The sequence below is a fragment of the Nerophis ophidion genome, linkage group LG17, assembly GCF_033978795.1.
Source record: "Nerophis ophidion isolate RoL-2023_Sa linkage group LG17, RoL_Noph_v1.0, whole genome shotgun sequence".
NCBI classification, from domain to species: Eukaryota; Metazoa; Chordata; class Actinopteri; order Syngnathiformes; family Syngnathidae; genus Nerophis; species Nerophis ophidion.
In genome coordinates, this window is record NC_084627.1 from 34,367,360 (window position 1) to 34,433,741 (window position 66,382).

The window sequence follows — 66,382 nt, forward strand, 5'->3', positions numbered from 1 at the left end:
CGGCCGGCTGTAGTAACACAAACACAGCCGGTGTTTCTTTGTTTACATTCCCTAAAGATGACGGTGAAGCTTTAATATGGAACAGAGCGGTTAAGCAAACATGGTTCTCTACCACTTGTCAACCGGCAGGTTTCGGTGAGAATTTTGTGGTATTAAGTCGGCTCTTACCGTAGACATGAGCGGAGCTTGCATCGTTCCTCCTGCAGCTGTCAAAGAGGCAGCTGCAACTCTCTTGCCTCTGTGGCTTCCCTCAGAGACACTGGCGGTCACCACGCCCGTGGCAACAACCCTCCGACTTTCAGGTACGACTATATAATCTCACTAAAACTCCAGTAACACAATAAGCAGATAAGGGATTTTCCAGAATTATTCTAGTAAATGTGTCTAATAACTTCTGAATCGCTCCAACTGCCCTCTCTTTTTTTTTTCCGAGTCCTTCACTCTCACTATCCTCATCCACAAATTTGTCATCCTTGCTCAAATTAATGGGGAAATCGTCGCTTTCTCGCTGCTGGTGGCCATGATTGTAAACAATGTGAGGATGCTACTTCCGGTACAGGCGAAGCTTTTTTATTAGCGGCCAAAAGTTGCAAACTTTATCATGGATGTTTTCTAATAAATCCTTTCAGCAAAAATATGGCAATATCGCGAAATGATCAACTATGACACATAGAATGGACCCGTTATCCCCGTTTAAGTAAGAACATTTCATTTCAGTAGGCCTTTTATTTACTGTATAGCAGTGCCGTGATCACGAGCTTGTGTGCCCATGTTGATGTCATTGGCTGGTGAGTAGCTTTCTCCCCACAGAGCTTGTATAAGTTTATTCTAGATCATAAATTTAGATGTCGTAGAGTTAGAGTGTCCGCCCTGAGATCGGTAGGTTGTGAGTTCAAACCCCGGCCAAGTCATACCATTGATCATGCCTGGGCAATTATTTTGCTTCGGGGTGGGGCACATTTAGAGAAAAAAAAGTGTCTGGGGACCAGTATATCTACTTTTATAAACACTAATACAAAACCTCACAATAATGTCTGATTGAATGCTAAAAACGTTATGAAAGACCGCCTTAAAAAACAATGGAATTTTACATTTTTCTATGAAGGATAAAACGTTGAATATTGACAAAATATGAACATCACACCCGCTTTCGATCGACACATTTTACAATCAAGTGAAACGCAACAAACAGTGAAATATAATCGCAAAGGGTACAACATAAACCCACCTACAATCTGATATATCACTAAGCTTTAGAACTTTGTTGTGAAAATCTCCTTCCCCGTCTCTGGAAACGGTCCCCACCCACACTGCTTGGTGCTTCGTCTGAGCTGCTGTGACTTAGATTACCATAGCAACTAATTAGATGACTATAGTAACTAGTTAGATGACCATAGTAACCAGTATATCAACCATAAGCGCAGATTCCAACCAGTGAAATACTTTGTATAGTTCAAGACGTACGGTCGGTATAGAAAACATGACTGCTCATCATAATGGCAGCTACACTTTCCATCTTAAAGATCTAAAAAAATTATTTGGGAATGTCCGGCGGGCCAGATTAAAAACCTCAACGGGCTGCATGTGGCTCCTGGGCCTTAATTTGCCCAGGTCTGCTATAGATTATAAACATGGGACCCATTACATCAAGGGTTGGAATTGGGGGTTAAATCACCAAAAATGATTCCCGGGCGCGGCACCTCTGCTGCCCACTGCTCCCCTCACCTCCCAGGGGGTCAACAAGGTGATGGGTCAAATGCAGAGGACAAATTTCACCACACCTAGTGTGTGTGTGACAATCATTGGTCCTTTAACTTTAAATAATGCTTCTTACCTGGATAGTAGAAGGATGAAGACATAATCCGACAAGTTCATCAACTTTGGCATCCAATTTAGACCGGGTAATGGCGAGAAAGACCCAAAAAGTTATTTGCTACGTTCCATCCCCCTTTTTTCTTTGGGAGCATTCTGAGTCATTATTCATCTAAACAGGGATATATGAACATCCTAGCAGTCGGCATCCTAATGACAGCAGAATTTGTACAGTACGTGATGTTTTATTACGTTTGTTGGCTCTCATTAGGTCTGCAGTGAGTAATAATCAGTGATGTTGTCGAAGGAAAAAGCAAACCTTGTGATGCGTTTTTGAAATTAATGTGCCATTAGAGACAACGGCAAAATAGAGTAACTTTCATAGGCTCCATTGTAAGCTGACTTTTGATCACATTTATTCACTACATAGAAAACATAAAAAAAGAAAACGTGCTTGTCCTACGTAAGGATTGTGAATGATAGACAAAATTACCCCCAAAAAAGTTTAGTTTCCTTTAAGTGTTCAGATGTTTGGGTGTCTGGAATGGATTCATTGGTTTATATGATTTGCTTCAGTTTTACGACATTTTGAAACAAATTACTAATGAAAACTTAGCTAGGTACCACAGTTATAGCAATCACCTTACAAAGCACGACATCACCTGTCAACATGCTGAGCGTCTTTCATGCCCATTTGTGTTCTCATTAATTTCATGGCCTTAAAGATGTCATAAAATACTAAAACCAAAACCAGCGAAGTTGGCACGTTGTGTAAATTGTAAATAAAAACAGAATACAAAGATTTGCAAATCCTTTTTAACCTATATTCAATTGAATAGATTGCAAAGACAAGATATTTAATGTTCGAACTGGTAAACTATATTTTTTGCAAATATTAGCTCATTTGGAATTTGATGCCTGCAACATGTTTCAAAAAAGCTGGCACAAGTGGCAAAAAACACTAAGAAAGTTGAGGAATGCTCATCAAACACTTATTGTGAACATGCCACAGGTGAAGAGGCTAATTAGGGATGAGTATAAAAATTATTGAACAGTTTAAGCACAACATTTCTCAACAAGCTATAGCAAGGAATTAAGGGATTTCACCATCTACAATCCACAATATCATCAAAAGATTCAGAGAATCTAGAGAAATCCCTGCAGGTAAATGGCAAGGCGGAGAACCAACTTTGAATACCCATGACCTTTGAACCCTCAGGCGGTAGCGCATCAGTGTGTAAAGGATATCACCACATGGGCACAGGAACACTTCATAAAACCACTGTCAGTAACTACTGCTTGTTGCCACATTTGTAATAGCAAGTTAAAACTCTACTATGCAAAGCGAAAGCCATTTATCAACAACACCCAGAAACGCCGCCAGCGTTCCTGGGCCCTCTCATCGAAGATGGACTGATGCAAAGTGGAAAAGTGTTCAGAGGTCTGACTTGTCCGCATTTCAAATTTTTTTGGGAAACTGGACGTAGTGTCCTCCAGACCAAAGAGGAAAAGAGCCTTCCGGACTGTTATGGGCGCAACGTTCAAAAGCCAGCATCTGTGATGGTATGGGGGTGTTTTAGTGGCCAAGGCATGGTTAACTTACACATCTGTGAAGGCACCATTAATGCTGAAAGGTGCATACAGGTTTTGGAACAACATATGCTGCCATCTAAGCGCCGTCTTTTTCATGGACGCCCCTGCTTATTTCAGCAAGACAATGCCAAGCCACATTCAGCACGTGTTACAACAGCGGGGCTTCGTAAAAAAAAAAGGGAGGGATACTTCCCTGGCCTGCCTATAGTCCAAACCTGTCTACCATCGAAAATGTGTGGCGCATTATGAAGCGTAAAATACGACAGCGGAGACCCCGGACTGTTGAGCGACTGAAGCTTTACATTAGAGATGCGCGGATAGGCAATTATATCATCCGCAACCACATCACTAAAGTCGTCATCCACCCGCCATCCACCTGAACCAACATTTTATCAAAACCGCAACCACCCACCACCCGCTCGTTGTTATATATCAGGGGTCGACAACCTTTACCACTAAAAGAGCTATTTTGACCCTATTCACAGAGTAAAGAAGACAATGGGAGCCGCAAACATTCTCGCGAATATCTGCTGGTGCTCATCCTGATAACGAGAATATAGGCGTGCAATGAAGTCATTACCTTGAACGCCTTCAACAACACATACAAACTGCTTGCCAGTCCAGTAACAAATTGTGTGCAGATTCCGCAGTCACATGTACAAGATTGAAAGGCATACTGGGTGATACAGAGTACACTGATGGTTGTGATATAAACAATTTTAACACTCTTACTAATATGCGCCACGCTTTGAAGCCACACCAAACAAGAATGACAAACACATTTCGGGAAAACATCCTCACAGTAACACAACACATACCCAGAATCCTTTGCATCCATGATTCTTCCTGAATATATTTTACACCCCCACGCCCCTAACCCCGCCCACCTTACCGACGCACCGGGTGTGGGGGGATCGGGGTTTAGTGCTAGCGGGGTGTATAATATAGTCAGGAAGAGTCATGGATGCAAAGGAGTCTGGGTATTTGTTGTGTTGCGTTTATGTTGTGTTACTGTGAGGATGTTCTCCCGAAATGTGTTTGTCATTCTTGTTTGGTGTGGCTTCACAGTGTGGCACATATTAGTAAGAGTGTTAAAATTGTATATATTACAACCATCAGTGTACTCTGTATCACCCAGTATGCCTTGCAGTCGTGTGCGTGTGTCTGCGGAAGCCACATACAACATGTTGCTGGACTGGCAAGCTTTTTGTACATGTTGTAGAAGGCGTCAAAGGCAATAGCTTCATAGCACGCCCTAATTATTGTTTGTTGGGTGACCGCCAGCAGATATTCGCGAGAATGTTAGCGGTACCTTTTGTCTTCTTCGCTCTGTGACACGGGTCAAACGGGTTCTTTGAATGGTAAAGGTTGCTGATCCCTGAACCATGTATATTTAATATTTCCGAATGGTTCAACCGCCACCCGCCCGAATCTATTTAAAATCTATTTTTTTCTCATGTCACCCGCCCGACCTGCGGTTTATCCGCGCACTCCACGGATGAGACCGCAAACCGCGCATCTATACTTTACATAAAACAAGAATGGGAAATAATTCCACTTTCAAAGCTTCAACAATTAGTTTCCTCAGTTCCCAAACGTTTATTGAGTGTTGTTAAAAGAAAAGGTGATGTAACACAGTGGTGAACATGCCCTTTCCCAACTAATTTGGCACATGTTGCAGCCATAAAATTCTAAGTTAATTATTATTAGCAAAAAAAAAATAAAGTTTATGAGTTTGAACATCAAATATCTTGTCTTTGTAGTGCATTCAATTGAATATGGGTTGAAAAGAATTTGCAAACCATTGTATTCCGTTTATATTTACATCTAACACAATTTTCCAACTCATATGGAAACGGGGTTTTTGTGTGTGTGTGTATATATATATATATATATATATATATATATATATATATATATATATATATATATATATATATATATATATATGCTTCACGGTGGAAGATGGGTTAGTGTGTCTGCCTCACAATACGAAGGTCCTGCAGTCCTGGGTTCAAATCCAGGCTCGGGATCTTTCTGTGTGGAGTTTGCATGTTCTCCCCGTGAATGCGTGGGTTCCCTCCGGGTACTCCGGCTTCCTCCCACTTCCAAAGACATGCACCTGGGGATAGGTTGATTGGCAACACTAAATTGGCCCTAGTGTGTGAATGTTGTCTGTCTATCTGTGTTGGCCCTGCGATGAGGTGGCGACTTGTCCAGGGTGTACCCCGCCTTCCGCCCGATTGTAGCTGAGATAGGCGCCAGCGCCCCCGCGACCCCAAAAGGGAATAAGCGGTAGAAAATGGATGGATGGATGGATGGATATATATATATATATATATATATATATATATATATATATATATATATATATATATATATATATATATATACTGGTATAGAGAGTCATGGAAATTCATAGGTATCAGCATCGACTACTGAAATTCTGATATTCTGACAACCCTAATAAATAAATAAATAAACACAGTTGAAATTTAAACTGGGAGACGGACGTGCTAACCACTAAGAATTTGTGTTTTCACTCTTGTTTCTGCTTACACTTGAATGTAGTTTCTCCTGCTTGCAAAAAAAAAAAAAAACATGTTTTATTTTGCCTGTCATGTGCTTTCTGATGGAAGGTGACAGCTGGTGCAGACAAAAATACCGTTCGGGGCGGCGACCCAACAAGGGAACGACAACTACCTTGGCATAACAAACCCTCCGCATGTCTCCTTCTCACCCTGGGGAGGTAGTACAACCCTTAGGGGAGGTGAATGTATTTTTGGCAGTAGCAGCGGCCAAAAAGGCCTGCGTACGAACTTCATGAGAACTCACCACTCTGTTTAGCTTAGTCCAGCCCTTTGCTACGGTTTTTCTTTCTCTCTGCTGTCATACTTTTTGCTTTGTTCCACCTTCATTCACCATGACATTGGGGAACATGGAGAACGCTGAGCTGTTCGATGCGGGGAAGAAAGGTCGTGGTCTGAGGGCAGGCAGAGACCTCAATGCTGGGGAGGTGGTGTTTGCAGAGGCCAGCTTCGCTGCCGTGGTCTTCGACAGGTAGGAGGACCGCGTGACTGTTTTCACAGACAGAATCAGGTATGAAAGTTGACTAAGTGAGCATGTTTACCAACTTGGTTGCAAAACTCTTCCTCAGTCCCAGTCCCATAGGAAACCTGACCTCGTTTCTAAATTCGCAACTTTCCTGACATCAGCAAATACAGACACGGTAGCTGACAAGTTGTCATGTGAACTTGAGCAGAACTTAACTTGAGAATTTCAATACCTGTCATCTGACTTTTAATGTAAAAGGAGTGTTACATTTAAAATATAACTACAATTTTGGCCTGCTACTGTACCTGTTACTAACACCAGACATGACACTTGAAGGAGAAGTTTAAAACATTACACAGATGCCTCGAGGGCACTAAATTTCCAATTAATTTTACGCAGTATATCGATAGATAGACAGATAGATACAGTGGGGCAAAAAAGTATTTAGTCAGCCACAGATTGTGCAAGTTCTCACACTTAAAATGATGACAGAGGTCTGTAATTTTCATCATAGGTACACTTCATTCAACTGTGATAGACAGAATTTGAAAAAAAAATCCAGGAATTCACATTGTAGGAATTTTAAATAGTTTGTTTGTAAATTATGGTGGAAAATAAGTATTTGGTCAACCATTCAAAGCTCTCACTGAAGGAAGGAGGTTTTGGATCTCACACGCCTCCAGCTGACTACAATCCGGCGTGTTGGTCAGCTTTAGGGGCATGTAGAGTTGGGTGTCATCAGCATAACAGTGAAAGCTAACACCGTATTTGCGTATGATGTAACCTAGCGGCAGCATGTAGATGCTGAAGAGTGCAGGGCCAAGGACCAAACCCTGGGGAACTCCACACGTTACCTTAACATAGTCCAAGGTCACATTGTTATGGGAGACGCACTGCATCCTGTCAGTAAGATAAGAGTTAAACCAAGACAGGGCTGAGTCTGACATACCAATTCGTGTTTTGATACGCTCAAATAAAATATGATCGACGGTATCGAAAGCAGCGCTAAGATCGAGGAGCAGCAACATAGATGACGCATCAGAATCCATCGTTAGCAATAGATCATTAGTCATTTTTGCGAGGGCTGTCTCTGTAGAGTGATTTGCCCTAAATCCGGATTGAAAGGTTTCACATAGATTGTTAGACGCTAAGTGTTCATTTAGCTGCTCTCCAACAGTTTTTTTCGAGGGTTTTCGAAATAAAGGGAAGGTGAGACATCGGTTGAGGTTAGGTCTTTTAAGGAGAGGATGAATAGCCACTCTTTTGAATGCTAGGGGAACAGGGCCAGAAGAAAGTGATAAGTTTATAATATTTAGCACTGATGGACCTAATAATACAAAGAGCTCCTTGATAAGTTTCCCAGGAAGTGTGTCAAGTAAACATGTTGTTTGTTTTATTCCATTTACATGTTGTAACAATTCCTCTAATGTTATTTCATCAAAACAAGAGAAACTATTTTGGAGGACAGTATCCGCCCTATATACCGCCGTATATACCGCCGTATATACCGCCGTATATACCGCCGTATATACCATCGTATCTGTGTTAATAGAACCCAGTTGTAGCTGGGACGCATTGTCTTTAATCTCCTTTCTAATGACTTCAATGTTCTTATTAAAGAAATTCATAAAGTCATCTGCCGAGTGGGTTAGCGATGCTACTGTACCAAACAAAAATTTAGGATCGTTTTTATTAAGGCGGATGAGATTTGAGTAATATTTAGCTTTAGCTAAGGTAAGCATGCATTTATAAGTTATTAAACTATCACTCCATGCTTGATGGAAAACCTCAAGTTTAGTCGCGCGCCATTTGCGTTCCAGCTTTCTACATGATAATTTATGGGGTCTAGTTTCTTCTGTAAACCATGGGGTACGCCTTTTTGGAGTCCTTGGGCAGGACACTTCACCCTTGCCCCTGGTGCCCCTCACACTGGTGAATGAATGAAGGATAGTTGGTGGTCGGAGGGGTTCACAGAGATCTACTGTGCTTCAACATGCGAATATTATTATGGTGTGTGTGTGTAAGGTAAGAAATATTAACTGCCGTTTTGTTTCGCAAAAGCAACTTTTCCTGGTACTTGCCAATCTGTATTAAGGATCTGTATAAATCCTGCAAAATTGCACGCGTCTGCCTTTGTAGTCCGTGCCGACAACCTAATCAATAAGCTATCTTCTTGTTATGGGACATTCATCCTCCGCTGTTGCCAACTCTAATATAAAGTACTGTAAAACTCTTACTTCTATCTGTCAGTAAACTTGCCATGGAAGCGCTAAAACATACCGGTGTAGTGAGTTTATATTATTCACCCAAGGAACTTAAGTTATTGGAGAGTTCAGGTCGCACAGTTTTGCACGGGACACATTTCCGGTTGTTGTTTACGAATGAGACGCTGCTCTGTTATTTATTTAAATAAAGTCTGGATGTCATTAAAACAGTTAGCTCCATCTTTTGACACTTCTTCCACTCCCGTCCTTGCGCGCTACACCGCTACAACAGAGATGACAGGGAGAAGATGCCGTCGAAGGTGAGCCACGTAAATAAGACCGCCCACAAAACGGCGCATCCTGAAGCGACTGTCAGAAAGCGACTTAGAAGATGGTCAGTAAAATATAATTTACCGGTATGCAACATTTTGACCAAAGAACCACCATTACATGTTATGTAGACCACAAGGAAGTGTTTTACATCTAGAAAAAAATTATAAATATGACTCCTTTGATGCGCCTTATAATTCGGTGCGCCTTATATATGAAAAAATATCGAAAATAGACCATTCATCGGCAGTGCGCCTTACAATCCGGTGCACCCTATCGTCCGGAAAATACGGTAATTATTGAGTGTTAATGTGGATATTAGCAAACATGCAAATCATTTTATTGTGTACAGAATAAATTGTTATTCGCTTAAACACTGACATTTTTTTACTTGAGTTTATTTCGTATAGAAATATAATGCATGTGCTTGCAAAACATTTTTTCTGTCCTCAAAATCTGCCTTTGTGGCCTCGAAATTGAGACACAAAGCGTTTATCACACCAGACTAGTAATCGGTTGACGTTTTTTGTCTTTAAAATCACACAGGAGACAGGGTTGTCTATGAAAAGACTGACGTTTTTATTACGTGTACTTGCGTCACTGGAGATGAGAATAAACACAGATACATGGACCGGGTGTTGTGGGACAGACAGTCTATCTTACAGCTCAGTGGCCAAGTGGTTAGAGTGTCCGACCTGAGATCGGTAGGTTGTGAGTTCAAACTCCGGCCGAGTCATACCAAAGACTATAAAAATGGGACCCATTGCCTCCCTGTTTGGTACTCAGCATCAACGGTTGGAATTGGGGGTTAAAGTCCTATTGAAACCCACTACTACCGACCAGGCAGTCTGATAGTTTATATATCAATGATGAAATATTAACGTTGCAACACATGCAAATACGGCCGGTTTAATTTACTAAATTGCAATTTTAAATTTTTTGGAAGTGTCCTGTTGAAAACGTTGCGGTATGATGACGCCTGCATTTGAGCTCTCGGGTTGTAGCGGACATTTTTTTCCAGCCCGATCCAAGCTATAAGTAGTCTGCTTTAATCGCATTATTACACAGTATTCTGGACATCTGTGTTGCTGAATCTTTTGCAATTTGTTCAATTAATAATGGAGAATTCAAAGTAGAAAGATTGAGGTGGTAAGCGGTGTATTGCGGTTGCCTTCAGCCACACAAACATAGCCGGTGTTTCCTTGTTTGAAATTCCCGAAGGTGAAGCTTTCCTATGGAACAGAGCGGTCAAGCGAACATGGTTCCCGACAACATGTCAACCGGCAGGTTTCGGTGAGAAAATTGTGGTAATATGTCAGCTCTTACCGTTGTTATGAGCGGAGCTTGCGTCCTCCTGCAGCTGCTGCGGACTATTACTTCCTCCCACCGGAGACACTGGCGTTCACCACACCCGTGGCCACACCCTTTCGACTTTCAGGTACCATATAATCTTACTAAAACACTAGTAACACAATAAGCTGATAAGCGATTTTCCAGAATTATCCTAGTAAATGTGTCTAAAAACATCTGAATCGCTCCCACTGTCCTCGCCTTTTTTTGTTTTCTAGTCCTTCACTCTCACTATCCTCATCCAAAAATCTTTCATCCTCACCCAAATTAATGGGGAAATTGTCGCTTTCTTGGTCTGAATCGCTCTAGCTAATGGTGGCTATGATTGTAAACAATGTGAGGATGTGAGGAGCTCTACAACCAGTGACGTCACGCGCACATCGTCTGCTACTTCCGGTAAAGACAAGGCTTTTTTATTAGCGACCAAAAGTTACAAACTTTATCGTCGATGTTCTCTACTAAATCCTTTCAGCAAAAATATGGCAATATCGCGAAATGATCAAGTATGACACATAGAATGGACCTGCTATCCCCGTTTAAAAAAGAAAATCTAATTTCAGTAGGCCTTTAAATCCCCAAAAATTATTCCCGGGCGCGGCCACCGCTGCTGTCCACTGCTCCCCTCACCTCCCAGGGGGTAAACAAGGGGATGGGTCAACTGTAGAGGACACTTAGTGTGTGTGTGACAATCATTGGTACTTTAACTTTTCTTTAAAAAACTGCAATGGTCAAATAATTAGCCACAAGGTACCAGCAAGGACCGTCTTCGTGCTGTGCCGTCCGTCCATATTGTAAGATCCCAAAGAATTGTGCTCGAACAGATTTCCAGTTTGTCTTTCTTTATTTAACATTGTATCTGTCTCTCACTGTCCGGGTTCCACTGACCACCAAAGAGTGAGATGACTTTGAGCAGCTTTGTGACTTTTGTGATTTTTTTCAAATAACCTTTGTCTTGTCGCGTTGCTTTTCAGCTCCTCCTCCACTGCTCGCTCTTCGGTTGTTTTTCAGCGTCCCGTGTCGTTGTCTTCGTCTCGCTCTCGGTCGCTTCCGTGCTGCATGTATTGCTGACTCTCCAACTCCTTCTGCCCCTCTCCTCTCGGCCGCTGCACTTATACACACCGACAGGTGATTACAGAATTGCGCCCAGGTGGCCGAGCCGTGCACCTACCGTCCATCTCGGAGCTGGTTGCGGCGCCCCGCCTCGCTGCACGTCCGCCGGCCACACCTCCTCACAAACTTCATGCAACATTTCACGTAGAATGGCAATCACTCTCTATTCTAGCAACATTCAATTGACCTTTCACCTCCACAACACAGGTCATTTACCATCCTTGTCCTGGGAGTCACGCCCCACTAGGATTGTACGGTATACCGGTGTCAATATAGTATCGCGATGCCAATGAATCATTTTCGGTAATATACCGCCTCTAAAAAGTACCCTCCCTTTTTTAACGGGCATGGCGGCGTGTCGTCGTCGTTTCTTGGCATTGCTGGTTTTACCAGCTGAGGAGCATGTTCGGCAGCGCACAATCACAGAGTATTTACAAGCAGACACGGTGTGTAGACAGAAAAGGGGGAATGGACGCATTTTGGCTTAAAAACTAACGATAAAGGTCAAGTTATAACACTGAAACACCCACAGAAGGAGGTGCTTTAAGACATGACTAGCGGCTCAAGTCCATCAGCAGTCTGTAGTGTTGAAGCTACTTCTAAATCCCTAATCTTGGTCTCCATGGTGACAAATAAAGTTAGTTTCTATCATGTATCAAGCAGGACGAGGAATAGCTAAACATGCTTCACTACACACCGTAGCTCACCGGCGTCACAATGTAAACAAACGCCTTGGGTGGCTCTACACCTAACATCCACTGTAATGATACCAAGTACAAGAGCGTATCCCGTCGATAATACTATGATTAAATCCAAACTTTTTATCATCACAAAATCTTTTTTCGATTTTATGTTTAAAAAACTCAGGGAGTACGTCTTAAATTATGACCATTGTATGATCCTATATTACTGAGGCTTGGATCGATACCCAAATTTTTGGTATCATCCAAAACTAATGTAAAGCATCCAAACAACAGAAAAATAAGTGATTATTACATTTTAACAGAAGTGTAGATAGAACATGTTAAAAGAGAAAGAAAGCAGATTTTAATAGTAAATGAACAAGGGGATTAATAATACATTTTCTGCCACTTGTCCTTATTAATTTTGACAAAATGATAGAACGAAAAATGACACAATATTTTACTGCATACGTCAAAAGCTAAATTAGGAGCTTTTGTTTGCTTACTTACTACTAAAATAGAAGTTTTCTCATATGTTGACTATTTTATTTAATTACAAACTTGCAATAAGAAACATATGTTTAATGTTCCCCAAGATTTTTTTTGTTGAAATAAAGACAATAATGCCATGTTGGTACTTTATTTAACATATTTGGGGATATATAATGTGTTTTACAAATTAGAAAATCCTGAAAGCATGTTACTATTATGGAATGTGTTTTTTTTAATATACATTTGAAGATGAATGTGTTTATGGATGTTCTCATTCATCACGTTATTGTTATTCTCATGGCATTCAACTGATTAGTTGTCTTAGAAGACGGTTGGCCTCTCATCCGAGTAGTTGTCATCATTTCATGCTCATAGACTTAGCTTGGACAGATCAAGTTGGAGCGCTTGGTGCCAAGGTCCTAAGTATTTATCGTCTAAAATGAGGAGGAGCATATGCACAAGAAGGAATGCTTATGTTATTTTGTGCCAGGTGTAAAAAATAACAAACGTTAACCATACAATCAAATTTTTTTATTGAACACTGCAAAAAGTCACTGTTCAAAAACAAGAAAAACATTTGCAAAAATTAGGGGTATTTTATTTGAACTAAGCAAAATGATCTGCCAATAGAACAAGAAAATGTGGCTTGTCAAGACTTTCCAAAACAAGTAAAAATTAGCTAACCTCAATGAACCCAAAAATACCTTAAAATAAGTATATTCTCACTGATAACAAATGCGCTTTTTTTGGTAGAAAAAAAGAGACCTTTTTGCTCAATATGTTGAAAAATATTCTTAAATGCTAGTGCCATTATCTTGACATAATGATTTGCGCTCGGCATTACATTTCTTGAAACCTGCAAACTTATTCTAAAAACGAATTTATTGTTCTTAATGGAAAGGCAACAAGGCAACCGCTTGTTACTCTTGCAGTCTCCTAGCCGCTCAGGCATTTCATATGGTCTAAAAATGCATTTTTCCATCGACAACATGGCATCATCGCGCAAAGTGTGTGCTCTTTCAGTCAATTAGTGTGCATATATACAGCTAGGCCCCCGGCAACAATGTTTTTAGTTGTAATTTTGAAGAATTTATCCAAATGTGCGTGAACTATTTCTGTTCAAAATTGTTTGAAATGTCACATGTTAAATGCTTGAATATTAACTGTCAGTATACTGCACTGTGCTATTTTCTAGGGCTGCGACTCTTTGGGTGTCCCACGATTCGATTCAATATCGATTCTTGGGGCCACGAGCCGATAATATATTGATTTTTTTTATTCAATTCGATTCTCGATTCAAAAACGATATTTTTCCGATTCAAAACGATTCTGTATTCATTCAATGCATAGGATTTCAGCAGGATCTACCCCAGTCTGCTGACATGCAAGCAGAGTAGTAAATAAATAAATAAAAAAAGCTTTTATAATTGTAAAGGACAATGTTTTATCAAGTGATTGCAATAATGTAAATTTGTTTTAACTATTAAACGATAAATAAAATATTGGACAAAGTGTGTTGTCAAGCTTATGAGATGCGATGCAAGTGTAAGCCACTGTGACACTATTGTTCTTTTTTTTTTTTTTATAAATGTCTAATGATAATGTCAGTGCTATGCTGAAACTTATAACTAATATTGATACTGTTGTTGATAATATTCATTTTTGTTTCACTACTTTTGGTTTGTTCTGTGTCGTGTTTGTGTCTCTTCTCAATTGCTCTGTTTATTGCAGTTCTGAGTGTTGCTGGGTCAGGTTTGGTTTTGGAATTGGATTGCGTTGGTATGGTATTGCTGTGTAGTGGTTTGTTGGATTGATTAAAAAAAAATAATAATAATAATAAAAGAAAATAATTTTTTTTTAAAGAATCGATTCTGAATGGCACAACGTATTCGAATTGATTTTTTCCCACACTCCTACTATTTTCTATTGTTTCATTTAAAATGAAACAGCAAAGTCCATTTGGCTGGCATCTGTTTTAATTGTGAGACACAATTGTGTCAAAATCATGATTTTTTTTCATGCTTGAAATAAGAAATGATTACTTTAAAAAAAAGTAGTTTTATACTTATGAGTGTTGATGACACAGCTTTGCAACAGTTGACATTCTAGTTTCAAGCATCCATCCATCCATTTTTTACCGCTTATTCCCTTTTGGGGTCGCGGGGGGCGCTGGCGCCTATCTCAGCTACAATCGGGCGGAAGGCGGCGTGCACCCTGGACAAGTCGCCACCTCATCACAGGGCCAACACAGATAGACAGACAACATTCACACTCACATTCACACACTAGGGGCAATTTAGTGTTGCCAATCAACCTATCCCCAGGTGCATGTCTTTGGAAGTGGGAGGAAGCCGGAGTACCCGGAGTACCCGGAGGGAACCCACGCATTCACGGGGAGAACATGCAAACTCCACACAGAAAGATCCCGAGCCTGGATTTGAACCCAGGACTACAGGACCTTCGTATTGTGAGGCAGACGCACTAACCCCTCTGCCACCGTGAAGCCCTAGTTTCAAGCATGTTTTACTCAATATAGATCATCAAATCTCAGCAACAAGCTGTAATATCTTACTGAGATCATTTAGGACCAAAACCCTTAAAACAAGTAAAACACTCTAACATAAATTCTGCTTAGTGAGAAGAATGATCTTATCAGACAATTAGCAAATATCACCCTTATTTGAGATATTTCATCTTACTTCGATTTCAGATTGCAGTGAATCGTTAATACATTAAATCGAATCGTATCAAATTGTTTATACACTAAATTAAATCGCATCGAATCGTTCCGTTTTATGAATAAATAGTTTTTGAATCACATGTACCCATGTATCGAGATGCCAATGAAATCGTCCACTTATAAGAGATTTACATCCTTAATCGGTAGAAATTACTGGCAAATCCAATATAAAGTCAGATTTTTTGAAAAGTACATTTGAGCGTCTACTTTTAGGTTTGTTGCAGTGTTATTTTGTTGATGAAAAATGCCTGTCTTAGTTATCGTCAACAACCTCTTCTCCCCTTCCTAAAATAGAACGATAATAATAATAATAATGGATTAGATTTATATCGCGCTTTTCTATTATTAGATACTCAAAGCGCTCACAGACAAGTTGGAACCCATCATTCATTCACACCTGGTGGTGGTAAGCTACATCTGTAGCCACAGCTGCCCTGGGGTAGACTGACGGAAGCGTGATAACTAATCAAAACAAATGCACCTTGACTAAAAAAATATACAAAATGAATTGACAATTTGGTCAACAAATAAACTGAGACGAAATCAATCAATCAATCAATCAATGTTTATATATATAGCCCCAAATCACAAATGTCTCAAAGGACTGCACAAATCATTACAACTACAACATCCTCGGAAGAACCCACAAAAGGGCAAGGAAAACTTAATTTCGTCTTAAGGCGGGTGGGACAAGTTGGGAAGATATCCAAACACAGTTGCATGTGGGAGAACTACTGTCGTTGTGATTGAGAAGAAAATTGGACGCACTTCACCTTTGCCGCAGTAGACAACAAGACCCTGTGGCTAATTTTTCTCCTGTAAGAAACACAACTAACTTGACGCGCCATCTACAGGTGAATTGTTCGGTCACCTATGCTAGAGTATGAAGGCCAAAACTAGTACTTCGAAATTACTCGTGGTGAAAGATACATCTTGCGGATGCGCTGGTACACATCATCAGTGATGTTGTTCCCTGGGATCATTGGGGGATTCGGGTCTTTCAACATCAGACCCCCTCAGCCCAGTCGCGACCCGGCCGGGGTGATCAATCCCCAGCCTCTGTCCCATCAGCGTTTGCCCTCTTAATCCAAAGCCATATTGTGGCTTCAGTTGTGGATCTGATAGCCTTCTGTTTTTCCTCCCCGACAAGTCTTAGCACTCTGCAGAGTGACCGCCCTGCGAATCCCAGACAGCCCACCTCCAAAGGCTTACATATTGTTTTCCAGCCTTGCCTCCTACGCTCTTCCTCCAGCTCCTGTTACTTGGCAGGCTTCCTCTCATTGGTCTCGTCCAATGCGTTCTTCCCATGGAACAGTTAACTCCAGAATAATCAGCTGCTTGGTGGAATCTGAGACAATGACCGTGTCTGGGCGGAGCCTGGTTGATGTAGTCCCAGAAGGGAACTTCAGTTGCCTGCCCAGGTCCACTTCCAGTTGCATTGGCGGAGGTGAGGAGGCCGGACTTTACCCGTGGTGGTATGTTGGGCTTCGCTTCAGCTCTGTGGAATGACATGGTCTTTGGCTTGTGGTGGCCTTTGCTGGTGTGGCGGTGGTGATGCTGTCAGCGACTGCCCTAAGCACCTGGTTGTGACGCCAGCGATAGCGCCTGTCTTTAAGAGCTTTTGGGCAGGAAGCCCCGTCCTGAGCAGCGGGGGCAGGATGGCATCTATGTTTTACCCCAGACATGGAGGTTTGCTGGGCTTGGGAGGACATCATACGCAGCCTGGACCAAGAACCTGATTCAATGGAAGTCTGCACACTGTACTGAACAACTGTACTGAATTAAAGTTACTAAGATGGTTACCAAGACGGTAGATCAGAAGCAAGACCACTTACGTCACAACTATATTGTAGTCTATGGGCGACATTGCCCACATTTAATAAGCAATTGTCATTTTCAGGGTAGTACTCAAAGAAAGAAAGGTTATATACACAAGATACAAACATTTTTCCTCATTGTCCATAATACATGCACACATCTATTCATGCACTTTACACTGGCATTGAGAGTATTTTTTTAATTTATTTTTTAACAAACTCCTATAAATCAGTAACATTTTTGTTTAGTTCTGATTGGCTAAATAAATAGTAGACTTACATGGTAAAATGTACACGTTACATTTTAACATATAGAAAACATTATTTCTTTAAGTTATGCACTCCAAATTGCTGATAGTTTAAGTATACAGCTATGCAAATAATGTCACATTTAATTTTTTAGTCGAGAAAATTTACTGCAAGTTTAGTTGACTATAATGTTGAGGAATTTAGTCGAATAAAACCAAATTAATTTAGATGATGTGTATTTCTGATCTTGTCACCCCCTCCCGGACAGAAGGGCATAACCCAGTGCGGCTGGATCAAAAAAGACGTCGGAGAGGCTTTATTGAACAAAAAGTTGCTTTATTACAAGTGAGCATCATTATACAGGTCTGCAGTACCTGGAGGGGCTTAAATAAAAAATGACAGACTCCTAACCATCAGTTTATATTCCTCCTTCCTGTGTGTGTGTGTGCGTGTGTGTGTGTGTGTGTGTGTGTGTGTGTGTGTGTGTGTGTGTGTGTGTGTGTGTGTGTGTGATAAGTCAGGAGAGTACATCCTGACCATAAAAGGAGATTTTCGTGTTTAAGTGTCTAGAAAGACAACAACAGATATATACCATAACGTGTAGGTTGACATTAAGATAAGCATGGAAACTCTCCTCCAGCTATAACTTTTGTATTCCGAAGGCTGGTTGTATTTCTTCATCTTGTGAGAGAGCTAATTCCAGTCCAAATGTCCAACTAAGGCTCCTTAATTTATTATGGGCTCAACCAATATTTACATAAACCTGATGGTTCGCTTTCTCCAACTTGAATATAAACATTCACCATATGTAGAACATAATATGAGTTATTTAATTCACTTCAATGACTAAAATATAACTAAAACTAAAATACATTTGTTCAACAACTATTACTAAAACTACATTAAAAACTGCTGTCAAAATTAACACTGCTTTCTTGGCATGGAAAATTGTAACATTACTTGGAGGCAGTCTGGCTGAGTCCGCTACCGATGGACTTTTTCGGTACCTATAAATGTATCAAATTTGTAATCATGCCTAGTTAATAGTATAAATATTACAGCACTTTTTCATTAATTTTAAAGTTTCCTGCTTTTTTAAGATTTTTTTTTTTGTTCGATAATGTCATGGTCCGTGGCTGGCTCATGTTTTGTTTGGTTATGTTCCTGTTTTGTGCACCTCTGGGTCTGTTTTAGTTTCCATGGGGATTAATTGGGTTCACCTGCCTCTGGTTAGTGGTCGGCACGCTTACCTTCTGTCGACCACTAATCAGACAGCTATTTGTTCACCTTTTTCTCCACACTCAGTCTGGTTTCATTGTTTGCTGAATGCAACAGTTAGGTTAGTATTTCTTGTCTCCAAGTTTATGCTTCCCGTGCGATCGGCATGTTTATTTCTGCTCGTTTTCTGTGTTTGGTACGTGTTTGATTTATATAGATTAAAGGGGAACATCATCACAATTTCAGAAGGGTTAAAACAAATAAAAATCAGTTCCCAGTGGCTTATTTTAATTTTCGAAGTTTTTTTCAAAATTTTACTCATCATGGAATATCACGAAAAAAGGCTTTAAAGTGCCTGATTTTCGCTATCTGTAAATCCACCGTCCATTTTCCTGTGACGTCACATAGTGACGCCAATACAAACAAACATGGCGGCTAGCACTGCAAGATATAGCGACATTAGCTTGGATTCAGACTCGGATTTCAGCGGCTTAAACGATCCAACAGATTACACATGTATTGAAACGGATGGTTGGAGTGTGAAGGCAGATAGCGAAAACGAAATTGAAGAAGAAACTGAAGCTATTGAGCGAATAGCTATTGAAGCTATTCGGCGATCGCCTTCTAACCAACAATTGCATCTTTTGACCAGACCATGCACTGGAGCAACTTAAATCTGACGATTGGTAAGTGTTTGTTTGGCATTAAATGTGGGTGGAGGGAAAGGCTGGATGCAAATATAGCTACAAATGTACATTCAGCTAGCCTAAATAGCATGTTAGCATCGATTAGCTGGCAGTCATGCCGCGACCATATATGTCTGATTAGCACATAAGTCAATAACATCAACAAAACTCACCTTTATGATTTCGTTGACTTTATCGTTGGAAATACATCTGCTTTGAGTGTCACAGGATATCCACACATCTCTGTGCCATGTCTGTCATAGCATCGCCGGTAAAATGTGCAGACCAAACAAGGGACTTTTGCATCTTTTGACACTGGTGCAACTTAAATCCGTCGATTGGTATGTTTTTGTTTGGCATTAAATGTGGATGGAGGGAAAGGCTGGATACAAATATAGCTACAAATGAGGCATAATGATGCAATATGTACATACAGCTAGCCTAAATAGCATGTTAGCATTGATTAGCATGCCGTGCTAATCGATGCACACTCCACGTAAATCAATTTGAATCTGTCCCTGATGGTTTTGTTACACCCGCCGACAACACACCGACGAGGCATGATGTCTCCAAGGTACGGAAAATAGTCGAAAAAACAGAAAATAACAGAGCTAATATGACTTGTGTGTGTAATGTCTTTTAGAAAATGGTGAATTGCTTCCCATTGTGACGTCACGGGTGAAAGGTCATCGCTCCAACAGCGAACAATTGAAAGGCGTTTAGATCACCAAATTCACCCTTTTAGAGTTCGGAAATCGGTTGAAAAAACATATGGTCTTTTTTTCTGCAACATTAAGGTATATATTGACGCTTACATAGGTCTGGTGATAATGTTCCCCTTTAAATCATGTTCCTACCTGCACACCTTGTCCGGAGTGGTCCGTCTGCATCCCGGGAGAACAAACCCCGCAGAAAGCTGTGACCCCCACCCCACACATGACAGATAATATACTGTGAATCAACAAAGCTCAAGCTGCAGGCCTTAGATCGCCGGGGAACACTTTGGACTCTTTGTGTAGGACATTCCCCATTTATTTTGTGGGCACCTAATCAAATGGTCACATCTTTCTTTTTTTGATGTAAATTATGTCACCATGTTTGATAAAATGTAAATATCACATTAGGCGCCTTTGTGAAACATATTTTTTTGAAAATGGCTGAATTGTAAAGAGTAGAACTAATTATGTCTTAAAAAATATGTATGTGATTTGAAAAGATGGCTTACATTGTAATGCAATTATTGCAGCTTTTTAGCATTCGAGGAAGCGATTGCTCAACAAGCAGTAAAAGTCCAATATAAAATAGTTTACTTTTTTTACAATATTTGTTTGCATAAATGAGCAGTGATAGTGGTGTACCATATCAGATGAATCCACACAGTAAATTGCATGTTTTTTTTTAAAGGAATCAAGTCTGTGTGAAGTTATGAACATACCAAAAGTCTCTGCTTTCTGTCAGTTTGTTCATGCAGGTGTGCCACAGCTGCTTCCGCCAGCAGGCCAAGTTACATCGCTGTGCCCAGTGCCAGTTTGCATTTTACTGCAACCGCACCTGCCAGACCGCATGCTGGGATGAACACAAGAAGGAGTGTGCGGCCATTAAGAAGGTCGGCAAGGCGCCGAATCAGAATGTCCGGTAAGAAAGATGTTTGAACCGCTTTAAGCAGAAGGTGGACCACTTTAACTAAATTCATTATAATATTAAGAATTTAGGATGGGTCAGACAAAAAAGAAAAAGAGGAAAAGGTGATAGAAGATAACATCTGCTGGGATCCAGTTTGAGAACCTGCGGATGGACAGTGAGACAGCAAATATTGAGAAAATCAATTTATATGTCAACTACAAACACCATTTCCATATGAGTTGGGAAATTGTGTTGGATGTAAATATAAATGGAATACAATGATTTGCAAATCATTTTTAACCCATATTCAGTTGAATATGCTACAAAGACAACATATTTGATGTTCAAACTGCTAAACTTTTTTTTTTATTTTATTTTTTTTTTTTTGCAAATATTCGTTTACTTTAGAATTTGATGCCAGCAACACGTGACAAAGAAGTTGGGGAAGGTGGCAATAAATACTGATAAAGTTGAGGAATGCTCATCAAACACTTATTTGGAACATCCCACAGGTGTGCAGGCTAATTGGGAACAGGTGGGTGCCATGATTGGGTATAAAAACAGCTTCCCAAAAAATGCTCAGTCTTTCACAAGAAAGGATGGGGCGAGGTACACCCCTTTGTCCACAACCGCGTGAGCAAATAGTCAAACAGTTTAAGAACATCGTTTCTCAAAGTGCAATTGCAAGAAATGTAGGGATTTCAACATCTACAGTCCATAATATCATCAAAAGGTTCAGAGAATCTGGAGAAATCACTCCACGTAAGTGGCCTGGCCGGAATCCAACATTGAATGACCGAGACCTTCAATCCCTCAGACGGCACTGTATCAAAAACCGACATCAATCTCTAAAGGATATCACCACTGTCACTAAATATGTGGGTTCTTCCGAGGAAGTCGTAGTCGTAATGGTTTGTACAGTCCTTTGAGACATTTGTGATTTAGGGCTATATAAATAAAAATTGATTGATTGATACAGTTTGTCGCTACATCTGTAAGTGCAAGTTAGAGCGCTATTATGCAAAGCGAAAGCCATTTATCAACAACATCCAGAAATGCCGCCGGCTTCACTGGGCCCGAGATCATCTAAGATGGACTGATGCAAAGTGGAAAAGTGTTCTGTGGTCTGACGAGTCCACATTTCAAATTGTTTTTGGAAATATTCAACATCGTGTCATCCGGACCAAAGGGGAAGCGAACCATTCAGACTGGTATCGACGCAACGTTCAAAAGCCAGCATCTCTGATGTTATGGGGGTGCATTAGTGCCTAAGACATGGGTAACTTACACATCTGTGAAGGCAACATTAATGCTGAAAGGTATATACAGGTTTTGGAACAACATATGCTGCCATGTAAGCACCCTCTTTTTCATGAACGCCCCTGCTTATTTCTGCAAGACAATGCCTAGCCACATTCAGCACGTGTTACAACAGCGTGGCTTCGTAAAAAAAGAGTGCGGGTACTTTCCTGGCCAGGCTTGCAGTCCAGACCTGTCTCCCAACGAAAATGTGTGGCGCATTATGAAACATAACATACGACAGCGGACTGTTGAACGACTGAAGCTCTACATAAAAAAAGAATGGGAAAGAATTCCACTTTCAAAGCTTCAATAATTACTTTCCTCAGTTCCCAAACGTTTATTGAGTGTTGTTAAAAGAAAAGGGAATGTAACACAGTGGTGAACACGCCCTTTCCCAACTACATTGGCACGTATTGCAGCCATGAAATTGTAAGTTAATTATTCATTTGCAAAAAAAATAATAATAAAGTTTATGAGTTTGAACATCAAATATCTTGTCTTTGTAGTGCATTCAATTGAATATGGGTTGAAAAGGATTTGCAAATCATTCTATTCCGTTTATATTTACATCTAACACAATTTCCCAACTCATATCGAAACGGGTTTTGTAGCATAGGGGTTCAGCCGGCTGAACATCGAGTGCAAGAGAAGCTGGGGATGGACAGGGAGAGAAGAGGGCAAAGTGGCAATAATAACAAAAACAATAATTGCAATAATGATGATAACAATATGTGAGAGGGTTTATCACTGGAATCCAGTGCAAGTTAACTGCAGCATGGGTGTGCAACATCAACTCAGTGCTTGCTGCTGCAAAGTACCACTCAAAACATCCTCCGGCAGAAGCAAATGATCAAGAAATGGGATTACAGCACAAATTCTAAGTGTGACTGCAGGCCAATTGTGGCCAGGGAAGGGAGGAGGAATCACACCCAAGTATAGCACGGTATGAATAGCCTAGTGTGAGTACACCCAAGATTCAGTCACATGTCCTCTCAGGCCTGCACTGCCCTTTGAGACATGTTGTCTATATCCCCATTAGCTTTCTCAAGGGTCCTTTAGAATTTTCCAAACAATGATCAGTACAGTTTGCCTGCTTTGTTTTTGCTACCTCATATTATATTTTAGTAGCTGGTAGCAACTTGCATCGGAGCCTAGTTCACTTACCCAACACATGTCTGACAATGAACATAGATATTTTTCACACAATGGAAAATGTTATTTTTCACACTTTGTGGATGCACAAAACTGTTCATTTTTAAATAATGATTTCTGTACATATAGTACACTAACAAAAATGGGATTGGTTTACTTCAAACACATTCACAACTTGTTTGTCAACTTGTCCAAAGAGAGGTAGGGAGAAAGCGCACTAGGGTTACCAAACATCTTTGGTATAAATGGCGTTGGCAGCGATCAGTGGCCTTCTCCGGTCATAGGTCAATTTTTTAAGGTCTTGGTTGATGTTGGAACATTGTGTGCAGGGTTGTCCATGGGGACATTTACAACTAAAGAATGGTTGAACTCCATGATAGCTTGGTGGCAGTGCTGGGGAAAGACACAGAGGATCTTTTGTGGAGCTCCACTTTGAGTAGGTTATTTGAGTTTTTTAAGGCTTACTCAAAGAATAAAGAATAAATATATGGATCAATAAAGTTGACAGAATCACGTCACAAACCTTGTGCAGTAGTAATACAAAAGTAAGGGATACATCATAAACAATTCTTTAATTAATTACAGTGGTACCTCAACTCAACTCTTGGGCAACACGGCGCTAGAGGGGTCACAATACTAGGGTCCTGAGTAGTCCTGGGTTCAATCCTGTGTGAAGTTTGCATGTTCTCCCCGTGGGTTCCCTCCGGCTACTCCGGCTTCCTCCCACCTCCAAAGACATGCACCTGGGGATAGGTTGATTGGCAACACTAAATTGGCCCTAGTATGTGAATGGGAGTGTGAATATTGTCTGTCTATCTGTGTTGGCCCTGTGATGAGGTGGCGATTTGTCCAGGGTGTACCCCGCCTTCCGGCCGATTGTAGCTTAGATAGGCACCAGCGCCCCCCACGACTCCATAAGGGAATAAGCAGTAGAACATGGATGGTACCTCAACTCAGGAGTACCTGCATTTCCGAGTAATTTGAGATACAAGCTCCCTGTCGGCTGTCTCTGTGCTTGATGTTATGCTATGGGATATGAGCATAATTTGACTTACACCTATGCTGCGTGTCCCCTGCGGACGCAAGAACATACCTCGCAAGATCCGCCCCAAAATTTCCAATCTTAATAGCAGAACACACTCACTATGAAGTCAGTGAAGCAGTAGCCAGTTCCCACGACAGGGGACAATGTCCATAATGGACATCTAGTCACAGGTCAACAGGTCTGCATTAGAGAGTGTGCATGGACACTGGGACTTCACATGTAGGTGGGAAAATACAAAAAAAAAAATTAGTGCATGGAAACATACTCATTGTTTCCTTAAGATGCTTCCTTGGACATAGCATGAAAATCCCTGAAAGACCTAATATGATGGGTTGTGGATCGCTAACAAGAAGTACTTACTTTAGCCATGGACTGAGGCCGAATCTCATGTAGCTTTTGATTTGCTCTGACTACAAGCATACTTGCCAACCATCCCGAATTTTCCAGTAGACTCCCGAATTTCAGTGCCTCTCCCGAAAATCTCCCTGGACAACCATTCTCCCGAATTTCTCCCAATTTCCAGCCGGACCTGAGTAAACACCGTGACAGCCCAGTCACGTTATAACATCTGTGGCTTTTGGAGCTCAGTGCACAACTGCACACACAACAAGAAGGAGACTGTTGTATATGTCTCCGTTATCCATAGGTTTATCTATAACCCATAAAGTAGGCAGGCACGGAACTATTTCTCAGCTTTTGTTTATTCCAGCTAATGTTAATATATTGACACACAACATCCGGGATCCCATCATGCATTGCTTCAAAACTACGGCAAGTAGTAATGTCCGAAAAAAGATAGTGACAGAGAATAGAACGAGGATGGACAATTCAACCCTAAACTCACTCCTTTCCTGCAAATTAAATGTCACAGATGCTGCCCATACCTATGCTCCTTCAAAGGCTGTGCTACTTGCTGCAAAGCATTGCATTTTCAAATACAACAATGAGTAGAGAGGAGTGTTACGTGTGTGTGTGTGTATGTGTAAATAAATGAACACTGAAATTCAAGTATTTCTAACTACAAATATACTCCCGAATTCGGAGGTCTCAAGGTTGGAAAGTATGACTACAAGTGGGGTGGCCAAACTTCTTGGCTTGCGGACCAAAATGCAAGTCTGATCGAGGAGCCTGAAGTCAGCATGAACAAATAAGTTATAATAAACAAACTAAAAAAAATGAATATAAATTGGCAGATTTAAATTGAACAAGTCATCAATAGTATACATAAGTAAAATATTTGGGATTGAGTTTAAACTATGTCTTACAGTGAAGTGTACGTTGGTAAACCTCACTCCCTGACACCCCAAGACATGGGTGTCAAACTCTGGCCCGCGGGCCAAATTTGGCCCGCCGTGTAAATTAATTTGCCCCTTGAGGCAATATCAAATTAACATTACATTTGGCCTGCCGTGTAATTTAATTTGGCCCTTGAGGCAATATCAAATTAACATTAGTACTTGCCCGCCGGAATTATATAGCCGCATTCACCACTAATACTCATACTTGCCAACCCTCCCGATTTTCCCGGGAGACTCCCGAAGTTCAGTGCCACTCTCGAGTATCTCACGAGGAAACCATTCTCCCGAATTTCAACCGATTTCCACCCGGAAAACAATATTGGGGGTGTGCCTTAAAGGCCCTGCCTTAAAGCGTTCTCTACAACTTGTCGTCACGTCCGCTTTTACTCCACACAAACAGCGTGCCGCCGGCCTAATCACATAATATATGCGACTTTTAAACACACGAGTGAATGAAAGGCATACTTGGTCAACAACCATACAGGTCACACTAAGGGTGGCCGTACAAACAACTTTAACACTGTTACAAATATGCGCCACACAAGAATGTCAAACACATTTCGGGAGAACATCCGCACCGTAACACAACATAAACAAAATACACAGAACCCCTTGCAGCACTAACTCTTCCGGGACGCTACAATATACACCCTTCGCTACCACCACTAATAAGATTTTGCATATATAAGTGTTGCTTTTTCCATATTTAGTGTTAAAGCAAATCAGCTAAGCAAACTGAGCAATAATTAACGTTTTATTTGTGCACTTTCTCTTGCTACTTCAAGACTTGAATGCTTGATTCATTCATTATTGTTATTTTCTTTTCAAATTTATTTTTAGCCTGGGAAAAAAGTTTATTTTGATATTTACCTGAGAAGGCTGCAAATAGAAAAGAGGCATTACATTTTCATTAAAATTTTATTTGATACGCCATTGAAATTTGTATTATTATTATTATTATTTGAAACTCGAGTTTGTATGTCACTATAAAGTTATATAAGGCTTGCTTGTTCAATATTCAATGCAAAACTTTTTGGGGTCCCTATTAAAAGGTTAATTTGTTCAACCTTGGCCCGCCGCTTTGTTCAGTTTTAAATGTTGGCCCACTCTGTATTTGAGTTTGACACCCCTGCCTCAAGAGTTTGCACTAGAATTCAGTATACAACTCTGGCGTTTAACTCTCAAAGCCTGAATTACCCTAATGACATGTAAATCGGGCTTTATTTTTTTTAGAAACTGTTGGAATTATTTGATTGGACAAATGGCTAAAGACTTGTAGTTACCAGTAATATTTTTTTCATGCCAGTACTAAAATAACAGTGTTTGTTCATTGTTTGCTCATATTTATAATGCCTTTGATGTATCATGAGTTAAGGTTTTCCTTTAAAATGTCCCTTTGGTCCTCTGACGGTCTCAGAAATGCACCAAGGGCAGCGATCAGACAACCACTTTTGTGTTTTTCACATTGAAATTCTTATTTCCCCCTGCAGTCTGGCTGCACGTGTGCTGTGGCGCCTTCACAAGGACACGGGCATCGTGGCAGACAATCAGATGATCTCCGTGGAACAGCTGGAGAACCACGTGTCTGACCTGTCGGAGGACAGCCTGAAAAAGCTAAAGACCGATGTCCAGAGCTTCCTGGAATACTGGTCTTATGGAAGGAAGCAACACTCAGTTGACTACATCTTGCACGTCTTTGGCATTGTAAGAATGAACACTGAAAGCTGTATTGACCATTGCCGTCTTCTCGACTTACGTCCTGTTCTTATTTGTGTTCTTGTAGTTAAAATGTAACGGATTCACGCTAAGGGACCAGAATGGGCTGCGAGATGTTGGTGTGGGGCTTTTTCCTAACCTAAGTCTGGTCAACCATGATTGTTGGCCCAACTGCTCCGTTGTCCTTAATCACGGCAAGTATGTATCATCTACAAACCATTGATCACTTCAATCATTGTATTTTTTGAAACCGCAAATACATTTTGAAATTTTTCCTTGGTTTTTGTAAAATTAAGGGAGTTTGGTGTAGCACACATCCTTCAGAATAGTAATATAGGGCAACCAATTAGCCTTTTGAACATGCCAACAATGATTGTGTGAGTTGTGTGAGGGTTTAAATGGGAACATTATCACCAGACCTATGTAAGCGTCAATATATACCTTGATGTTGCAGAAAAAAGACCATATATTTTTTTAACCGATTTCCGAACTCTAAAAGGGTGAATTTGACGATTTAAACGCCTTTCAATTGTTCGCTGTCGGAGCAATGACCTTTCACCCGTGACGTCACAACAGGAAGCAATCCGCCATTTTCTCAAACACATTACACACACCAAGTCAAATCAGCTCTGTTTTTTTCCGTTTTTTCAACTGTTTTCCGTACCTTGGAGACATCATGCCTCGTTGGTGTGTTGTCGGAGGGTGTAACAACACGATCAAGGACGGATTCAAGTTGCAACAGCGGTCAAAAGATGCGAAAGTCCCTTGTTTGTTCTGCACACTGTACCGACGAAAGCTATGCTACAACAGAGATGGGAAGAATGTGTGGATATCCTGCAACACTCAAAGCAGATGCATTTCCAACGATAAAGTCAACAAAATCACAAAGGTGAGTTTTGTTGATCTTATTGACTTATGTGCTAATCAAACATATTTGGTCACGGCATGACTGCAAGCTAATCGATGCTAACATGCTATTTAGGCTAGCTGTATGTATGTATATATTGGATCATTATGCCTCATTTATAGCTATACTTGCATCCAGCCTTTCCCTCCACCCACATTTAATACCAAACAAACACATACCAATCGTTGGTTAGAAGGCGATCGCCAAATTCGTCCGCGTTTCCTCCCGTGCCGCTCTCTGTCGTGATATGGCTCAAAAGCTTCTGTTTCTTCTTTAATTTCATTTTCGGTACCTGCCTCCACACTCCAACCATCCGTTTCAATACATGCGTAATCTGTTGAATCGCTTACGGCGCTGAAATCCGAGTCTTAATCCGAGCTACTATGCTATACCTTTCTGTGCTATCCGCCATATTTGTTTTTGGTGGCTTCACACAGTGACGTCACAGGACAATAGACGGGTGGATATAGCCACGGTGAAAATCCGGCACTTTGAAGCCGTTTTTCGGGATATTGCGTGATAGGTAAAATTTTTTAGAAAAACTTCGAAAAATAAAATAAGCCACTGGGAACTGATTTTTATTGGTTTTAACCATTCAGAAATGGTGATAATGTTCCCCTTTAACAATCGTAGGTTAAATGCATGGATTATATTGCATCATCAAAGCTTACTTGATATTTTACACGCCAAAATTGACCTATTCTCTTTCTTTTCACAGCCAAACTGCTCTGAACTCTGCTCTCCACTCTCAGAGTAGGTACGTGGAGGTGCTCAATTCATCTATATTGAATAAAGCCAGACATAATTACTAATGCACAGCCGTTACTAGAATTGGCTGGATGAAACTGTTTCAACCATGTTGGGATCGTTCAAACAGCATGTAGAGATTATTACAACTTCCTCTGAACATATGTGACATAATTGATGTGCTGTTAACAAATTACGCAGTCTGATCGAAATTAGCTTTGATATTTGTCAATTTAAGATGGCACTCAAGCCTTAGTTTATTTTGATTACAGTAACAACAAGAGCAGAAAAAAAGCTACCGAAGTTAAGTTATCATGTTAAATTAGCACGTACTCTGTCGATACGATAGCCACTTGTGCGTAGCTACAAAAACACATTTGATCTAACCCCAATGCTTCTTTTTTATTTCAAACAAAATGTCCCTGGGGTAAAAAGTTACATTTGGAGTTCGCAGACCAGATGCCAAGTGGATAACGCTAACGAGATAACTGGATAGCTTCTGCCAGACTGAAGCAAAGTGACAGCATGAAAAAAAGAGGCTTCACCGCTGGTTGTATGTATTTTTATACTTTTAATGCTAGTCCATCCAGTTTGTTAAACCAGGGTCTTCCAAACTACGGCCCGTGGAAAGTCCAAAGATTAAAAAAAATATTTTTCTTTTTTAAAATCTGTCCTTTCTAATCCATTTTTTTACCGCTTTTTACTTTCGGTGTCTCCTAGCTGCTCAGGCAAATCATATTGTCTAAAAATGCATTTTCCCTTCAATATTGTGACATGATCGGCAAAGTGCGTGCTCTTTCAGTCAATTAGTGCGCGAGGAATATATACATATATACAAACCCCGTTTCCATATGAGTTGGGAAATTGTGTTAGATGTAAAAATTAACGGAATACAATGATTTGCAAATCATTTTCAACCCATATTCAGTTGAATATGCTATAAGGACAACATAATTTATGTTCAAACTGATTAACATTATTTTTTGCAAATAATAATTAACATGACAAAGAAGTTGGGAAAGGTTGTAATAAATACTGATAAAGGTGAGAAATACTTATCAAACATTTATTTGGAACATCCCACAGGGTTGCAGGCAAATTGGGAACAGGTGGGTGCCATGATTGGGTATAAAAGCAGCTTCCATGAAAAGCTAAGTAATTCACAAACAAGGATGGGGCGACGGTCACCAATTTTAAGCAAATTGTCGAACAGTTTTAGAACAACATTTCTCAATGAGCTATTACAAGGAATTTAGGGATTTTACCATCTAATTCCACTTGTAATCACAGTGTTAAAAAGAATGTTAAAATTATAAAACATTCTCATGCATTTTTAATCCATCCATCCATTTTCTACCGCACCTGTTCAAGAAGTTGCGTTAATGGTAAGAAGTCATTTATTTATTATTGGTTAGTGTGGGGCTTGCCCTCCTGGAGGTTCTTCAGAACCCCAAGCACCGACATGAGAGCCAGTTTCAGGGTTACAATATTGTTTTACTTTTCAATAAGTCTCTCAGTTGCTTTCCAGCAATAGTATTTCCAGCCCCAAGCCAGTCTCTCCTCCTGGCTGCTGCTTATAACAGAGCGACAGGTGATAAGATAACAAGGCCCAGGTGGACCATCTACGCACATGTCGCTGCAGGCCCGCAGGCCACGCCCCCTCCACGGTTAGCTTCAGAATATCAATGTTATTACAAAGAATAAGAAACCTATTATACTCTAGAAATGTTGTTCTTACTTAAAAATGCACGTGTTTAGTTGTGTTCAGTGTTGAAAAAAATATAATATGGCTCTTACGGAAATATATTTTAAAATATTTGGCTTTTTGGCTCTCCCCTGTTGTAGATGATGCTAGATATGTAAAAAAAAGAATAAACCACATGATGTTAGTGCACCAGTCGAAAAAATTATAAAACTACATAAATAACATCCTGTAAGTAGATTTTGATATTTTTTTATCTAGATTGATTGAAAATTAGAACCAATGAGTTGACTGATGAACATCATCACATAATTTATTCAGAAAGTGTAAATGATGACAAATAAAGGTAGAATAATATTAACAGCAACATGTAAGTTTAAAAAACAACAACAACAACATTATGATTTGTACATTTTCAGAATGTGCTTGTTCTTTTTTTAAACAGTCTTCCTTGGAACGGTGAAGTTACATGAAGTGCAGGCAGACAGAAAGACTTAGGGAATGGCCTGAGCTGGAGACGCGAAAACACAAACGGGATACAGGCGAACAAATGGCAGCATGGCGTGAAGTTTTCCAGAAGACTCAATATAACCCATGCAACGTACCATGAATGGATTTACGTAAACAAGTTGAAAAACTTCTTCGGGTGTTACCATTTAGTTGTCAATTGTACGGAATATGTACTGTACTGTGCAATCTACTCATAAAAGTTTCAATCAATCAATCAATCACTGCAGGCCAGCTTAAACTGAGGAGACCAAATAGGAACGCTGGTATGCATTAAAAAAAAAGAAATGCGTAGTGGAAATGACCTACTGTAAATACCAACAGTGTCACGGTAAGGTATGACATAATGTAATAATAATGTACAGCATGTACCTTGGAGAGTGGACTTCTACGTTATAGCGTTCTCAGAATCTCCGAATAATTTTTAACCAACAGAATTCCAAGTACACTTCAAACCAGGCAACACCCTGAGACAGAGAGTAGTGCATCCTAAAGACCGGACACCCCACACCCACAAGAACAATCTGGTGTATGCTGTCCAGTGGAATAAGGAATGCACTGATTCGTATATTGGGGAAACAAAACAACCACTAAGCCGACGCATGGCACAGCATAGACGGGCAATCTCTTCAGGCCACGATTCTCTACCTCCACCTCAGGGAGAAACAGCCCTCCTTTGAGAACAAAAATGTACAGATTCTGGACAGGGAGGATGGACGGTACGAAAAAGGAATGTGGTAAGCCATCTATGTTCAATGTTGAAAAACATCCCGGAACAGAGATCTATAACCCGAGACTCCCGAAATTCTGCGCCTCTCCCGAAAATCTCCCGAAATTCAGGCAGAGCTGGAGGCCACGCCCCCTCCATCTTCATGCGGACCTGAGTGAGGACAGCCTGTTTTCCCACAATATAAACAGCGTGTCTGCCCAATGACGTTATAACTGTAGAGTGATCGAGAGCGAGTCCTTGGTTTCTTAAGTGGGTTTATTGTTAGGCAGTCTCATTGACGTCCTCCCAGCGCGGTAACAACACACAACAACAGCAGTCACCTTTTCGTCTACCATAAAGCGGCTCGTCTGCCGTAAACAGCGATGTCGTGACACTCTTAAACAGGACCATACCGCCATCTACTGTAGATGCACCACAACACCTCCAGGCAACTTCAACCCTTTACTAATACCCTCCTCCATTCACATCCCATCTCCCCGGATTGTAAATAACCTAATGTAAATAATCAAATTTATTTCTAATGTATATACTTGTTCTTATGCTATCTGAACTCACTATGTTCTCTGCTCGCTGTACATATCCTAAAAAGTCAGACCTACACTGTTTCAATGTCCATTTCTCTGTTGATGCAATTGTTGATGACTGAAGTACTGATATCAACCAAAGCTCCTCATCCTACCCCCCGGATTGTAAATAATGTAAATAATTCAATGTATATAGTATGATGATTAACTTGTGTGATGACTGTAATATGCTCATAGTATATATTTGTACCATGAATTGATTAACGTGGAACCCGACTTAAACAAGTTGAAAAACTTATTCGGGTGTTACCATTTAGTGGTCAATTGTACGGAATATGTACTGTACTGTGCAATCTACTAATAAAAGTCTCAATCAATCAATCAATCGTGCATATGTAACAATAACATCTACGGCTTTTAGAGAGTACAGTGCACAACTGTGCACACAACAGCTGTAAAAATACTCCTCCCCTCTTAACCACGCCCCCCACCACGCCCCACCCCTGACCACGCCCCCACACCCCACCTCCCGAAACCAGAGGTCTCAAAGTTGGCAAGTATGTCCATCACCCACATACAACACTGTCCTTTCAACCATTGCTAAAAGACTCAGCAATTTATCTTTTACCTTCTTTCCATGTTTCAGTAGTGCGATCTTGAATTTCTTGTTGATGAGCTTACAATAGGGACTGGTGTGGTATTGTTGTTTCTTCTATACAGTGGAATTTGCGTTACAATGGGGTTAATATGTACATCAATTTCTTTTGATTGCAGAAAGTTAACCACTTGTTGCTCTGTTGAGGCAACACCCATTTGATCTGGTTCTACTCTGTTGCCAACTGGTAAGACTAGAAAGTCAATATTTTCCATCATTGTCTGATTATCGTGTTCCGTTTGACCCCAGAAGTCCCAAGCTGAAAGTTCTGCTCTTTGAGTTGTGTTTACTCCTTGTTGCTAAGCAGCCACCAACCAGCGGTTTATCTCTGTTTAACTTTAGCAGCTTGCGGCACTTACAACTTGTTTATTTCAACACATTTTCGAGTTGGAGTTGTCAGCCTGTCGTTGTGATTACATGTGTGATCAGAAACGCTTTGAATCTGTCAAAATCCCGCAGTTTGATCTCTGTGGTCTTCAAGTTACTAAGCAACACTAGAGCTAATGTTGTAGCTGGTTAGCTTCGGTTGCTATGAGCACATTCACTTCGCTTATCAAATCATTGTTTGTCTGCACCATGCTGAGGCAGAATGAGCCACGAATCTTAAAATAATGTCTAAGCGGCCGACATTTATCCATGAAAATATAGGAATGCTATAACGTCGAAGTCCATTCTCCAAGGTACATGCTGTACATTATTATTACATTTGTCATAATTTGCTGTTGGTGGTGAACCCCAAGATGCAGAGATGGCAGGCGTAGCGCAGGAAACATGACTTTAGTGTCAAAATGCAGGGAAAACAGGAACCAGGACACAGGAAAGACGAAACTAGGAAACCAGGATATCAGAAGACAGCAAACAATCATCGAGCCCTGACTGGAGGGCGAGGCAGGCATAAATAACAGCCAGCTTATTGACGATAGGTGTGGCCAGGCTGCCAATCAGCAGCAGGTGAGGGGAAACAGCAAGAAATGGAACTGTCAGGAAATAAACACCAACCAAGGAAACAAAACACTGATGTGAATGTGACAGATTGTCACAACATTATGTCATACCTGTCGATTTTTACAATACTTTGGTCATTTCCACTTCCAGTTTTTTTTTTGTTTTTTTTTATGCATCCGTCTTGTATTCCTAGATACAAGCACTTCTGTAGTGGGCGGGGTTACGAAGTATTCCGCAAGCAAGGAAACAAGGAAGCAGCTGATCAGTCGATCATGTCAACATTTGCACACCAGCTCCTGATCACGGCGCTGCGATAAATAGTCTGGGATAGTGCTTACAATAACAATTTCACTAATATTTGGTTAACATTTAAACCACGAAATGTAAATTGAGTATTGTTGGCAGTTTTTGGATGTTTTTTTTAATTAGGTTTTATGGGCGGAATAGAGGACCTCCCATTTTCTCCACTGTAAGCGGACTTTATTTACGAGTTAGAATGCATTTTTTAAATCGACCTGTCATCATCTCTTTCATAATTATTGCGAATGATAGGCAGAATTCCAAAAAAAGTGCAGTTCCCCTTTAAGGTAAAACAATTTGGCAAAAGACAGCACTTATTTCAAAACACTTAATTTGACTTACAATGCATGCTAATATGCGTTTCAACAGTTTGTAACTTTTATTTTAAATTTTGGAACGACTGTTTATAAAGGGATGGAGAGGGGAACTCTAATTATATAACTCTATATATATATATATATATATATATATATATATATATATATATATATATATATATATATAAAACTCATATTACACATATAACTCGACATTCATTACTTTCCGTCTCCCCTAAAGGGGGGCGGGGGGTGCCCACATATGCGGTCCTCTCCAAGATTTTTCATAGTCATTGTCACCGGCGTCCTACTGGGGTGAGTTTTTCCTTGCCCTTATGTGGGCTTTGTACCGCAGATGTCGTTGTGGCTTGTGCAGCCCTTTGAGACACTAGTGATTTAGGGCTATATAAATAAACATTGATTGATTGATTGATTGATTGATATGTGCTGTAAGATCACATCTATTTATACGATCTGCTTTTTTATTCGTGTCAAATTCCCACATTAAAACTAATAAATAGTTATTGTTCTTTCTTTGTCAGGATTGAGCTGCGAGCTTTAGAAAAAATCCCAGAAGGTGAGGAGTTGACTGTTAGCTACGTGGACTTCCTCAACCTGTCAGCCGAGCGCAAAAAGAAGCTGAAGGAGTGTTTCCACTTTGAGTGCACATGTCAGCACTGCAGCCAGCAGCTCAAGGATGATTTGATGATGATGGCTTCTGCAGACAACAAAGTGAGCGAATGGGCAAAATGATGAAATTTTTTTATTTTAGGAATAATCTTAATTCTTAATCGATTATATATGTGTATATATACTGTGTATGTATATATATATATATATATATATATACTGTGTATATATATATACTGTGTATATATATATATATATATATATATATATATATATATATATATACAAAACCTGTTTCCATATGAGTTGGGAAATTGTGTTGGATGTAAATATAAACGGAATACAATAATTTGCAAATCCTTTTCAACCCATATTCAATTGAATGCACTACAAAGACAACAAATTTGATGTTCAGACTCGTAAAATGTATTTTTTTTGCAAATAATAATTAACTTAGAATTTCATGGCTGCAACACGTGCCAAAGTAGTTGGGAAAGGGCATGTTGACCACTGTGTTACATCACCTTTTCTTTTAACAACACTCAATAAATGTTTGGGAACTGAGGAAACTAATTGTTGAAGCTTTGAAAGTGGAATTTTTTCCCATTTTTGTTTTATGTAGAGCTTCTGTCGTTCAATAGTCCGGGGTCTCCGCTGTCGTATTTTACGCTTCATAATGCACCACACATTTTCGATGGGAGACAGGTCTGGACTGCAGGCGGGCCAGGAAAGTACCCGCACTCTTTTTTTTATGAAGCCACGCTGTTGTAACACGTGGCTTGGCATTGTCTTGCTGAACTAAGCAGGGACGTCCATGAAAAAGACAAAGCTTAGACGGCAGCATATGTTGTTTCTTTCAGCATTAATGGTGCCTTCACAGATGTGTAAGTTACCCAAGCCTTGGGCACTAATGCACCCCCATACCATCACAGATGCTGGCTTTTGAACTTTGCGTTGATTACAGTCTGGATGGTTCGCTTCCCCTTTGGATGACAGGATGTCAAATATTTTCTCACCCAACTCTGTGCCATTTCACCTTTAGTCCTTCTACTGGGAGATTTCAACATTCATGTTGATTCCACCACCTGCAAAACTGCCACTGAATTTCTAGACATTCTCAACTCATTTAATATCACCCAACAAGTTGACTCCCCCACCCACAAAAAAGGACACACCTTTGACTTAATTTGCACCACTGGACTCTCCATCAGCAACCTCACCAGCTTGAACCTCACAGACATCCTCTCAGACCACCTGGCCCTCACCCTGGACATTGACATCCCCATCCCCCTTTATCAAGCAGCAACGTTTCATATCATACCGGAACATAAAATCAATCCACCCCCCCTCTCTTTTCACCCTACTGACTGACTCCACCTCCGATCACACCCTCACTTTGAACGCCTCCCCCACTGAACTGGTAAACTGCTACAACAGCGCACTCTCCTCCTGTTTCAATCAACTCGCCTCCATAAAAAAAAAAACTGTCTCCTACACCCACACCGCCCCCTGGTACACTGATCACCTCCGTCACTTTAAAGCCGAGGGCCGGCAGCTTGAACGGCTCTCAAAGAAAACCGGTCTCACTGTTCACCTGGACATCTACACACTACACCAACAGGAATACAGAAATGCCCTCAACAATGCACGCACTTCCCACTACTCCTCCGTCATACAATCCAGCAGCAACAACCCCAATATACTCTTCTCTACTGTAACCCAACTCCTCAAACCCATGGACACCACCACCACCTCATTCACCACCAGCAAATGTGAAGAATTTGTATCATTTTTTCAATCAAAAATCAACACCATCCATTCTAAACTGGCCGCCTCCTCTCCCACCTCCTCCTCTACCCCCGATCATGCCCACCCAGTGCTCTCTAACCACCCGCTCACTTTCTTCTCCTAAATCACCACAACTGACCTATCCTCCATAACTTCTGGTATGAAAGCCTCCACCTGCATCCTCGACCCTATCCCATTCACTTTAGTCATAGCCTGCCTCCCCTCACTCTCACCTCTCATCACCACTATAATTAACTCCTTCCTATCTACTGGCTCTGTCCCTCCTGCCCTCAAGCTGGCTGCCATCACCCCCATTCTCGACCCCAACTCCCCCAAAAACTACAGGCTCATCTCCAACCTCCCCTTCCTCGCTAAAATTCTTGAACGTGCAGTTGCCTCCCAAATCGAAACCCACATTCACCACAATAACCTATACGAAACGTTACAATCCGGCTTCCGCTCACTCCACAGCACAGAAACTGCCCTCCTCAAGGTCACCAACGACATCCTCCTCTCCGCCGACTCTGGTTCCCTCTCCATCCTCATCCTCCTCGACCTCAGTGCTGCCTTCGACACCATCAACCACTCCATCCTCCTATCACGCCTCCACTCCTCCCTTGGTTTATCTGGCACTGCCCTCTCCTGGATGAAATTCTACCTCTCTGACCGTCAGCAATTCATCTCACCCAACAACTGCACCTCCTCCACTTCTCCAGTCACCCACGGCATCCCCCAGGGCTCAGTACTTGGCCCACTACTCTTCACTATCTACCTCCTACCCCTCGGTCAGATCCTCCGCCACCACGGCCTTTAATTTCCCTGCTATGCCGACGACACACAACTATACCTTTCCACCACGACCATCACCACAGCCACCCACTCCACCCTCACCACCTGCCTCACAGACATAAAAACCTGGATACAAAAAAACTTTCTAAAACTCAACTGTAACAAATCTGAAATAATCATAATGGCCCCGACTCCCTCACTCGCTCCACTCAGGACTTTTCATTAAACATCGACGGCTCCCTTGTCACTACCTCCACCCACATCCGCAATATAGGTGTAATTTTCAACCCTACCCTCTCATTCCTCTCCCACGTAAACCACATCACCAAAACTGCATTCTTCCACCTCAGAAACATTGCCCGTCTCCGGCCCTCCCTCACATCCTCCGCTGCCGAAATCCTCATCCACGCCTTCATCTCATCCCGGATAGATTACTGCAACAGCATCCTCTACGGCAGGGGTCGGCAACCCGCGGCTCCGGAGCTGCATACGGCTCTTTGGCAGCTCTGATGCGGCTCAGCTGCACATTCGCCGACCCCCCAGATTGTTGCGGGGAGATTCCGGAATTCAATGCGTCTCCCGGACATCACCCGGAGTCAGCGTTCTCCAATTTTCACTTGGACTACAATATTAAGGGCGTCCTCTTGAACGTCATCGCGCCCGCCATTCACGGAATGCTATTTGCGTACGCTTGAACGTCATCACGTCCGCCATTCATGGAATCCTATTTGCGTGCCGACCGGACACATGCATTTCACTGCTTTTATCGGCACATGTATGAGATTGCAAGGCATACTGAGTGACCAAGAGTACACTGACGGTTGTGATATAAACAACTTTAACACTCCTACTAATATGCGCCACAACATAAACGCAACACAACAAATACCCCGAATCCTTTGCATCCATGACAATTACCTGACTATGTTATACACCCCGCAAGCTCCCCCCCCCCCCATCCCCCCCGCCGCGTGGTTGAGGTTGTACCGATTTGTTGTGGTGAAGAAGGAGCTGAGCCGGAAGGCAAAGCTCTCAATTTACCGGTCAATCTACTGTGATGTTATGAGCTAGAGAATAATAGAACAACACTACCCAGCATGCGACGGGAGTGACGAGCATGCGCAGTGGGGAGTTGTATCGATCCGTTGTAGTGAAGAATGAGCTGAGCCGGAAGGCAAAGCTCTCAATTTACCGGTCGATCGACATTCCCATCCTCACCTATGGTCATGAGCTGAGAGTTATGGCTGAAAGGACAAGATCACGGGTACAAGCGGCCGAAATGAGTTTCCTCCGCCGGGTCGCGGGGCTCTCCCTTAGAGATAGGGTGAGAAGCTCTGTCATCCAGGGGGAGCTCAGAGTAAAGCGGCTGCTCCTCCACATCGAGAGGAGCCAGATGAGGTGGTCCGGGCATCTGGTCAGGATGCCACCCGGAAGCCTCCCGACCAGTAGCACGGGGAAGACCCAGGACACTTTGGGAAGACTATGTCTACCGGGTGGCCTGGGAACGCCTCAGAATTCCCCGGGAAGAGCTGGAATTAGTGGCTGGGGAAAGGAAAGTCTGGGCATCCCTGCTTAGGCTGCAGCCCCCGTGACTTCACCTCGGATAGGGGGAAGAAGATGAATGGATGGAAGTTGAAAACTGTTGTATACATCCAGCGCGTCCTCACCTATGATGTGCAGGAAGATTCTACCTTATCGTCCTCTTCACTGCAACCATTTGCAGCCATGTAGATGTTAAATCTCTGCTTAAACCTTTTCCAGTTATTAGCCAGGGTTCCCGTTAGCTGCGTAGTTGTGGGTGGACTTAGCTTTAACCATGTTACCTATATTTGTTGTCTATTACAAGGAGAATCGAACAGCTTTCAGCAACACAGGAACGGATTATTGCTCACTCAGCACATGAAAACTTCTACTAGCTTGTAACTCCGCTTACAATTGTTGTATACTTGGTGGTGGTGTGATGGGTGATGAGCCAAGAAGAAGCCAACGAGGAATCGTCGTACAAAAAGCCTTGTTTGTTTCAGCGAGCCTCAGACTGGAAATGCTGTTTCCAGGAGAAAGAGTATGGGCCCGATTACTCTACTCCTGTCTTCTTGGACAACTGTCCTTAAATACCTTTTACACGAAGACAGTTACAGTTGTGATCAAAATTATTCAACCCCCACACAATTTTGGCATTTTAGCAAGTTGGACATTTATTCCGTATTTTGTTTATAGTCATATCAAATAAAGATGTGTCAAATAGACAAATGCAACTTGAATTGTAACACTGTATTTTACAAAACACCAAAAAAGGACATTTTTCTTAATATCTCATTGACAAAATGATTCAACCCCCTAGTTACATGCATCTTTAGTACTTAGTAGAACACCCTTTGGCAGTAATGACATCCTTCAAAGGTGATACATAACCGGATACAAGCTTCTTGCAACCATCTACAGGTATTTTAGCCCATTCCTCTTGGGCAAAGGCCTCCAGTTCATTCATATTCTTGGGCTTGCGTGCTGCAACTGCCTTCTTCAAGTCCCACCACATGTTTTCTATAGGATTTAGGTCTGGCGACTGTGAAGGCCACTCCAGAGTCTTCCAGCCCTTCTTCTGCAACCACTCTGATGTTGATTTGGAGATATGCTTGGGATCGTTGTCCTGTTGGAAGGTCCAACGTCTCCCAAGCCTCAGCTTCGTTACTGACTTCATGACATTTGCAGCTAATATATCCTGGTAGGAAATAGAATTCATAATGCCTTGAACGCGCTGGAGATTCCCGGTACCTGAGGCAGAAAAACAGCCCCAGAGCATGATTGACCCCCCACCATGCTTAACAGTAGGCAAGGTGTGCTTCTCTTTGTAAGCTTCATTTTTTCTCCTCCAGACATAACGTTGATTCATAGGCCCAAAGAGTTCCACTTTTGTCTCATCACTCCATAGAACAGTTTCCCAAAACCTTTGGGGTTTGTCCAGGTGATTTTTGGCATACTGGAGTCTATTTTTCTTGTGCCTGGTAGTCAGAAGTGGGGTGTGCCTGGGAGTTCTGGCATGGAGGCCTTCATCTCGTAGTGCGCCTTATTGTCTGGGACGAAACCTGCGTTCCCCCCTCTGCAATGTCCTGTTGTAGTTCCTCAGCTGTTACCCGGGGGTTTTTCACCACTGTACGCTTCAAATACCGGACAGCAGTTTCACACAGCATCCTCTTTCTACCACGCCCAGGTAGTGTTTCCACTGTGCCTTTAGCTTTAACCTTGCGAATTATGCTCCCAACTGTGTCTCTTGGAATGTGTAATGTCTTTGCTATTTTCTTATATCCTTATCCTTTCTTATGAAGAGAAAGTACGTCCTCTCTTGACTTCTTTGACCACTCCCTGGGCTTCACCATGTTGCAAATACACCATTGACCATCTATAGTCTTTTTCAATCAGTTTAATTGTTGCTCGTTATGGTTCTAATCACATCTACAGGTGTTTTCAACACTTGATTGAAAAGACCTCATTCAAATTTTGTTCTTAAGAGTTATGATCTTCAAGGGTTTGAATAATTTTGGCAATGAGATATTAAGAAAATTTTCCTTTTTTGGTATTTTGTAAAATACAGTGTTAAAATTTAAGTTGCATTTGTTTATTTGACACATCTTTATTTGATATGACTCTAAACAAAATAAGGAATAAATGTCCAACTTGCTAAAACACCAAAATTGTGTGGGGGTTGAATAATTTTGATCATAACTGTACTTAGTTACTCAGTTGTTTTTTCTAGCCTTGGGGCCGGCCAGTTTGTTTGTACGAATGCAGACAACACCTTGGCGTTGTCCCTTTGCTCAATGGAGTCGGATGACCTCCCACCCCTGATCTCTACTCCTACTGGTGGGGCCTCTTACCAGATGTCGTTACTACTAAAATCCAACTGCTGCTATCTTTTGAGTTCTCCAATGTCCTGGGGGAAAAAACAAGCACTCTCTTTGTTTGACATCTGGACCTGAACCTATGTAAGGGTTATCTATTTTCTTAATAGAATAAACCCCTAAAATATTCTGTGTCCAAATACAAATGCATGCTAGTAAACAATCATAAGAAAATTGTACACGGTATAATTCACCTCACACTATTCCCAGGCTTCCGGTCATCTTTCGTGCTGTGTATTCTGCGTAATGTAATTACAGTGATTATCACTGATGGTGGCTATCAATTTTAATTGATTATACTGGTATTTCCGGAACATTTTCTAACACCTTCATGCTCGTATGTCTCTCGCAGCCGTCTACTGAGAAACTGAAAGAGATGACTGCCTTCAGTAAAGACTGTCTGGAGAAGATCGAGAAATCCCGCAATGAGAGAAATTTCAACGAGGTACATTTCCTTTTTTGCATTGAACACAATCTTCTGTCTGGGTCTTGACTGGCCACGTCTGTTTTAAGGTGGTGAAGCTGTGTCGCGAGTGTTTGTATCAACAGGAGAACGTCCTCGCTGACACTCACCTGTGCAAACTGCGCGTGCTCAGTGTACTCAGCGAGGCGCTTTCATACCAACGCTCGTACTCTGAGGCGGCGGAATACGCTCAGAGGATGGTGAACGCCTACACGTAAGTTATCCAACTTATCAATTACATTTCTGAGTTTTGTGGCTGATTTGAACACAAAGGTTATCTCAAACTGGAACGATATTAAGCACGTTAAGACCATTCACACTCCTTGTACATCAGGGCCACATACTGAAAAAATTGTGAGTATTCAAAAGGGGCCTATGATGGTCTTATTCTACATTCAAAACACTTCCTTGTGGTCTAGATCATGGGTGTCAAACTCTGGCAATATCAAATTAACATTACATTTGGCCCGCCGTGTAATATCAAATTAACATTAGTGCTGGCCCACCGGTATTATACAGCCGCATTCACCGCTAATACTCATACTTAACAACCCTCCCGATTTTCCCGGGAGACTCCCGAAGTTCAGTGCCCCTACCGAGAATCTCCCGGGGCAACCATTCTCCCGAATTTCTACCGATTCCCACCCGGACAACATTATTGGGGGCGTGCCTCAAAGGCCCTGCCTTAAAGCGTTCTCTACAACCTGTCGTCACGTCCGTTTATACTCCATACGAACAGAGTGCCGGCCTAATTACTTAATAAAAGCGGCTTTTAAACACACACATGAGTGAATGCAATGCATACTTGGTCAACAGCCATACAGGTCACACTGAGGGTGAACGTATAAACAACTTTAACACTGTTACAAATATGTGCCACACTGTGAACCCACACCAAACAAGAATGACAAACACATTTCGGGAGAACATGTGCACCACAACACAAACAAAATACCCAGAACCCTTTGCCGCACTAACTCTTCCGGGACGCTACAATATACACCCTCCGCTACCCCCACTATTAAGATTTTGCATTATTAAGTTATATAAGCGTTGCTTGTTCCATATGTAGTGATAAAGCAAATCGGTGTAGCAAACTGAGCAATAATTAATGTTTTTTCATGCACTTTCTTTTGCTACTTCAAGGCTTGAATGCTTGAGTCCTTCATTATTGTTATTTTATTTTCAAATTTTTTTATCAGCCTGTGGAAAAAGTTTATTTTTATATTTACCTCAGAAGGCAGCAAATATTTAAATATTATTTGATATGCCATTGATATGTTTTATTATTATTAATGGAAACTCCAGTTTGCATGTCACTATAAAGTCATATAAGCCTTGCTTGTTCAATATTCAATGCAAAACTTTTTTGGATCCCTATTAAAAGGTTAATTTGTTCAACCTTGCCCCGCCGCTTTGTTCAGTTTTAAATTTTGGCCCACTCTATATTTGTGTTTGACACTTCTGGTCTAGATAATGTGTATTGGCTATGCCTTGATGCAAAATTTGTGTGAATTTTGCTCCATATTCACTTTCATAACCCATTTTTTGAGTCTGTCTGCAAGATGTTCGATTCTGGCGGCGTTCACAGATTGCAAATCAAACCATGTCCCACTTTCCATTATTTTTTTTCATTCCAGACATGATCGAAAATAAACTTCATAAACATTATTGATTCAATATGTCCCGTCGATCGATTCAGACTGACAAAAGCTGTTTAAGCAGCGTTTATGTCTCTGCATGTCACAGGTTGGTGTTATATGCGTGCCAAGATTACATAAAATAATGCTTTTCTTCTGCCTTTTTTTGTATTTTCCCATAGCCTAAACATGTTCTGGCTAAGAGCTTGACTGTTGTCTGAATAAGTGACGTCACAGCGTAGCCAGACTGCAAAACCCCATGGACAAAGGCATCTTGGGGCGTTATAACTCGGTTGGTAGAGCAGTCGTGCCAGCAATTTGAGGGATGCAGGTTCGATCCTCGCTTCCGCCATCCTAGTCACTGCCGTTGTGTCCTTGGGCAAGACACTTTACCCACCTGCTCCCAGTGCCACCGACACTGGTTTAAATGTAAACATTAGATATTGGGTTTCACTATGTAAAGCGCTTTGAGTCACTAGAGAAAAAGCGCTATATAAATATAATTCACTTCACTTCAACTAAAATGGCATACCAAAATGCATGAACTTTATTATTTGATGCTTTGGGATTGTTTAACCCGAGTATTCAACATTGAAACAACATTTATAGGTCTATCCATCCATCCATTTCCTACCGCTTATCCCTTTCGAAGTTGCGGGGGGTGCTGGAGCCTATCTCAGCTGCATTGGGCGGAAGGCGGTGTACACCCTGGACAAGTCGCCACCTCATCGCAGGGCCAACTCAGATAGACAGACAACATTCACACACTAGGGCCAATTTAATGTTGCCAATCAACCTATCCCCAGGTGCATGTCTTTGGAAGTGGGAGTAAGCCAGAGTACTGGGAGGGAACCCACGCATTCACGGGGAGGACATGAAAACTTCACACAGAAAGACCCCGAGCCCAGGGATCGAACCCAGGACCTTCTTATTTATAGGTCCAAAAATCTAAATCCATGGTAGGTTTCATTTAAGTAAATGTTATGATAGGCTTGAACCATTTGCACTAGGTTCTGCGAATCTATGGGTGTCCCACGAATCGATTCAATATCGATTCTTGGGGTCACGATTCGATTAAAAAGCGCTTTTTTTTTTTTTCAATTCAACACGATTCTCGATTCAAAAACGATTTTTTCCCGATTTGAAAGGATTCTATATTCATTCAATACATAGGATCTCAGGGTGGACTAGAAGTACAAAGTAATACGTGGCTGCTGCTCCTCTCCCTCAACCCAAATGAAACTTAAAACCTATGTCTTCTGCTTTGAACATATCGTTATTTGGCACCCTTTGTCCCCCATAATGTCTCTGTCAAACACGAGAAAACTTAACCCTTTTGAGTAGTTTTTACCTCTGTTTTTTACGGTTTGTTGAGTTAGCACTGCATCAATAAGTGGACTTGGCAAAGAAGGTATTTGCTTCCTTGAAGAGGTTAAATGTTTTGGGGTTTTTTTGTTCCATCCCAAAAGACTGACTAAAAGTTTAATCCTGGCTTTGTAGATATCCTGAGACAATTCTTCTTTATTGTGTTCTTCATTGTGTTTTTGAAACTGCATCAATTTCCTTAGAATTTTCAACAGACTTGAAGTGTTTTGTCCAGAGGATTATTTGTAATTTGTACGTTTTCAGAATGTGCTTGTTCTATTTTTGGCAAAAGTAAAACAAAGTAAACAACCAGGAGTTGTCTTTATAAGTTATCATGCCATGAGTTTACCATTCCGGCAAACCTGGGAATAGATTTTCCTCCATGATCCTCCTGAGCTAAAATGAGTTTGACATCTCTGATCTAGGTAATATTCCGCCAGTTTTCCCTCTTTGAGCCGGAAAAGCTTTATAAAGTATTTTTATTAACATATATATGAAATTGAAAATAAATATCAACTATCAATGAATAAAAACATAATATAAAAGCAACAACTGATCAGTTTAGCTCGGTTGGTAGAGTGGCCGTGCCAGCAACTTGAGGGTTGCAGGTTCGATTCCCGCTTCCGCCATCCTAGTACCTGCCATTGTGTCCTTGGGCAAGACACTTTACCCACCTGCTCCCAGTGCCACCCACACTGGTTTGAATGTAACTTAGATATTGGGTTTCACTGTGTAAAGCGCTTTGAGTCACTAGAGAAAAAGCGCTATATAAATATAATTCACTTCACTTCACAAATTATAAGCCTATTTTATACCTCAAGCTGGTTAAGCCCAGCATCCTGTTGCCTATGGTTGTAACCGATTCTTTCAAAAATAAAGATAAAGAATATCCATCCATCCATCCATTTTCTACCGCTTATTCCCTTTCGGGACCGCAGGGGGCGCTGGCGCCTATCTCAGCTACAATCGGGCGGAAGGCCGCGTACACCCTGGACAAGTCGCCACCTCATCGCAGGGCCAACACAGATAGACAGACAACATTCACACTCACATTCACACACTAGGGCCAATTTAGTGTTGCAAATCAACCTATCCCCAGGTGCATGTCTTTGGAAGTGGGAGGAAGCCGAGGGAACCCACGCATTCACGGGGAGGACATGCAAACTCCACACAGAAAGATGCCGAGCCTGGATTTGAACCCAGGACTGCAGGAACTTCGTATTGTGAGGCAGACGCACTAACCCCTCTGCCACCGTGAAGCCTAAAGATAAAGAATAGTACAATTATTTATATATATATATATATATATATATATATATGTAGGTGTGGGAAAAAATCACAAGACTACTTCATCTCTACAGATCTGTTTCATGAGGGGTTCCCTCAATCATCAGGAGATTTTAATGGAAGCATTCACATACAATGGTTTATATAGAGCACAGAGTGGGTGGGTACAAGCAGGCGTAGGGTGTGGTGATTGGCTCATGTGTTACCTAGGAGGTGTTTCCGTCTGTGGCGGCATGTTGAAATGATTTCACTGCGCTTGTTGAGGGATGATAGCTCTGGATGATATATAATAAACAGTTTCTCTTTTAAGCATAAGTTGCATCTTTTATTACCACTGTTGTAAGGTGTGCTGGATGCAAGAATTTGCCATGTTATTGAATATTCAACATTATTGTCTTTGAGGTTCCAAATGTGTTTGCTGAGTTCGGTAGAATTCTGCAAAGTCTGGTTTCTAAAGGAGGCGTTGTGATTATTCCATCTTGTTTTGAACGCTCCTTCGGTTAATCCTACGTACGTGTCGGATGTGTTAATGTCCTTGCGTATTACCTTTGCTTGGTAAACGACTGATGTCTGTAAGCACCTTCCGTTGAGAGGGCAATCAGGTTTCTTGCGACAGTTACATTCATTATTGGTTTCAGAGTCGTTTAGTCTGGGGGTAGGCAGTCCTTTTGCAATTGCTTTGTTGTGGTTTGAAAGGATTTGTTGCATGTTATTCATACAGCTGTAGCTCAATTTAATGTTGTTCTTGTTGAATATTTTTCTTAGGGTGTTGCCTTTGGGGAAGTGTTTGTCGATCAGAGTGAGGAACTTGCGGCCGATGTTGGTTGAGACGTCTTTGCTGAATGGCGGATTGTACCAGATGATGTTGTTACGTTTTCTGCTCTTTTTTGGTTGGTTTCCTGGGGTGGGTTCATAGGTGAGGGTGAAGTTGTATCCGCTTTCATCAAGTGCTTTCTGGTACGCGGGGGTTGCTTGGTCGAATTCAGCTTTGCTGGATGACAGCATCGATAGCCTTTTATTAATTCCGGTAGGTATTCTTTTCGTGGTGGTGGGTGGGTGGTTGCTGTCGTGGTGCACGTATTGGAGTGTTGTGTTGGGTTTCGTGAATGGTTGGTAGCTGTTATTTCTCAGGTTGAAAGTGACGTCGAGGAAGTTGACGGTTTGCTTGTTGGCTTCAATCGTGATCCGTAGGCCGTTTTCTTTGAAGATTTGGCATATGCGCTTCTTGGTGTTCTCGCTGCTCCTTGGCGAGGCGCGGCACACTGCCAGTCCGTCATCACGGTAAATACCAAGGTTCAGGTTGAGGCTAGCAAGCTGGGAGAGGAGGAAACTCCCAACGAGTTCGCACGTTTCTGCTCCGTCAAAACTCCCCATAGTAACGTCAAATGTTGAATTGTTCTTTTTTTGCCATGGTGTACTGTTGTGGATGAGTATGGAGTTCTTTGCGTGGATGATGATGTTTCTTTCGTTGCCTGTGATTGAGTCGTAGTCCGAGGCGAAGTTTAGTGCTTGGGTCAGTAGGTCTTGCGTGATGGAAGGGTAAAATTCTTCGATGTCGAAGGAGATAAAGTTGTGTTGTTGTTTGTCTTGGATGTTGTTGAACCATTTGATTACTGCTGCTGTATTTCTCCATTGGTTGAGTGGTGTTTTGTCCTTGATTTTTGCGTTGATTCTGTCCAGGATTATTTTGCTGATTTTTCCTATTTCGGATTTAGTTGGGTTTATTAGTCGGCATGTTGGGTTATTTGCGAAGTTGGGTTTGTGGTCCTTCAGTGTGATGAAGGCTTCTTTGTTGGCTGTGGCGTCCACCCTGTCCTCAATGTCCAGTTCGGTTGCGATCCGCTTGTTTTCCAGGTGGATGTTCTGTAAAGTGTTGGGTTGCGCTTTCTTGTATGATTTGGTGATGCTTTTGTCCAGTAAAGAGTTATGTTCTGGTATGTCCATTCTGTAGAAGTTTGTGGTTTTATCGGCGGCTATGATGAGGTTGCTTACTTTCTTGATGCGCTCCGTGTCATTTTTCAGCTTGGTGAGGAATGGGTTGCGGGCTGGCTTAAATTTGACTGATTGTATCATTTTGAGCATGTCGTTCTCAAAGTCCTTTAATTCCTTGACTGTGGGTGGGTTCTTGGTAGATTTGAATCCGTAAGTTTCCTTTTGCGTTCCTTTTGTTTCAGGGTGGAGGAAAAAGTGTGCTTTCCACCGCATCCTTCTTAGGAAGTGTTCCGTCTTTTCTATGAGTCTTTGCTTGTAGTCCTTCTGCGCGGGTATGGGAATGTTCTTTGTGGAGTAGTCGATGCTGAACTTTTCCATTTCGGATCGTCGTACAGTGCTCAACAAATGTCAATTTGGAGCGGAATATGTCTTGATTGGATTATCCGGAGAATAGTGCTCGATACCGTGGTAGAGCGCAATATGTAGGTGTGGGAAAAAATCACAAGACTACTTCATCTCTACAGATCTGTTTCATGAGGGGTTCCCTCAATCATCAGGAGATTTTAATGGAAGCATTCACATACAATGGTTTATATAGAGCACAGAGTGGGTGGGTACAAGCAGGCGTAGGGTGTGGTGATTGGCTCATGTGTTACCTAGGAGGTGTTTCCGCCTGTGGCGGCATGTTGAAATGATTTCACTGCGCTTGTTGAGGGATGATAGCTCTGGATGATATATAATAAACAGTTTCTCTTTTAAGCATAAGTTGCATCTTTTATTACCACTGTTGTAAGGTGTGCTGGATGCAAGAATTTGCCATGTTATTGAATATTCAACATTATTGTCTTTGAGGTTCCAAATGTGTTTGCTGAGTTCGGTAGAGTTCTGCAAAGTCTGGTTTCTAAAGGAGGCGTTGTGATTATTCCATCTTGTTTTGAACGCTCCTTCGGTTAATCCTACGTACGTGTCGGATGTGTTAATGTCCTTGCGTATACGCACGTACGTAGGATTAACCGAAGGAGCGTTCAAAACAAGATGGAATAATCACAACGCCTCCTTTAGAAACCAGACTTTGCAGAATTCTACCGAACTCAGCAAACACATTTGGAACCTCAAAGACAATAATGTTGAATATTCAATAACATGGCAAATTCTTGCATCCAGCACACCTTACAACAGTGGTAATAAAAGATGCAACTTATGCTTAAAAGAGAAACTGTTTATTATATATCATCCAGAGCTATCATCCCTCAACAAGCGCAGTGAAATCATTTCAACATGCCGCCACAGGCGGAAACACCTCCTAGGTAACACATGAGCCAATCACCACACCCTACGCCTGCTTGTACCCACCCACTCTGTGCTCTATATAAACCATTGTATGTGAATGCTTCCATTAAAATCTCCTGATGATTGAGGGAACCCCTCATGAAACAGATCTGTAGAGATGAAGTAGTCTTGTGATTTTTTCCCACACCTACATATTGCGCTCTACCACGGTATCGAGCACTATTCTCCGGATAATCCAATCAAGACATATATATACTGTATATATATATATATATATATATATATATATATATATATATATATATATATATATATATATATATATACTGTATGTATATAGCTTTTAGTAGCAAGCTACTTTTGCCGTGTTGCTTATAGTGCAGCTTGCTACAATTCACTGGAAATAGCTTCCCCTGTAGCTTAGCTACATGTAATAGAAAGTAACTTGTTGCTTAATTTACTACATTTTTCAAGTAGCTTGCACATCACTAAGTATTGATGCCTACATTTTGTCACGAGGGGGAGTCGCTGCTCACTGGGGGGTTGTTCTCCCGGGATGCAGAACGGACAACTACGGACAAACCGTAAAGGTAGGAGTATGATTTATTGTCACAAATCATACCTTAAACCAAAAAACAGAAAACAAGAAAAAGGTGAGCGTGCCGTTCGCACGAGAAGCTAAAGAACTAACAACTTAACACTGGAATCATGAAATAGGAAACTAACTAGCTGTGGCATCAACAAACAAGACTTACGTGGACCAGGCATGAAGCGAACAAAGATGCCAGGCCGACGGACTGGCAAAAATAGGCTTAAATAATGCCTCTGATTAGTGCTCGGGTAGCAGGTGACCGTCCCAACCCTAACCAGAGACAGGTGAACATAATGAGCAACCACGGCAACTAAAACAAACTCAGGAGGTGCACAAACAAGAACTAAAGGAGTCCAAAACTAACAGAAAACAGAAAAACATGATCCGGACCAAGGATCATGACACATTTGTTTTATTACTCAACATTGCAACTTTTTCTAAATTACATTTAACCTTCAAGCTTTTTTATTTCACTTTTGTTATGTTTTTGTTTATTTTGATACTATTTTTAAAATGTGCCGTGGGCCTTTAAAACATTAGCTATGTGACCATAAGTGAGGATGGGAACGTAGATCGACTGGTAAATTGAGAGCTTTGCCTTCCGGCTCAGCTCCTTCTTCACCACAACGGATCGATACAGCGTCCGCTTTACTGAAGACGCCGCACCGATCCGCCTGTTGATCCCACGATCCACTCTTCCCTCACTCGTGAACAAGACTCCAAGGTACATGACACATTTTCATGAAGGTGAATTAGTCCCTCCCTTCTTTTTTGTTATCTTAATGAGCAATTCGTAAAAACAGTGATTACGGCATGTAAATTAAAGTAAAAAAATAAAATAAAATAAAATAAATCCAAAAGCATCAATACCTCAGCTAGTGTGAAAGTCACTGCACGTCACTGGATTATGTAATTAATTATACACCTTTTTTTCAAAACCAAAATGCTCAACAATAAATCAAAGACTTTTTCGGAAAGAGAAACAGCACCATCTTGTGCATTTAGTGGGCTATTGCATGTGTGGGATTGGTGGGAGGGGCTTAATTGTCTACAACAGTGGTCCCCAACCTTTTTGTAGCTGCGGAAAGGACAACGCTTGATAATTTATTTATTTTTTGTCATGAAAAAGGGAGGTTTTTGGGGTTGGTGCACTAATTGTAAGTTTATCTTGTGTTTTTTATGTTGATTTAATAAAAAAAAAAAAAAAAAAAATTAAAAAAGATTATAAAAAATTCTTCTGCGGCCCGGTACCAATCGAGCCGCGGCCCGGTGGTTGGGGACCACTGGTCTACAATAAGAATACAGCCAGTGTGCATGTGGCCTCTCTGCCATATATTAGTAGTGTCCAAAAGTGCAGCGCAAGGTCATTTTTGGTCCACAACTTGGTATTTAATTGTCCCTCAGCATATTATAAAAATTCAATAAATGCATTGGCAAATGGGACCTAGGTTGATTTTCTTCTTTTTTGGCTTACAAATGTTAAAATATGGAATACTCGTGAGCTTGCATGCAGTTTTGAATGCACTCTTTTTTTAACAAAGGGCAATTTGTGATGTCACAGATTGACGGATGTAGTAATGTTGGCATCCAAGTAACTGCTGTCAGCCAGCCCCTCCCCCTATGCTGTCATTCCTTCCCATTTCATGCCCTCCCACCTGCTCTGATGTATATACAATAAATAAATTTGTGTTTGTTTGTACACAACATTTTACACAGGACTGTTTTGTCAACATGGACCGGGACAAAGTTGTATTAGACACTGAACTCTGTTGAACTAGATGGTGCTATTGAAACATTACTATTTGGTTGATGTATTGTGCAGTCGCTAGTCCAAAGTCAACAACAACAGGTGTGTGTCCATGAGAGACAAGAAGGGAGTTTGATGTGTCTTCGCTGCAGTGTCCTTCGGAAGAGTCTCGAAGCCAGGGAAACAATCCAAGTTAGAATGATTTGTGTGCGAGTGAAAATAAAATTTGCTTTTCACTCTAAATTGTCTATGACTGGTCCTCAAAACTGCGGGGTGGACAGTCCGATGTAATCCCGCATCCTCCAATCATTTGTGGCAGCTTTGGGGTACTTTGAAGACTGCCAGAAACTTCCAATTTGTGGACAAACCAGAGCAACGCTTATTCCAATCAGCAGATGTCCTGTTGTCATAATTCCGAATAAGTGGATATCTTCACGTCCTCAACAGAAAAGGTCGCCAGGCACGCGGCACGCGGCACTCCCACTTCACCCAAGAGTCCGTCGTGTGTCCAACAATAACCGCTTCGTCACAACAGCAGGTTCCCCCAAACCCAAGATCTTGTCAATTTTGTTGAAGCCAGTTAAATAGTTCCAATGTTTAGATTTGGGGAGCAGTGCAAAAAGAGGCAACAAGAAAGTTAAGACAAGACAAAACAAAGAAGCAAGCAGGAGAGATAAGGGAGAGGAAAGGGGAGCGTCCACCCTCGATGAGTGTTGTGACTGGCAAATTTTACATATAGTTAATGAAGTTTATTTTAGACCATGACAGAAAAAAGAATGGCGGTGTCTATCATCTTTAAGATAACTACATAATGTATGCAAAATTTACACTAAAGCATATCCAAAACATATTATCTAGACCAGTGGTTCTCAAATGGGGATACGCGTACCCCTGGGGGTACTTGAAGGTATGCCAAGGGGTACGTGAGATTTTTTAGAAATATTCTAAAAATAGCAACAATTCAAAAATCCTTTATGAATATATTTATTGAATACAATTTCCTCCACTCTGAGCTGCTACCTTACCGTGGTAGTGGAGTTTGCGTGTCCCAATGATCCTAGGAGCTATGTCGTCTGGGGGCTTTCATGCCCCCTGGTAGGGTCTCCCAAGACAAACAGGTCCTAGGTGAGTGATCAGACAAAGAGCAGCTCAAATACTTCTATAGAATTACAACAAAATGAACTCAGATTTCCCTTGCCCGGACGCGGGTCACCGGGGCCCCGCTCTGGAGCCAGGCCCGGAGTTGGGGCACGATGGCGAGCGCCTGGTGGCCGGGCCTGTCCCCATGGGGCCCGGCCGGGCACAGCCCGAAGAGGCAACGTGGGTCATCCCTCCAATGGGCTCACCACTCATGGGAGGGGCCATAGAGGTCGGGTGCATTGTGAGCTGGGCGGCAGCCGAAGGCAGGGCACTTGGCGGTCCGATCCTCGGCTACAGAAGCTAGCTCTTGGGACGTGGAACGTCACCTCACTGGGGGGGAAGGAGCCTGAGCTAGTCCGCGAGGTAGAGAAGTTCCGGCTGGATATAGTCGGACTCACCTCGACGCACAGCAAGGGCTCTGGAGCCAGTTCTCTCGAGAGGGACTGGACCCTCTTCCACTCTGGCGTTGCCGGCAGTGAGAGGCGACGGGCTGGGGTGGCAATTCTCGTTGCCCCCCGGTTCAAAGCCTGCACGTTTGAGTTCAACCCAGTGGACGAGAGGGTAGCTTCCCTTCGCCTTCGGGTGGGGGGACGGGTCCTGACTGCTGTTTGTGCTTACGCACCAAACAGCAGTTCAGAATACCCACCCTTTTTGGGTACACTCGAGGGAGTACTGGAAAGTGCTCCCCCGGGTGATTCCCTTGTCCTACTGGGGGACTTCAACGCTCATGTTGGCAACGACAGTGAAACCCGGAGAGGCGTGATTGGGAAGAATGGTCGCCCGGATCTAAACCCGAGTGGTGTTTTGTTATTGGACTTTTGTGCTCGTCACTGATTGTCCATAACAAACACCATGTTCAAACATAAGGGTGTCCATACACCCTAGGCCGCAGTTCCATGATCGACTTTGTAGTTGTGTCATCGGATTTGCGGCCTCATGTTCTGGACACTCGGGTGAAGAGAGGGGCGGAGCTTTCTACCGATCACCACCTGGTGGTGAGTTGGCTGCGATGGTGGGGGAGGATGCCGGACAGACCTGGCAGGCCCAAGCGCATTGTGAGGATCTGCTGGGAACGTCTGGCAGAGTCTCCTGTCAGAGAGAGTTTCAATTCACACCTCCGGGAGAACTTTGAACATGTCACGAGGGAGGTGCGGGACATTGAGTCCGAGTGGACCATGTTCCGAACCTCTATTGTCGAGGCGGCTGATTGGAGCTGTGGCCGCAAGGTTGTTGGTGCCTGTCGTGGCGGTAATCCCAGAACCCGTTGGTGGACACCAGCAGTGAGGGATGCTGTCAAGCTGAAGAAGGAGTCCTATCGGGTTCTTTTGGCTCATAGGACTCCGGAGGCAGTGGACGGGTACCGACGGGCCAAGCGGTGTGCAGCTTTAGCGGTCGCCGAGGCAAAAACTCGGACATGGGAAGAGTTCGGGGAAGCCATGGAAAACGACTTCCGGACGGCTTCGAAGCGATTCTGGACCACAGTCCGCCGCCTTAGGAAGGGGAAGCAGTGCACTATCAACACCGCGTATGGTGCGGATGGTGTTCTGCTGACTTCGACTGCGGATGTTGTGGATCGGTGGAGGGAATACTTCAAAGACCTCCTCAATCCCACCAACACGTCTTCCTTTGAGGAAGCGGTGCCTGGGGAATCTGTGGTGGGCTCTCCTATTTCTGGGGCTGAGGTTGCTGAGGTAGTTAAAAAGCTCCTCGGCGGCAAGACCCCGGGGTGGATGAGACCCGCCCGGACTTCCTTAAGGCTCTGGATGCTGTGGGGCTGTCTTGGTTGACAAGACTCTGCAGCATCGCGTGGACATCGGGGGCGGTACCTTTGGATTGGCAGACCGGGGTGGTGGTCCCTCTCCCTGATCTTTATGCCATGAAGTTTAAAGCCACTGCAACAGCTGAGGACATCAATGGTGCGGTCCAGAATCCCGAACACTTCTGTTATGGCGAGGAGACCAAAGTGGCGTGGGAGGAAGGAAACACCCCCAACAAGCTATGAGTGACATATCACTCTTTGTGTACAGAGTGTGATCATCTGGCCAGGATCACACTCCTCAGCCTTCCCGGTAAGGTTTATTCAGGTGTACTGGAGAGGAGGCTTCGCCGGATAGTCGAACCTCGGATTCAGGAGGAACAGTGTGGTTTTCGCCCTGGTCGTGGAACTGTGGACCAGCTCTATACTCTCGGCAGGGTTCTTGAGGGTGCATGAGAGTTTGCCCAACCAGTCTATATATGCTTTGTGGACTTGGAGAAGGCATTCGACCGTGTCCCTCGTGAAGTCCTGTGGGGAGTGCTCAGAGAGTATGGGGTACCGGACTGTCTTATTGTGGCAGTCCGCTCCCTGTATGATCAGTGTCAGAGCTTGGTCCGCATTGCTGGCAATAAGTCGGACACGTTTCCAGTGAGGGTTGGACTCCGCCAAGGCTGTCCTTTGTCACCGATTCTGTTCATAACTTTTATGGACAGAATTTCTAGGCGCAGCCAAGGCGTTGAGGGGTTCCGGTTTGGTGGCCACGGGATTAGGTCTCTGCTTTTTGCAGATGATGTAATCCTGATGGCTTCATCTGGCCAGGATCTTCAGCTCTCACTGGATCGGTTCGCAGCCGAGTGTGAAGCTACCGGAATGAGAATCAGCACCTCCAAGTCCGAGTCCATGGTTCTCGCCCTGAAAAGGGTGGAGTGCCATCTCCGGGTTGGGGAGGAGACCCTTCCCCAAGTGGAGTAGTTCAAGTACCTAGGAGTCTTGTTCACGAGTGGGGGAAGAGTGGATCGTGAGATCGACAGGGGGATCGGTGCGGCGTCTTCAGTAATCCGGACGTTGTATCGATCCGTTGTGGTGAAGAAGGAGCTGAGCCGGAAGGCAAAGCTCTCATTTTACCGGTCGATCTACGTTCCCATCCTCACCTATGGTCATGACCGAAAGGATAAGATCACGGGTACAAGCGGCCGAAATGAGTTTCCTCCGCCGGGTGGCGGGGCTCTCCCTTAGAGATAGGGCGAGAAGCTCTGCCATCCGGGAGGACCTCAAAGTAAAGCCGCTGCTCCTTCACATCGAGAGGAGCCAGATGAGGTGGTTCACGCATCTGGTCAGGATGCCACCCGAACGCCTCCCTAGGGAGGTGTTTAGGGCACGTCCAGCTGGTAGGAGGCCACGGGGAAGACCCAGGACAAGTTGGGAAGACTATGTCTCCCGGCTGGCCTGGGAACGCCTCGGGATCCCCCGGGAAGAGCTAGACAAAGTGGCTGGGGAGAGGGAAGTCTGGGCTTCCCTGCTTAGGCTGCTGCCCCCGCGACCCGACCTCGGATAAGCGGAAGATGATGGATGGATGGATGGATGGATGGAATACAATTTCAACAAAATATGAATTTAAGTTCATAAACTGTGAAAAGAAATGCACTAATGCAATATTCAGTGTTGACGGATAGATTTTTTATGGACATGTTCCATAAATAGTGTCAAAGCGCTTTGACACTATTTCCACATTCACCTATTCACACACAGATTCACACACTGATGGCGGGAGCTGCCACGCAAGGCCCTAACCACGACCGATCAGGGTGAAGTGTCTAGCTCAAGGACACAACGGAAGGGACGAAGTTGGTAGAAGGTGATGATTGAACCAGGAACCCTCAGGTTGCTGGCACGGCCACTCTCCCTACTGCGCCACACCGTCCCCCAACAAGCTATGAGTGACATATCAAAACAACACTAAATTAAAGTGCACTTACTGTACAGAACGCCACTACAATAGTTAAAAACAAATAAAGTGCACTTTTGTGCATGATGTCACTAATATGACATATCAAAACAACACTAAATTAAAGTGCACTTTTTGTACAGAACACCACTACAATAGTTTAAAACAAATAAAGTGCACTTTTGTGCATGATGTCACACAAGATACTTCAATAACCGTCAAATAAAAATGAGCTGCATAATAGGAAATCAAATAGTGTATGTCCTTCGCTATGTGGTAGGATTCAGCGGACGTTATCTCCTTCTGTTGACTATTTTTTTCATCCGGTGTTAATCTGGAAATTGTTGCTTCGGCATTTTGTGGGTGTGGCACCGTACGGAGATGTTGGCATGCGGAGTTTCAAGCAGCGGGTGACTTTTCAAATGATGCTACATTAGCAGTGGTGCTACTTTTTGTAGCAGCGCTTTTGCCACATAAATGTTGAACATATTCCCGCTTGAAGCCAAACCACCGGCAGACGATGGACCCCGCGCTGTTTTTCTTGGGAATTGTTTCTTCCTCCATTTGTTACCAGATTTGCACCTTTTCTCTCTCGTATTACCACCCGCACCGCACCGTTAACATCACAGCTAACGTTACCATGACGATACCTGTCTGTTCCGCGGGAGCTTGTGACGTTGCACACGTGACGTATGTACAAATCCCGTTTCCACATGAGTTGGGAAATTGTGTTGGATGTAAATATAAACTGAATACAATGATTTGCAAATCCTTTTCAACCCATATTCGGTTGAATGCACTATAAAGACAAGATATTTGATGTTCAAACTCATAAACTTTATTTTTTTTGCAAACTTTTTGCAAATAATAATTAACTTAGAATTTCATGGATAACTAATATTAATAACTAATAATTAACTTACAACACGTGCCAAAGTAGTTGGGAAACTGCATGTTCACCACTGTGTTACATCCCCTTTTATTTTAACAACACTCAATAAACGTTTGGGAACTGAGGAAACTAATTGTTGAAGCTTTGAAAGTATTATTTCCCATTCTGGTTTTATGTAGAGCTTCAGTCGTTCAACAGTCCGGGGTCTTTGCTGTCGTATTTTACGCTTCATAACGTGCCACACATTTTTGATGGGAGACAAGTATGGACTGCAGGCGGGCCAGGAAAGTACCTGCACTCTTTTTTTACGAAGCCACGCTGTTTTAACACTTGTCTTGCTGAAATAAGCAGGGGCGTCCATGATAACATTGCTTGGATGGCAACATATGTTGCTCCAAAACCTGTATGTACCTTTCAGCATTAATGGTGCCTTCACAGATGTGTAAGTTACCCATGCCTTGGGCACTAATGCACCACCATACCATCACAGATGCTGGCTTTTGAACTTTGCGCTTATAACAATCCGAATGGTTACTTTCCTCTTTGTTCTGGAGGACACCACGTCCTCTGTTTCCAAATATTATTTGAAATGTGGACTCGTCAGACCGCAGGAGGACACCTTTCCACTTTGCATCAGTCCATCTTAGGTGAACTTGGGCCCAGCCAAGCCGGCGGCGTTTCGGGATATTGTTGATAAATGGGTTTGGCTTTGCATAATAGAGTTTTAACTTGCACTTACAGATGTAGCGACCAACTGTAGTTACTGATAGTGGTTTTATGAAGTGCTCCTGAGCCCATGTGGTAATATCCTTTACACACTGATGTCGGTTTTTGATGCAGTACCGCCTGAGGGCTCAAAAGTCTGTGATATTATCGCTTACGTGCAGTGATTTCTCCAGATTCTCTGAACTTTTTGATGATTTTACGGACCGTAGATGGTAAAATCCCTAAATCCCTTGCAATTGCTCGTTGAGAAATGTTGTTCTACAACTGTTCGACAATTTGCTCACAAATTAGTGACCCTCGCCCCATCCTTGTTTGTGAAATTATATAACATTTCATGGAAGCTGCTTTTATACCCAATCATGGCACCCACTTGTTCCCGATTAGCCTGCAAACCTGTGGAATGTTCCATATAAGTGTTTGATGAGCATCCCTCAATTTTATCAGTATTTATTGCCACCTTTCCCAACTTCTTTGTCACGTGTTGCTGGCATCAAATTCTAAAGTTAATGATGATTGGCAAACAAAAAAATGTTTCTCAGTTTGAACATTAATATGTTGTCTTTGTAGCATATTCAACTGAATATGAGTTGAAAATGATTTGCAAATCATTGTATTCTGTTTATATTTACATTTAACACAATTTCCCAACTTATATGGAAACAGGGTTTGTAAGAAGGTGCGCTTGTTTTAAGTCTCTGTGAGAAGAAGAGACAAGAAATAGTTGAGAACACATGCAGTGTAATGCCCACAGCTGAAAGCAACTGCGTGAGAACGTATACTCGAATATCACGATATAGTAATTTTCTATATCGCACGGCGACAAACCCATGATATATCGAGTATATCGATATATCACCCAGTCCTAATACAATGCAGATTAATGAACATATAAAATATAAATGTGATTGTAGCCCCAGCAGGATAATGGTGACCTGCTGGGGATCTCAAGCCCAGGGCTCCCACTAATTCAGCGTTATAGGGAGTTTAATTTTTCATGCACTTATTTTTGTTCTATTTATCTGGCAGGAGGAAAAGTCGGTCCCTGAAAATAATGTCTACATTAAACCGTACAAAAAAGGTTGAGGACCACTGCTCTAAGTGATGTTTTCTTTGTAAACTCTATTATATCCTTTTTGTGTTTTTAGAGACTGTACTTGTGTTTAGAAAGTGGCTCAATATGAGCTTCCCCTACTTGAAAGACCAGAAACTTCTACTGAAACCTTATATTTTATTTTATGCAGCCCTAGCTGGAAAAATTGGACACTCCCGTCTAATATTCCCCTTAGTATGAAACATCCACAAGAGCATTCCTATTATGACAGGTATCCTTTTTTGCCTGGTTTTCTTTAAAACTAACCCGGCTGGATACATTTTGCTTCTTCTGTTGCCCTCATCAACAGGAAGTTGTACCACCACAATAGCCCCCAGTTGGGTTTAGCCACCATGCGTGCAGGCGTCACACACTGGCAGGCAGGGCAGACTGAGCAGGGCCACAGCATGATCTGCCAGGCCTATGGAATTCTAATGGTCTCCCACGGGCCCAACCACACTGTTACCCACAACCTGGAGGTAAGCTCATAGAGTAGCAACAGTATTGACAATTGAGTAGTTTAATTGTAAGCCATGTTCGTGTTGATATCCTAATTGAAAGGAGGTATTCAAGCATTGATAGCTTTAATGTGGAGTCTCTCTGCCTACATTCAGTCGATGCGCATGCAAAGTGAGATGGAGCTGAAGAAGCAAAAGGAAGAGAAGGCGGCCTCCTCCTAAATTATGCTGGTTTCGACAAACATCCCGAGGCCACAGTACCCACTTGCCTTTTCTGAAGAGCCAACTGAAGAAACACAAATGCTCCAGCTCTATTGGTTAAAAGTGTGCTGACAAAGACTGTTATATTCAAAGACATCTGAGCACCATCACATGTTGTGTACAGCAGTTACAATAAAACTTGCAGAACACAATGTGTTGTGATCACTTTACCACCATCAGGAAGGGCTCTCTGTTACTATACAGTGGGGCAAAAAAGTATTTAGTCAGCCACGGATTGTGCAAGTTCTCCCACTTAAAATGATGACAGAGGTCTGTAATTTTCATCATAGGTACACTTCAACTGTGAGAGACAGAATGTGAAAAACAAAAATCCAGGAATTCACATTGTAGGATTTTTAAAGAATTTATTTGTAAATTATGGTGGAAAATAAGTATTTGGTCAACCATTCAAAGCTCTCACTGATGGAAGGAGGTTTTGCCTCAAAATCTCCCGATACATGGCCCCATTCATTCTTTCCTTAACACGGATCAATCGTCCTGTCCCCTTGGCAGAAAAACAGCCCCAAAAGCATGATGTTTCCACCCCCATGCTTCACAGTAGTTGTGGTGTTCTTGGGATGCAACTCAGTATTCTTCTTCCTCCAAACACGACGAGTTGAGTTTATACCAAAAAGTTCTATTTTGGTTTCATCTGACCACATGACATTCTCCCAATCCTCTGCTGTATCATCCATGTATCCATTTTGGTATAAACTCAACTCGTCGTGTTTGGAGGAAGAAGAATACTGAGTTGCATCCCAAGAACACCATACCTACTGTGAAGCATGGGGGTGGAAACATCATGCTTTGGGGCTGTTTTTCTGCTAAGGGGACAGGAAGATTGTTCCGTGTTAAGGAAAGAATGAATGGGGCCATGTATCGTGAGATTTTGAGCCAAATACTCCTTCAATCAGTGAGAGCTTTGAATGGTTATCCAAATACTTATTTTCCCCCATAATTTACAAATAAATTCTTTAAAAATCCTACAATGTGAATTCCTGGGAAAAAAAATTCACATTCTCTCTGTCACATGAAGTGTACCTATGATGAAAATTACATACCTCTGTCATTATTTTAAGTGGGACAACTTGCACAATCGGTGGCTGACTAAATACTTTTTTGCCCCACTGTATATATGATATGTACCGGCTGTTCTTGTTGGATTGTAAATCCCACAATATGTATTTTCATGTACATTCTGAGTGTCTTTTCACTAATAAACTAAAAAGACGCATTTCCAATACGGAATGAACTCTATGTTTTTTCCGTCAGAATGGGCATAAAAATATGGACTCTGAGATTTACAATATTAACTATGAACAATAGAACACTGAATATTTACAATTTATGGACGTTGTTCTTATATACTTCCTCGACCACCTCCTTGATCGACATTTACTTAATAAAGCAAGAGCAACAAAGATGCAACAAACACGGCAAATTGATAAATAATAAACCCATCCACTTATTCGACATAATATCACTGTTAATTGTGCAGAAATTTCTACATCAAAGTTCCTGCAACACATTGATATTAGATCGAGCATCATTATGCAACACCATCTGCTGGTCACATTGTGTATCACAGTCAGTTTAACTGCAAATCATGACACGCACTAAATCGTATATCACAGAAAACGTGCCTTTGGAATAATATAGTTGGAAAACATTCAGTCGTTCGCATTGAATTGTTTATTTTGTCGTATTAAGCCCAGGTAGCCCAGTTTACTGCTTTTTTAATGCCGGGTTTCAATACTCGTATCACGTGACTTCAAGCTTGACACCTAATTGGCTGGTTCCGGGACAAGCGCGATTGCCCATCCATCCATCCATCCATTTCTAGTGCTTATTCCCTTTCGGGGTCGCGGGGGGAGAAGGCGCCTATCTCAGCTACAATCGGGCGGAAGGCGGGATACACCCTGGGCAAGTCGCCATCTCATCGCTTTAGCCTTATTTTACCGGAAGTGAGTTTGGCCTTTCGAAGCAGCGAATTTTTCAGTGCTGAATTTTTTTACACTGGATTTTTTCTTTACACTGATTTTTATTGGACTGATTTTTTTATGCAATGATTTTTTACGATAATTTGTATACACCGTATTTTTTACACTATTTTTTTTTACACTGAATTTTAAAACAATTATGTTTTGGTGGAATGGCACACACACACACACACACACACACACACATATATATATATATATATATATATATATATATATATATATGCCTCAATCCATCAAACAATCAAAAATGTATTTATAGAGCCCATAATCATAATTGCATAAAATGGCTTAACAAGCGCATAATAAAAGTATCAGATCTAAATCCACATCCGGCGTCTAATAAAAAACGAAATAAAAGCCTCCAAAAAATGTTGGAGCAATCAGCTAACCATTTAATGTCCATAATTGTACATTTCCTGTATGAATGTGACCCGTTCGTGTCTTTTTCTCTGATTCCCTCCATCCATCTTCCTCCGCTTATCTGAGGTCGGGTCGCGGGGGCAGCAGCCTAAGGAGGGAAGCCCATCTCTCCTCTCCCCAGCCACTTCGTCCAGCTCTTCCCGGGGAATCCTGAGGCAATCCCAGGCCAGCCGGGAGACATAGTCTTCCCAACATGTCCTGGGTCTTCCCGGACGTGCCCGAAACACCTCCCTAGGGAGACGTTCGGGTGGCATCCTGACCAGGTGCCCGAAACACCTCATCTGGTTCCTCTACTCGTCTTTTATTCTGATTTCAGATCAATAGTTGCATTAAAAGTGACTGTTTTAATGCATTACTACTTCCAAGTCCAATAAAAAACTAAATACAATTATTTTTTGGGCAATGAGCTAAGTATTTAATGTCCATAATTGTACATTTTATCTGTGAATAAGACCAGTTCATGCCTTTTTCTCTGATTTCGTATCAATATTTACATTAAAGGGGACTGTTTTAACGCATTAATTAGTTCCAAGTATAATAAAAAATGAAATAAAAGCCTCCAAAATTTTGGGGGGCAATGAGCTAGCCATTTAATGTCCATAATTGTACATTTCCTGTGTGAATATGACCCGTTGCCTTTTTCTCTGTTTTGAGATCAATATTTGCATTGAAAGTGACTGCTTTAATACATTAATATCTTCCAAGTCTAATAAAAAACAAAATAAATGCCAAAAAGAATTTGTTTGGCAATGAGCTAAGCATTTAATGTCCATAATTGTACATTTTCTCTGCGAAAATATGACCCGTTCATGCCTTTTTCTCTGATTTCCTACCAATATTTGCATTGAAAGTGACTGTTTTACGCATTAATTAGTTCCAAGTCTAATTTAAAACAAAATAAAAGCCTCCAAAAAATGTTTGGGCAATGAGCTAACCATTTAATGTCCACCATTGTACATTTTGTCTGTGAATATGACCCGTTCATGCCTTTTTATCTGATTTCAGATCAATAGTTGCATTAAAAGTAACTGCTTTAATGCATGAATTACTTCCAAGTCTAATAAAAAACTAAATAAAAGCCAACAAGTATTTTTTTGGGCAATGAGCTAAGCATTTAATGTCAATAATTGTTCATCTTCTCTGTGAATATGACCCGTTCATGCCTTTTTCTCTGATTTTGTACCAATATTTGCATTAAAATGTACTATTTTAACACATTAATTAGTTCCAAGTATAATAAAAAACAAAATAAAAGCCTCCCAAAAATGTTTGGGCGATGAGCTAACTATTCAATGTCCATAATTGTATATTTTCTCTGTGAATAAGACCAGTTCATGCCTTTTTATCTGATTTCGTACCAATATTTACATTAAAGGGGACTGTTTTAACGCATTAATTACTTCCAAGTATATTAAAAAACTAAATAAAACACAAAAAGTATTTTTTTTTGGCATTGAGCTAAGCATATAATTTCCATAATTGTACATTTTCTCTGTGAATATGACCCGTTCATGCATTTTTCTCTGATTTCATACCAATATTTGCATTAAAAGTGACTGTTTTAACGCATTAATTAGTTCCAAGTCATTAAAAAATTAAATAAAAGCCTCCCAAAAAATTTTGGGCAATGAGCTAAGCATATAATGTCCATTATTGTACATTTTCTCAGTGAATATGACCCGTTCATGCCTTTTTCTCTGATTTCGTACCAATATTTGCATTAAAAGTGACTGTTTTACTGCATTAATTAGTTCCAAGTCTAATAAAAAAACAAATAAAAGCCTCCAAAAAATGTTTGGGCAAGGAGCTAACCATTTAATGTCCATAATTGTACATTTAAAACATATATGTTGTTTAAATGGGCTATATAAATAAAGTATATTGGATTGGATACATCAATATTACCAATCCAACGGTATGAACTACACCAGTGGTTCTCAAATGGGGGTACGCGTGGGATATGTGAGATTTTTTTTTAAATGTTCTAAAAATAGCAACAATTAAAAAATCCTTTATAAATATATTTATTGAATAATACTTCAACAAAATATGAATGAAAGTTCATAAACTGTGAAAAAAAATACAACAAGGCAATATTCAGTGTTGACAGCTAGATTTTCCATAAATATTAATGTTAAAAAATTCTTTTTTTGCGAAGAAATGTTTAGCATTAAGTTCATGAATCCAGATGGATCTCTATTACAATCCCCAAAGAGGACACTTTAAGTGAATGATTACTTCTATTTGTAGAAATCTTTATTTATAATTGAATCACTTGTTTATTTTTCAACAAGTTTTTAGTTATTTTTATATCTTTTTTTTCCAAACAGTTCAAGAAAGATCACAACAAATGAGCAATATTTTGCACTGTTATACAATTTAATAAATCCGAAACTGATGACATACTGCTGTATTTTACTTCTTTATTTTTATTTTTTTCACCAAAAATGCTTTGCTCTGATTAAGAGGTACTTGAATTTAAAAATGTTCATCACTGAAAAATGGTTGAGAACCACTGAACTACACAATAAAAACACTGATATTTGTGAAAATAAACACTATCAGAGAAATGAACAATACCGATTATCAATATTTATACTGTCGATATTTGCGTCGTTCCGCCCGCCCCTAGTGGACATGACGTCATCAGCAGCGTGCCAGTGTTGTGAAGACGGAAGTGGCTTCCTTCAGGCACACACCTTTTTGAAACAGTCGTAGGAATTCACCTTTTGTCCAGCTATGTCCATTGCTTACAAAAACAGGTGGGATACATTTTTTTTTAAACATTTAAAGTGTATATTCACCGAAGTTTCGCGAGAATGACACGGCAACTCATTCGCCTTGTAGCAGCCTGACCGCACAATAGAAATGCGGCATAGGGCATAACCAAAGCGCGTTCAGCGCGAAATAAGTGTTCAGTTCGTAATATCACTAAACATGTTTTACTGTTTTTTTTTCAAACACGGATTGTCAACGAGAACGGGGCTTATTTTCGTCCCTTTGGCTAACTCATTCCGAAACTAGTTTATGCTATCTCCCCGTTAGCATATCAGCTGATGCGTCCCGGTAAACACGAGGCTAACATTGTGGCTGACTGTGGATTTGACATTACCCTCGTTAACATGTCTAACTTGTTAAAGACAATACGTCGTCGTCAAATGACACTTTATCTTATCCATCACTTAATAAAACACTCGCTCTTTCCATATTTGACCAGTCATATTTTATGCACGATTGTACGCACAATACCAATGGCGCGCAATTTGCAAAATGCGCAACCGCATTTTGCAAATTTAATGTCAAATCAAATCAAATCAAATGTTTATTAGATTCAACACTATACAGCATGGGTGTCAAACTCTAGCCCGCAGGCCAAATTTGGCCCGCCGTTTAACTTCACGTGGCCCTTGAGCCTATATCAAATTAACATTAGAGCTGGCCCGCCGGTAACACCACATTCACCG

At 41.6% G+C, this 66,382-nt stretch overlaps 2 protein-coding genes across 2 annotated transcripts in view; both read left to right on the forward strand.

The window, feature by feature from the left end:
- Positions 1 to 6,132: 6,132 nt before the first annotated feature.
- On the forward strand, positions 6,133 to 60,647 carry smyd1a (SET and MYND domain containing 1a). The gene is made up of 10 exons (XM_061876795.1): positions 6,133 to 6,465; positions 20,797 to 20,973; positions 27,249 to 27,462; positions 27,542 to 27,672; positions 29,100 to 29,138; positions 35,351 to 35,540; positions 42,264 to 42,356; positions 42,425 to 42,588; positions 60,087 to 60,255; positions 60,391 to 60,647. Exons 1-10 carry the CDS (start codon positions 6,329 to 6,331, stop codon positions 60,454 to 60,456), a joined length of 1,380 nt encoding a protein of 459 aa, XP_061732779.1. The 5' UTR covers positions 6,133 to 6,328; the 3' UTR covers positions 60,457 to 60,647.
- Positions 60,648 to 65,539: 4,892 nt separating this feature from the next.
- tbc1d13 (TBC1 domain family, member 13) overlaps positions 65,540 to 66,382 on the forward strand; it is a 35,718-nt gene continuing 34,875 nt past the window's right edge. The window contains exon 1 of the mRNA XM_061876796.1: positions 65,540 to 65,680. Coding sequence (XP_061732780.1) covers positions 65,658 to 65,680 — 23 coding nt within the window. The 5' untranslated portion in view covers positions 65,540 to 65,657. The remainder of the gene's footprint in view (positions 65,681 to 66,382) is intronic.

Coding starts and splice junctions, on each gene's coding strand:
- smyd1a (XM_061876795.1), top strand. CDS start 6,329: ATGACATTGGGGAACATGGAGAACGCTGAGCTGTTCGATGCGGGGAAG. Junction 42,589..60,086: donor AGGATGGTGAACGCCTACAC/GTAAGTTATCCA, acceptor CCTCATCAACAG/GAAGTTGTACCACCACAATA. Junction 60,256..60,390: donor CTGTTACCCACAACCTGGAG/GTAAGCTCATAG, acceptor GCCTACATTCAG/TCGATGCGCATGCAAAGTGA.